The 60,948-nt window shown below is 41.5% G+C and overlaps 2 protein-coding genes across 2 annotated transcripts in view; both read left to right on the forward strand.

Annotated features, from left to right (window-relative positions):
- Positions 1 to 8,172, forward strand: part of dennd3a (DENN/MADD domain containing 3a) — a 19,057-nt gene extending 10,885 nt beyond the window's left edge. The window contains exons 22-30 of the mRNA XM_061092467.1: positions 297 to 426; positions 695 to 802; positions 3,073 to 3,170; positions 4,892 to 5,046; positions 5,160 to 5,226; positions 5,434 to 5,506; positions 5,602 to 5,720; positions 6,275 to 6,412; positions 6,519 to 8,172. Of these exons, the coding sequence (XP_060948450.1) occupies positions 297 to 426; positions 695 to 802; positions 3,073 to 3,170; positions 4,892 to 5,046; positions 5,160 to 5,226; positions 5,434 to 5,506; positions 5,602 to 5,720; positions 6,275 to 6,412; positions 6,519 to 6,713 (1,083 nt within the window). The 3' untranslated portion in view covers positions 6,714 to 8,172. The remainder of the gene's footprint in view (positions 1 to 296; positions 427 to 694; positions 803 to 3,072; positions 3,171 to 4,891; positions 5,047 to 5,159; positions 5,227 to 5,433; positions 5,507 to 5,601; positions 5,721 to 6,274; positions 6,413 to 6,518) is intronic.
- Positions 8,173 to 28,454: 20,282 nt separating this feature from the next.
- On the forward strand, positions 28,455 to 53,801 carry LOC133026469 (solute carrier family 45 member 4). Its single transcript, XM_061093364.1, has 14 exons — positions 28,455 to 28,734; positions 47,153 to 47,341; positions 49,777 to 49,956; positions 50,096 to 50,286; positions 50,382 to 50,568; positions 50,774 to 51,229; positions 51,310 to 51,584; positions 51,723 to 51,884; positions 52,253 to 52,352; positions 52,459 to 52,539; positions 52,630 to 52,760; positions 53,142 to 53,210; positions 53,311 to 53,465; positions 53,608 to 53,801. The coding sequence occupies exons 1-14, from the start codon at positions 28,455 to 28,457 to the stop codon at positions 53,780 to 53,782; spliced, it is 2,631 nt and encodes an 876-aa protein (XP_060949347.1). The 3' UTR covers positions 53,783 to 53,801.
- The last annotated feature ends 7,147 nt before the right edge of the window (positions 53,802 to 60,948 follow it).

Genomic DNA, 60,948 nt, shown 5'->3' on the forward strand with positions numbered 1-60,948 from the left:
AAAGTAATTAGATGTGTGTTTATTACTCACACAGTGCCTCTATGTAGAAATCAGTTAGTGTGTGTGTGAACTTCAGTGACCTGTGGGTGTGGTTGAAATTCAACGAGGCGTACATCACCATAAACGCCATGAAACCAGATGTTGTCATAATCTGTGTCTCTCACTTCTGTCTCTTTTTTACTCTCATTTACATCTTCTCTCTCAATTCCCCTTATTTCCGGTATAGGAACAGTTTATGTTGTTATATTATATATATGAATTTGTTCAGTTTGTAGTAACTGTGAATGTTCCTCCAGGATCCTCAGTACATGCAGCAGGCTCTGACCAACGCCTTGTTAATGGATGCAGTGGTGGGCAGCCTTCAGAGCAGTAAAGCTATCTATGCTGCTTCTAAGCTGGCTCACTTCGACCGCATCAAGACGGAAGGTAGAGGAAAGATGCTGCTCATTACAGTTGGCTTTGATTTTTACAATCTGAAGTGTTGTTTCATTCAGTTTGTTATTAAATTGCTTTGGTTACTGACTCTATTTAATGCTATTTGCTTAGTAAAACACTTTGGAACACTTTGGAAACTTAATGTGACTCTTAATAACTCAGCAGAAGTTTGTAGATTTTTTTTTCTCTTCTGGGCTTTTAGAGTTTGTGCCGTCACCACCAGGTAAAGGTCAGTGACTTCTCCTTTGTGTATTTTCAGTCCCCATGATGGTTCCCAAGACGACTGCAGAGACGCTAAAGCACAAAATAAACCCCTCGCTGGAGCTCGCTGCGCCTCAGCCTGTGGACGTACTTTTATACACACTAGGTACACTACACACACACACACACACACACACTCACACACTCACACGTGCATTCTGAGCACCATGCAGCCTGTTTTGTTTGAATGTAAAGAGGCAGATGATCATAAAACTGCTACGTAAAGTTTCTCCGACACTTCCTCCTCTGCTCTCCTTCACAGGAAAACAACAAAAAGGAAGTTGGGTAGTATTTTAGAATTACATAGAGGGAGGCTTTTTCTCAAGGTTGCTGTGGGAAGAGCCATTAATAGAAAGTTTAGCCTTTCCAGTGGGAGCTGGGAAGTCATTTGACACACAGGACGAGTGAGGGTCCGAATGTTAACGTGTCAGTAACGGGTGATGCTTTCACTTTCTCTCTGAGGGGAAACAGTAATAAATCCACTAAAGCTTTGGACATGTAATCAGCAAAGATATCCTGAGTTACACATTGAGCCGCATTAGCTACTGTCTATTAGATCTTTACCGTACAATATGATAAAACTGTTTCAACTAGGAAACTTAGTTTCTTAAAGATTGTGTTGTGACTTTGCTCCTCTTCTGTGCCGACGAATCTTCCTACCCTTCCGTCCACAATTATGAATTTATGAAGCTGTTAATATATAACCTACAAAATCTATTTTGTTGTAGGACGGTAAAGCAAATATACAAACTCCTGACACTAAGAAAATAACAATTTAACAATAGCTAACTGCAGTTTTTCTTGTTTTTTAATAATTTGGTAGTAAAATGACTACATCCTCTTTCATCAGTAAAATATTTAACATTGTCAGGCAAACAATAATCCATGTTACCGTGAGGGTCATAGAGCAGCATGTGCGTGAACAGTCAAAGTCACCTTGAGAATTAAAGGATTTTGTAGTTACTTATAAACCATAAAGTTCCACTTGTTGCTCAATTTAACGACATAGATTGGTGACAAATTAGGAAATAACCCAAATAAGCAGGTTGAGAAAATATACTCCCACACTTGGCATGGGGGGGCAACTGAATGAATACAAATATTTATATATCTGATGAAAAGATTTGTGTTTTATTAGCCCTGATGAGCCTCAGAGATTTGTAGGATCAACTATATATAAAGATGGACGACATGACAGCGCTCCCTAAAAGTGAAGCCGAAGACTCTCAATTGCCCCCTGGTGGCTAGTTTCAGTATTTGTCATAAACCAGGTGAAACGTCATGATTGACAGCTGAGACTCACTCGCAATTGGTCGAGCATGTGTATTTCTGGCACCTGGATGCAACTGCGACTCCACCCCACAATCGCTGCTGCAAATTCTCTGGCAGCGAATAACCTCATGTCGCAATATGGCGTCGATCGAATCTTGGATATCTTTATATACAGTCAAAGGAACTTTTCAACACAGTTAATGATGCCTTTAAATTACCTTGCTCCTGAAAATAACACTTTTTTACTACCGTTCCCCTTCCCTTTAATTTGACAATGGCTGGCAGACTGGAGCATTATTTGGCAGGAAGCATCTTACCACAAAGCCCTTCAGCGGACCGACCATCTGGGGCCACTTAAATGCCCGGCTGGTGGCAGACTGACCCCCGGCACTAACACACTCATTCTCTGTGATCCACATATGTACAGACTCTGCTCAGTTCTTCTATAGTCCTCAGCTCTTTGGGATTTCTCTCGGTGAAAAGAACAAATCTGTCTATTCAGATCCTCCCTCCCTGCCTCTCGCTGCCTCCCTCTGACTCTCCCCTCTTTCCCTCGAGTGTGGATATAGGTCACTGACTTGAATTAGTGGCACAAGGCCACCTCACTCCTCCCCCCCCCCTCGCTCCTCTCCATTCCCTTCTCTCTTTAACTTTTTGCGTCCAGAGCCCCACTCCTGAGGTCAGTCTTTTACTTTCCTTGTCCCACTATCACCCTGTGACTCTTCTCTAAATTACAGGATGTTACTCTCTTTGTTTTCGCCAGCCTTGCTTTTAAAATAGCGATGGGTCCGTTAGAGGAAATCTGACCGTTAGGTGAAGCCTGGGTGGAGTCACGCTGCAACATGAAGTGTTTCCATTCAAACCGTTGACTCCTCTCTCCTGGGAGGTTCCTGACATTTCAAAAGCTCCAGTCACAGAGGTTGTTTCTTTTCGCTGTCAGGGTTTTACAAAATGGGTTTAACATAATTTGATCAATCTTTTTGTAAACTGATTCAATAGTAAGTCACTGGTAAAGTTAAGTTAAACACTCTTAGCTGTTGTTTGCGATAATGTTTTGAGAAATATATATAATGTGTTTGTGTGTGTGTGTGTGTGTGTTTTCAGGTCAGTTGTGGGTGTCTGTGAGCGGAGGGAAGGTGATGGTATTCGATGCCTCCAGCTGGTCCCTCACACACACCTGCCAAGTTGGCAATGCAAAACTGGTAAGAAAAGCATCCATAGTGTAGTTCTTAAATTAAAAAAACCTTGGTTCTTAAATAAAAAACAATTTAAGAAGAACTGGTAAAAGAGCGTTAAATGTGCAATAATCTTTTTTTTAATTTTATTATCAGTGGATGAAACAACTACTTATATGTTCAAGGTCATCTTCGGTAACAAACTCACTCTCATCAGTTCATTTCTAGAGTCCACTGGCTCTTGTTTTGATTTTAAAAAAGCCCTGTGCCTCCTGGCCAGCACCAAACGACACAGCAGGGGAGATTTCAGCAGATAAAGAGACAGACATTTCCCTTGGTGGAGTTAGTGGTGTGCAAACTGTGAATGCTATACAATAACAACACCACTACACCCCTATTTTACTACACAGTGAACACGTGTGTAGGTTGAACTCCACGTCTGCATGTAACAAATTATTTATTTGCCTGCTTGCTCGCACATATATATGCATATAGTTTTCTTTTTAAAAGGATAAATAATAGTTTTTCACAAATCTTTACCTTTATCTGTAAAATACAGAGAGAAACAAAAAGCCTTTTTATCAGCAGTAGTGCAGAATCAAAATAGTTTACCTTTTCCCCCCGTTGCTTCATTTCAAACAGCGCCGGTGTTATCTAAAGGCTTTTCAAACACAGGGAGTATACCACAGTTTATTATTTTACATTACACTTCTACATTCCTCCTACAGCATTCCTGAGAAAACGTAAACAAGTGGAAGTTCTCAGCAGCGTCTTAAAGCTCCTGTAGGTGAACGTTCTGCCTAAACGAGGTTAAGGACGAGTGTAAAGTTTTTGAGGCCCTTCTCAGGACTGTGCTAATCACTGAGCTGCACCACAAGCATGCAGGTCACAGTCACATGAAGAACGTTAAGTTATCTGTGTGTGAGAAAGATACAGGGAGAGTGGGTGCTTTCCCTGGAGTCCACCATCATATTTGCACAGGCTCTGCCACAGTTGGGCATTTACAACAGTAGCTACTTGAAGCACGAAGGCTGAAAGTAACAACTGATGGAGAGTAAATGAAGACGTTGATATTAGTTGAATTGTTGAAAAGGACAGTAGGTTTTGTAGTTTCTAGGAACAATGCGCCACCTAGTGGAGAGGTTGGATATAACTTTACATCTACGCTAAAATATTTTCCCTAGTGGTTGTGGATACAAAAATGTTTGACACCATTAACTGAATTTCAAAGTAATCCATTCACTATCATCTTAGTTATTTATTGATGTATTCAATCATTCATTCCTGGTTTATCTGATAGGGACAGAGACATGGACAAATTGAAAACAGCCGTCTGATGCAAGTACCACAGCATTTATAGAAGAGGCTTATTTGGCTTTTATGAAAATAGTTGATAGAACAGAGAGATAAAAGATATATAGAAATATAAAGCAAGGGAATATTAAAGTGACCAAGACAATATACATGAAACACTTTAAGAATTGTTCACAAATAAGATAAAGAAAAGCAGAAACCAGCTTCAGTTTAGAGGCCGGAACCAGCAAATAGTTTTAGTCTGAATAAAAACTTGATCAGCTAATTAGGTTTGAACAACTCAACTCAATCTAAAGGAAACTAGTGTTACTACTGTAAACTTTCTATTACTCATCCAGACGTGTTGTGTTACTGTTGAACCTGGAGAATCTTCGGTTTTCTCTTCTCTGCGTCCGTGTGACTCCAGAACGGTAAAGTGTGTGTTTTCCTTTCAGAACTGCATGCTGGGAGTTGACAAGGATCAGGTGTGGATGGGCTCCGAGGACTCTGTTATCTACATCATCAGCATGGTGGCCATGGTGTGTAACAGACAGCTGACTGAACACAGGGGGGAGGTCACGGGACTGGCGCTGGACACGGACAAATACAGGTAACACACACACACACACGTGTGTAACCTTAGGATTTATCAATGTACAAATCCATTCAAGGTCAAAGGGACATGTAAAGTGTTAAAAAGTACCACTGTACTTTGTTCTTCAGCCAGAAGGTGGCGTACTCCTGCAGTGCAGAGGGAACAGTGATGGTGTGGGACGTATCAACACTACAAGTCAGTTTGAAACCAACATGTCATTTGTAATTTTCTATGTATTGTTCTGAAAGGTCAAAAGGTCATACTATGTGATTCAGTTTGCTAATTTAATCATCAACTTTTAAATTTATCTTAACTTTCACTCACTGCTGTTTGACGCTTTCCTCACTGAAGTTGCAGATTTGTTTCTGGTTCATTGAGTTTTTCCATTTTGAAACCACTCAGGTGAAGAGACACTTCCGCCTCTCCTGTGATCGACTGGTGTCTGTCACCGGCTGGAACGGGAAGCTGTGGTGCTGTAAGTTTCACACCTGCACGTTAATGTGTTAAAGTCGAAATCTGAAAGCTGAGTAACCCAATCATGTCCGTCTGTCTCTCTCTCTCTCTCTCCAGGCTCCAGAGACAGTATAATGGAGGTGTGGAGGAACGGCTCATTGAAGCATCGTCTGAATCTGCCGGAGCAACAAAAAGGAGCTACACTTACATTCAGCTCTTTACTGCTGTTAACTGAGGTGACACACACACAAAAAACACAAACACACACACACACACACACACACACACACACATGATTACCTTAATCATAGACCGTATAAAAAGATGGGCGCCGTGTCCCCACTTCCTCCCACGATCCATGATCTTGTGCCGATGACATGATTTGGAGCCAGAATCTGCGCAGTAGCAATCAGAGGAAGTCGCAAAGTAGTGAGGTCCCACCGAGAGACATGCTCGACCAATCATGAGGCAGCCTCAGCTGTCAATCATGACTAATTGAACCCAAACTTAATGGAAAAAATGAACCTCTGAACATCCATCAGTATTTAGTTTAGGCACTCTGACTTTTTAATGTGGCAAATGTCCTATCCACTTACATGGAGGAGGCAGGGATTATGAGCTGTTTTGCAGCCAGCCACCAGGGGGTGATCAAGACGCCTTGGCTTCACTTTTTGGAGCATGTCGTCCATCTTTACAGTCTCTGATCTTTCCCTTTCTGTTGCTCTGTATTTTTTTTAAGCACTTGTGACTCATGTTTGAGTGTGATGTGTGTTTCTGTTGTATGTGTCAGAGGGAGGAGCTCTGGAGTGTGTGCGTTGACTCTGGAGAAGTGTGTATCTGGTGTATGAAGGAACCTACCAAACCGTTCCACCGTGTGGTGCTACAGGACTGCACTGGATGTTACTGCATGATTAAAGTGAAAAATCAGGTTATTATACAGAACTCATACACAAACACAAATTCCTTTTCATGCATTATAACAAGAGCAGTGACGTGGAATAAAACCACTCTATGTGACTTATTATCCCCTCCAGGTGTGGGTGGGTGGTGTCGGCCGCAGCTCCACCAAAGGAAAGATCTACATCCTGGACACGGAGCGCCGAGTGGTCCTGAAGGAGCTTCACGGTCACAGCGACAAGGTGACGGCGCTCTGCTCCGCCGAGGACCGCTACGTCCTCAGCGGTGCCGGCAAACATGACGGGAAGATCGCAATCTGGAAGGTGGAGTAGGCGAGGTCTACGGACTGGAAAATGGACAAAGTAACTCTGTTCTGAGACTCGTTCGAAGGATCCCGGGTTGAGAGTCTGTGGGAACAAATACAAAGGGCCAAGTAACAGGAGGGGAATCAAATTCACAACCTCGACCTGCAACTGCGTCACAGAGATGTGAAGGAGTCACATGGTCGTCATGTGAAGTTTACATTAAGCGTCACCAGCTGAGCGGCTGAGCTCCTGCCTGCTATGAAGTGGTGAAATGCTGACATTACCGATTTTACCGGAATATGAAGGACGAATGAAGACTGAAAAAAGTAAAGTGGATGCAGACAAGTTCTGCCGGGTTTGTACTTTTACTCCAAATTGCTTCACTTCACCGAAGGTTTATACATTTTTTTGTATTTATATTCTGCTCCTCCCATGCATTATGTAATGCTGATCCCTGTTTATTGTGAGTTTAATCACACTAGTGTTACGTGGGAACATCGTGTGACTGAGCCGAGCCTCCAGCTGTGTCTTTGAGCCGATTCCCGCAGCTCAAACTACCCTGCGAATAAAACTGGAGAGTGAGCCGTCGCTGTGGGGAAGCTTATTATGATGGAAGTTATCCTTTGATGGAAAACACACAGTGGAGAGTGATGGAGAAACAGGGTGAAAGCAGATACAGAGCTGGGACTCGTGACACACCACCGACATGTGATATCCAGTGAGGTGTGTCTCAGAGGAACTTGAATACGTCCTGCAACAACTGGAGTCTGTCAGCGATTTAAAAACACAAAGCAAGGACCAATCCCAAACGGTATACGCCTAATATAATTTACCTTGCTTTTAAAGTTGCTACATTTTCTTTACAAATATAGTTTGATCTGTTTTAACCAGGAAGGTTTTTGTCTCACAACGAGGATATGAAGGTCCTTGTCAGAAACAATTGCAAACAAACCCAAGTTTCCGGTTTTAAAACAGTTAATGCAGATATTTATAATTCTAAGGAAAGAAACAAGCCATAAAACACATGTTAAATATCTATTTATGTGCTGTAGAAGTTAGTGTTATTTACAGTGTTAGTGTTACTTGTATTAACAAAGTGAAACCAGACAGACTGATGTTATTGATTCTTCACATACGGAGAAAATTATTTTTCTTACTTTTACTTTAACTTTCTGTAACTTTACTTTATACAGAAGGTGCACTTTCTTTTTTTGTAACTTTTTTTATCAAAACATTACCAGTGGGATTTGAGCAATGAAACACTTGGGAGACACCTGAGGTTCGATCAAAGGTTCAACTAATAAATCTCTACAGTGTGTATAACTGTTGAACATAAATGTGACACATACTCTTTTGTAAACGAAACTCTGCAACAAAACCAATGTATTTATATATATATTTTTTCCAACTGGATTTTTGTATGACTGTATGAAACTGCACAATATATATATTCTCCAAGATTGTCAGCAAGGTGTTTTTTAAAGCAACAGTGAAAAAGTTCAATACACTATTTAAAGGATGTGTGGAGTTTGTCTTTATTTTCCACCAGAGGTGACTTGCAGCCATCACAGGATGAGAAAGCAGTACTTTTTCTATTGTACATATTTTTCTTTATGTGCTTATCACACATTGATCGTTGCTTCTTTCTTGGGAAACTCACGAAAACAGGTTATTCAACAGGTTGGGAACCACTGTCTGCGCCAGGTAGTAAATTCAGGCTGAGCATTTTTGAAATATGACAAATTAATAGGTCTTGAAATTGTATTGCGTCTAAGCAAATTATCATATTATCACTACTGTTGTGCATTTCTTTCAGTTGACCGAAAGAGGGCGCCACATATTTAGACAGGTTAAAGTGGCAGGCAAGTGTTTATGAAGTTGAGATAAACAGATCACAACTCCTAATGTCAACCCTAACCCTACCTGCAGTAGAATTGATAGTGAAAAAAGCTTAACTAAATATTACATTAATTATATACTCAGCAGAATAACAGTTTTTTTCAATTAGATCTTAAAAAGTATGGTTTCAGCCTCAGTGTTTCTATTTTTTCTAACATCTGGTCAGAACTTCAGAGAAGAGGAAACCAGTAAGTATATGTATAAACTCCAAGGTGAAACCTACCTTCATGCTCATCAAATAATATTTCTACTTGTGCAATTAGGTTTGTGCGACTGTTTGTGTGCCAGGCGTCGTTTTGTTTACCAAAAGCCGAAAGCGGCTGTCAATCTCTCACCATGAGAGTTCACTCGAGCCTCAGCTGCTGCGGAAGATAAGAGGTTTTATGCCACTTATCAGTTTCCTCAAATTCACTAACTCACAGGAAGTGAGTGATGGATTTAAGTGAATAAACGCAATTGCTGTTTTTGCTCTAAACTGAAGCTTATTGAATTCACTCTAGAGAAAAAAGATCTGCTCCGTTTTTCTGATGAGTTACCCTACCTCAAAATCAAGGGGAAAAACTGACATGAGAGTTGCCCGAAAGTGAAACCAAAGCATCTTGATCACCAACTGGTGGCTGGCTGCAGTAAAGGTCATAAATCTGACCTCCTTAATTAGTTTAGAGAGTTCAATTGAATCAGATATGCCTCAAAATGTAATTAGACGAAGGTCCCCTTGAAAATAAAATTCAGCCTCTCTGACTCTTGTATATCCTTTTATGCAAATTAGCTTTGACGTTAGCTGAAACAAATGCTAGGTCACCTCTCATTAAACTGTACTGTACTGCAGCCAGCCACCAGATGGCGATAAAGACACTTTGGCTTCACTTTTGGGGAGCTGTCCCGCGTCCATCTTTATATCTTTATTTTAACCAGTCAATGGATAAAACTAGTTCCCCTTGAATGTAGTTGAATATACACATAAAGAAGCCTAAAATGGAAATAGTAAAGGTATTTTTATAATAACAAAAGAGGAATTTTAAACTTTATTTATAAAGCACCTTTCTAAACAGTTACAAGGCGCCTCACAAGTTAAAACTAAAATATTGAAGGCAACAATTACAACAGGCAACACTTTTAAAGGAATTCAAAATATGATTATATGCTATTATTTTATATACATTTTTGATAGATAGATAGATAGATAGATAGATAGATAGATAGATAGATAGATAGATAGATAGATAGATAGATAGATAGATAGATGGGTAGATTACTTTATTGATCCTCGGAGAGAAATTAAGTTATCATAGCAGCCAGCCAGGCATATCAAAATACAATAGAATAGATGGTAAAATATACACCATGAAAGTAAAGAAGATACTCAAGGTGCAGTGGAAGTCCAATACACTATTAAAATATGACAGAATTTCTATAAATGATAAGGTGTCTTGTGACTTTAAAAAACAAAAATCTGTCTCTCTGCTTGTTTTTTGTTCCACCAACATCACGGCGGAGGAAGCTATATATAATTATAATTATGTGCTGTTATATTTAAAATCGCTTCATTCATTGTTTACGTTTAAAACTGCTTATTTCACTGTTTGCTTTTTAACTGTTTCCTATTGTTTGCCTTGAGTTTCTCGTTTTACAACCTGTAAAGACTCTTGTAACCTTGTGTTTTGAAAGGTGCTCTACAAACAAAGTTTAACGCAAGTATTTGATCATCACAACATTTTATCTATACAAAATAATTACATTATCCACCTCCTAATAACAACGAGCCCCATACGTCTCCTTTAACACAAATCAGCTGCCGCTTGTTTTGTGTACCACCGCCGCGGTCCCGCCCCTTTATGCAGATGAGCCCCTGACGTCGGCGGAAGCCATCTCTTCCGACGCTTCTTCCCTTTAAAGGCGGATTTAAAGCTCCGACCTCCGCTGCAGCTGCAGAACCACCGAGGAGCAGCGACCGTCCCAGCACAGAACCAGTGGAACCAGCGGAACCAGCGGCTGACAGCACCCGGCGAGGGGAGCTCCGGGGCCGGCTCGAGCACCGGGACCGACAACACGGGTACGGAGGGGTTGTTTTTGCAGCCGTTTGCAGCCGTTTGCAGGTTCTCCGGGTCTCCGGCTGTCCGGCTAATAACACAGCATCTCAGGTTGCTGCTGCAGAGAGGAGGAGGAGGAGGAAGAGGAGGAGGAGGAGGAAGAAGCAGCAGCAGTACTGTAGTTGCAGGAGGCCTGTGTCCAAAAACAAAACGAGCCAGAGAGGAGTAGACAGGCTCTCAGGTTTCTAAGTGGGCTGCTCTAATTATACAGTGTTGTGTTATGTCAGATCAGGTGAAGAGGGTTTAAAAACAGACCCGCAGGCTGCAGGGCACGAATTATAGCTTCAAGCGCTTTCATCGCTGCAGTGTCGTGACCAATCAGGAGCGAGAGGTTTGCATCAGAGAGCTGCAGGTGTTGATGAGCTGACATCATGAAAACACTGAGAGGGAGAACAGGACGAGATGCCTGCGGTGCGTTGGAAAGGTCACAGGATCTGTCAGGACTGGGCGATGTGTGGTTTCAAACCAGTCGGTCGAGGTCCATAATGATCGCTAGAAATGTGATATTTCAAGTTTTATTGCTGATTTTGGCTCCTGGGTGCCTGTTGTGGTCATAGACGCTTCTTTCTGTGCAGAGAATGAAAGGTTTTTGTTTTTGTTTTTGTTATAACACGATTACTAACTTGTGAGCACAAGATAAACAAACTCATTCACACACAATAAATAGAGCTGTCATGCGCAAACAAGATAATTAACCAGTGCACACACGAGAAATAACTTGGTAGCACGACAAATAAAAAACTTGTTTGCACAACACATAATCGACTTCTCTGCACAACAAATAAATAACTTAATCGCACACGAAGAAATAACTTTTTAGCACGTCATATAAAAATATTGATAATTACTTTGACCTTAATGTAATGTATGTGCATCTGTGTTTCCTGCTTATGTTTTTTTCTTGCGTCTCTGGACACAAGCAGAAGAAAAAAAGGAAGTATGACATTCCAAGGTTAAAATAAAGATTTTGTTTTGGTTTACTGTCATTTACAACAATTGATCATTTTAGCCAGAAGTAGATAAAGAAATCTCACCTACCTCTGATAAACAGCAAAACTTTATATGAATCTGAGGTAGATGTATTATGTGTTATACCTCCCTGCTGTTCTTACTCGATGTATAAGTATTGAATCGATTTGTATTGGACTTTCGTTAGATTGTTAATCGATTAAAGAAGATAATTAAAAGTTAGTTTCCCGCCCAGTGAACTAACTTGCCACTAGGAGTCCCCATTAGATAGATTTGTACTATTCTCATTTACATTTCAGCTTTTAAGTGAACCAATGTGTGTTTGGTGGCTGCAGCTCTGTCATTTCACTGGCGTTGAAGGCTTGTGCGTTAAGTATTTAGTTGATTTGTATGTGTTGACAACTGCTGATTTATTTCTATGCTTGGGTGCATGAGAGTGTTGGAGCGCTCGTGCCATATTGACTTAATGTACACGTACACATTGACTTAATGCATGTGTATGTGTGCACTGTCATAATTTCCTGGCTTTAACTCTTTGTTGTGTGTGTTTGTGTGTGTGTTCAGGTACGACTTCTGGGCTTAAGATTGCAGCTTGGACCAAACAACAACGTCTCAACGACATTTATGAAGCTTTTAGGGCCTTTTGGTGAGTGGAAAATACACACACACACGCACACACATACACACACACGCACACACACACACACAAGCACAAGCACACACCTAGGAGGCCCCGTTTGTTTTGTTCTACTCTCTCTCTGCATTTTTAAAGTGTCTACTTGTGAGGGAGTTACTTTGCTTCTTGGCTCAGTCAATCTTAATAAAAACAAAGGGAGATGTAATTCACCAACAGGTGTTCGCCCTCTATTGTCTTCCACAGTCTGATGTGTTAGTCTTGGTTCGACCGGCTCGACGGGATCATCAATAACACACAAACACTTCATCATCAAAAATCTTTGCCGCACACACTCTTGGTTTCGATGTGCTTTGATGCCGTGTCACGTTGCTCAGCTGAAGTGACAGGAATTGACTTCCTTTTGATGAAATGGTAGCTGACTATCAACTGGTGCTGAGTCAGCATTTGGTTATGGTTCACGTACACAAACACACAGGGATGACCACATAGATGTAGTAAGACACAAAGGATCACATGCACTCAGTCACATGAAAACCCTACTCAGGCCCATAAATGCACTTTTTGTACGTGTTGTATCTACTAAAAAACACCCCTATGTATGTATATATATGCACAGTATGGAAGATTTGGGTTTCAAAATGATATATTAGACATTCATGGGGGACTTCACTTTAACAACGTGTGTTTTAGGGTTGAATTGTGGCTCAAATACACTAAAACAAACACATTTCTTCATGCACCAAAGCCAGAAGTATTAGTCTTGTTCCAAATGGACCGTAGCTTGTTCCCAGACGGCCTCTGAATACTGCAACGTGAGCAGAGCACCGGGACCCTCGCTGCAACTCCAGATCTGTTGGGTTAGCGGTTTCCACATCAGGCGGAGAAGCTTGAGAGTCTCAGTTGGAGCAGACGAAACCTGTAGCTTCCTCAAAACAACCCAGGTGTCCTGCTGCACGATGGTTTCAGGGGCTTATTGTGTCTCACCGTCACCAGCGGTGTCAAGTCCTTGCTTTCTTTTCTCACTGCAAACAAAAAGCTCCAATCCAGCTTCATTCTCCAAACTGGGATGAAGTAAACATGGAGCTGCACTGGAACTAGTATATGGAAGTAAAGTGAAAAGCTGCAGGACAGAATCAAGAAAAATTAACCATCCATTTAGACCAGAAAACTCTTCTATGTTTAAGGAGGAGTTTCATATTTTAGGGACAGAGCTTATTTTCTTTCTTGCTGAGAGTTAGATGGGTGCTGAAGGAGAGGTTTAATCAAATATTAATGAGTTTTGAATTCGTATCCAATGCAGGACTTTGGAAAGTCACAGCAACAATCATCATTAAGGTGTTTGTCTGGCTAAACTCTCGTCGAAGCGATCAAACCACAGTAGTGCTCCCGTCTTTTATAAGTAATACTCTGCTTCATTCTGTCCCTTTGCCCCGCCCTCAACAGCGTAGCCTTTCTTCATACAACACACCCACCCTCACTTACAGCAGATCTGTCTTTTGTATCCTGAGCCTTGATCCTGTGTGTAGATAACCCATTTCCTATTAGTGTGAAGTTTTTGTACACAAACCTGACAGAAAGCGGGAGAGAGATGAAAGAAAAGGGCGAGTGAGTACTAGTTCCCACCTCTGATCGCAGCACAACACTGTGTGTTTATGCTTGTGTGTGTGTTTGTCGTCTCACTTACATCAGTGCCATCAATAGCAGCCCTTATCTCCACCAGATCTTACACACACAGACACACTTGTTGCAGCTATAAATGCTGTTGTGTTGGTAGAAGCTTGTTGGAGACACACTATTCGGCAGCTGAGGGAAAACGGGACCAGCTGTGGCCTGTTCGCATTTTTTACCAGTTTTTTTGGGATGCAACAAACATTTTGAAATGTGATTTGTGTAATGATCGTGCACGGCTGTTCTAAAGACTGGTAGGTGCTCACTTTCCCAACAGTTGTTTAAATGTAGGCTCCTAATTGTTTTATTCTGTCTGAACTTTTGCTTCAGATCACAGAGATCAGGAGAAAGTGAGAGTATTTCTAGGAAACACAGATAGTAGTGATAATGGAGGACTGATATTGATTGCTCTGCAGTGTAATAGATCAATGTTGAGGGGAATCTGCAGGCCAGCGAGAACGAGCATATGTGTGTGTGTTTGTGTGTGTGTGTGGATCAGCAACGCAGCTGCATGCATGGCTGGTTGTTTTCTAGTGGTGGAGGACGGTTATCAAAGTCAATATCATATGGCAGTACTCTATTTAGCCCTGGCTTTGAGTTAGAGGACACACACACTAACACACTCACACACAGCAGTGAGAGAGATTGTCAATAATACAAAATACTTTCCACTCTGTTTGCTTGCTCTCCTGTCGTCCCTCCTCTTTATTTCCCCTCCAAAATTGTTTTTACTCTTGTCCTCTTCCCTGTTTTGGTTTCCATTTTCACTCGTATCTTGAGCTTTTATTTGGTTCCTGGTGGTTAAACCCATCACTCACAATCAATGGAAATCAGTGTGTGTGTGCAAAGATGCATGACATTTTTATCAAGTAGTGGCTCAAACTGAAAAATCTGTTATTGACTCTGGAATCAGTCGCTCATAAAATAACCATTTAGTATCTGTTAAGGTGCCTTAAGTCAATCTTCCTCAGGAGACATGTTGGTTTTGTTCTTTCATCAAATACTGACTTTTCTAAGGAGGAAAATTTAAATTGAATCTTAAATTCAAAGAAAAGTTTATGCCGCTTAGAAAATATTACATTTGTACATGTGTGACTCTATTTAAGTGATTTAACATCTAAAGTGAATGGTGCAAATGCATTCAGGGTGTGTTCAAGTCCACTTTTGATTGCTTCTGGACAAAAGCACAAAGGGTCCTCGTGTTGGGTGCATAGAGCGAAAGGGTAGCCGTCTCTTTATTACCTCCGCCAAGGAGACTAGGTTTCATCAGCATTTGTTTGTTGGATTGTAAGCAGGGTAACACAGAGGTATGCACTGTCTGAGTTTGTTTCGCTTGCAATAAACCAATCAGAGCGCCCTTCTGCAGTCTGATGGGCTTGTACCTCGGTGGATTGCTATTACAGGGGGGGATTTGGCAGATAGTAAGAGAGGATGGAAGGTGTACAGAATGTGCGTCTTGCATCTGTTTGTTAGACGTAAATAAATATCTTGACTCCACGCCCTTGACTCAGCAGTGCCATGTTATGCCTCTTGCATGACACCAGGTTTTTGTTGGTCGGTTGTGCAACTGCCTTCTGCTGCCTCAGGATAATGCACGGGCAGCACACGTGACCACACCTTATTTTAAAAACAGTGGGCTAATATGCACTGTGATGCTGGTGCAAGAGCATTTGCAATTGAAATGATGTGGGCGTTGGTTGGGAAAATAACCAGGCCTAGCAAAGACACTTTAAGAAAGAGCTTCTGCAGCCTGATCACTTGGCAAAGTGTGTCTCCTTAGGACGGTTGTATGAAGCAAAATAAAAGCTGCGTGATAGCCAGTGAATGGACCTTGTGGTAAGATTGTTTTAATTAATTTTTAAAAGTCATGGGAACATAAAAAATCATCTATTGGAGTTTAGAGACGGAGCTGTTAGTGTGAAAGAGGGAATGGGGAAAACTACTTTGATAATACCTCTTTTGTCAAATAAAAAAAACTAAACTGAATCCACTTCCTTGTTTCCACTGGCATCTTTTCATTCCTCCCAGTCCTCCACGGCTAAATTGACTGTTAAAGGTCCCCTGTGGTCACTGTTCTTTATATAGAAAAACAACTGTCCTAAATCAGACGTTCCTTCCCTCTTGTACCTGCTGCAGTCAGCGCAGAACACTGAGCTGGTGTTTCTCAGAAGCTTGTGGTGGTGTGAAATCCTGCTTATAAATCAGTTCAAGTCTGAAGAATGTTCTCGTCCTCCAAAGTGCAAACACAGCCAGACGGACGCAGGCAGCACCAGCAGGAGCCAAATCTTGTCGTCTGAAAAACACAATGCAGATACTTAACAAATGAGTCCTCAGGCCTTTTAACTTATTTCTTTCTCCATTCTTGTAGGGATTTGGACCGGCAGGCTGTTTCTCCTTTATCGCGGCCGGATACTAATTCAGATTATCTCTTAAAGCCTTTTGAGCATGTACAGATATTTTTCACATCTTTCCGATCACAGTTAACGACAAAATGCACCGAATGTTATGGTGAAGGTTAGATTTCCCTTCAGGGCAGAATGAGTCTCAAATAAGATGGCATGAAAAGCTTGAACAAATTTAGCTTAACCACACTCCGGAGCTGTTTGGCCGCCCCTGCCTGTGGTTAATTTTAATACTCCCATCAGCGAGTTGTGTTCTGGTGAAACAAATCCACTTTGAGCCAAAATGTTCATATAGGACCACCTGTAACCTGTCATAGAAGTTTCTATCCTCAAAGTTTTTCCCAAAGTCATTTCATCCTGCACTTTGAAATCAGGTAATGACATTTCACTCTTCAAGCATCTTTTTGGGTTTCGTCCAATCAGTGTTCCCATCTTCACTGAGTCATCCTGAACAAAAAAAGAAGGCCCCAGACAAACTGCTGTCCTGCTCTGCACTGAGCTCACCATAGAGCTGATGCCAGAGAGCAGCGAGTCAGATCCACTTTGCTTTGTGGAACTTGGCTGCCTTTAACGTCTTTGTTGGCAGAAGCACGCACCACATCCAGTTCTAACCTGTAGTCTCTACAAAGTGCATTTAGTTGTATCGTGCATTAAAGTATACAAATGTGACAAGTGAAAGCATTTTGATGACTGATTGAGTCACAGCAGTGCAACTGAAGAGGCTCCTTCAAATGCAGATGACAAATTTGTCCTTCCATTCCTGAGCAACTAAGGATCAAACTGATGGAACCTTCCCGGGCCAAACTATCCCAGGATTGATTGTGCATCGTTGACAAAGCTAATAAGCTAGCTATCTGGGTGGCTGCTCTGCAGCAAGCGCAGCTGCTTAAGGTAGCTAACGATGCAACTGTGGAAGCAGGACAAGCTGGTGATGTAAATAGCAAATCCTCAGTAGACCAGACCGTCCCAGCCTTTGCTCTCCTCATTGCTCACGGAGATGGCGGCCCCTTAGCTGGAACATAATGAGTCTTCATTGTGAAGAGAGCGCTTGTGAAGAGAGAGCTCCACATTTTAGACTATTGAACTGATGGATCTTTGGCATTAACTTAAGTATGACCTTCTGTTGACTAATAATAACTGTTCTTGATGTGAACATGTGAGTGTCACAGAGGCTGAGGCTCAGAGGCTGTACACACAGACAAGTAGTCAGGTATCGAGGTTGAAAGAGGAGAGAAGATATCTGACTGTGAGCCAGTAAAGTCGTTAACACTTTTAGTAGTGCTGCACTCAGGGTAATGGACACACACACACACACACACACACAGAGAGAGACACTTTAGAGCAGATTTCTCAACAGCCATAGAATAAAGACTGTTCAACAGAATTCAAAATATAAGCAAAGTTATCACAGACAGAGTTTGAAACAACAAAGACACAAAAGTAAGACTGGCTGCAGGACTCAAAACTCTAATTCTACACCAAAAACTGTTTCGTGTGTCCAAATCGCACCAAATCGACACAACACCTCCTTGGGCCCTACACATCACAGAGGCCAAGTGTGAAGTGGATAAGATGAACAGTTGTAGAGATGTGCGTTGCACATACAGATACAGACGGATGACATGGAGTCATCAGACACATCTACTGTCATGTCTCTCATTTTCAAATAGACTGTTTGTTTTCATTCTGCAGAACTTGTTTACAGATTTGGTTAGTCCGCAGCCCAAACCATTTTTTTCGTTCCCGCCCTGATCGGATAGAAAAACAACAGGAAGAAGAAGGAACAGAAAAATGAGGAAATCTTGACTTTGATCTCGGTTTTAACTTCTCATATAATAGCTATTTTTGATTACTAATGGGGGTTGTTTTCAGCAGCTAGACAACAGGAGATTATAAAGAACAAGAAGTTTGTCTGTGATTAAAGCAGCAGCGAGCCAGAGCAATGCTGCGGCAAAAAGTTCATCAAAAATGTTGCTCTGGCAACAGTATCAAGAGTTATTTCTGTAACGTATCATCACTGCTGCACAGCAAGTTTGTTTGTGTGATAATTATAACATGTATTTGTAGACAGCTTGGGGCTATTTGACTTAAATGTTGACAGCTGAAGCGTGTTTTTGAGGCGCTGCAGTTTGTTGATGCTGATTTCAGTTGGTCTTTATCAGCAACAAACGCGTGCATGTAGGAGGTGTGTGCGTGCATGTGTGTGTTGTGTAATATTCCATTAGACGTATGATCAGGGTTGCCATCTTTAAGGTCCTTAGCATTCCTGAACTGGTTGGTGCAGGCAGTGTTAATTATCTTGGCTCAGTGTCAACGTGCCACTGTGATGAGGAGGTTTCCATTGGCACATCAGGGTTTTGTTGTTAACGTGCGAAGATGGTATGAAAGGACGGGAGTGGTTGGTTATTAGACCATTATCCTACCAAATCTATTGACAAATGAAAGTCTCAATCCGTCTGTGTTTGATGAGATTTGTGAATGTGTACAGGGATCTGCAGATATGTGTTTAGCATGTATGCAATTACGGATTTGTCTACACATTTACAGATATAAATACCCTTTCAAATCTGAATATTTATTTGAGAATGTTTTCTTTCACATTTTCAAATCCTACAACACACACATATTCTAAATACAGTTTTGAAGACATCTGTACACATTCACAAATCTCATTAAACACAGACTGATTGCAAGACTCACTTATAGTAATAGTTTTGTTACAATAATGGCCCCGAAGTTAGTATGTCCTCAGTGAGGTTAGAACTGATTCAGAGGCCTGTTCAGGTTTGTCATTTTGTGTTGATCAGAGAGGTGAAGCTCTAGTGTCTGTCTTGGCTGGAAAGAAGTGTGTGTACACACACACACACACACACACATGCACAAATACTGGGATACATGAAGCAGATCTATACCATTGCCTCCTATGCTCTTTTTTTGTGGTCATGTTTTTCTTTCTGTCTCCTGGTCTGTGTGCATCTGCCCTTTGGGTAAAGGCCTCAGGGGACTGTAAAGGATAGGGTACACACCCACAAACACACAGAAACACTCGCACACATGCATACAAATACATACACACCCAGTCCCTCCAAAAGAGGGCAGGCCCCCCCCCTCCGAGGTCAGAAAGAAGGGATGCAACTGGGGGGAGCTGTAATGTGATGTTGGGTGGGGGGGTAACTGTAGTCAGAGGGGGCACAGATAGGGTTCGGGTCAATTTCCGCCGTGTGTGTGTGTGTGTGTGTGTGTGTGTGTGTGTGTGTGTGTGTGTGTGTGTGTGTGTGTGTGTGTGTGTGTGTGTGTGTGTGTGTGTGTGTGTGTGTGTGTGTGTGTGTGTGTGTGTGTGTGTGTGTGTGTGTGTGTGTGTGTGTGTGTGTGTGTGTGTGTGTGTGTGTGTGTGTGTGTGTGTGTGTGTGTGGTTATGTGGTCAGTGCCACACACAGCTAGCAACGTGACTCCGGTGTAGAACTAGGCCAAGGCTGCTGTCAGCAGCTTGTCAAAACATCACAGTATCCTGCTTCAAACTTTCAGACTTGCAGGAGTTAAAACAGATTTTTAGGGTTAGGGGTCTGTGATAATCATTTTGCCTTCAGGCTGCTTATGAAAAAAATACCCTCAGGATGAGTATATTACATAAACATAACACTATATTTATGAGATACGAGACACAACGTTGACATCAGCTGTCTAGACATGCACAGATCGGCAGGCCTGGAGGATTATAACACTGTCTGTGGTTTAAAAACCAATAACTGTGTTAGAAACTGGAGATATCAGTGTTTTTATAAAGCTCTGGTCGTCTTTGACGTTGTGCTACTTGCAAGCCAGTTTCCTAGTTTCTGAGTTTGCATAACTCCCTTTAAAATGCAGAGGACTTGCACGCGAACCTTGCTTTTGAAAACTGGATTGAGCAAAAGAGAACAGGTTATTTAATTTTTGAATGAGTTAATTTAAATGATCCTGTCATGTATTAATTCTATCACGACCTTTGGGCAAGTTCTGCCATAAGAGTGTCAGGTTTTGATGGGTCATATTTCGAAAACCATTATAATTAGATGAACTTTAATAGCATACAATTTATGTTGTTATTATAATTCAAGACTAGTTAACTGATATTTTTCTTTAAGATGTAAAAAGTAGCTCATGTTACTTTGTTTTGTCCTATTCCTTGAACCTGCGTTTCTGAAACCCCTCAAAATAGACCCGTGCCCCAGTTTGTGACTCTTGACCTTCAGGACCTTTTACCACCAGCAACTTTAGGAAAGTTTGATGATGTTTAGACTTCTGAGGTCAGGCAAACTCTTCTGCAGTCACATGGCCAAAGCCGAATGACTGAAGAGAAGTTTCTATCCTCAGGTCCTCAACACACACGTCTTAATGTAACAAACGTCCACACATACATTAACACTTCGGCAATACTGAGCACATATTGCATGTTTGTTTCTGCAACTGTCACTTTTACCAGCACACCAGGTCATTGTAGCTGGTAGATTTGATAAGATAACTTATATTTGTACTTGTAAATATCGTTTAAATGCCTACATCAATCTAATATTGCACCAGTACTTTTTTATTTATTTCTATTTGACTCGAGTATATCTTCCCCCTGTGATACTCTTGCACAGTAACTGAGTATCTCTTTAATTCCACTGCATGTTTTGCTTTGTGCATGTGACAAAGACTTGGAACCTTGAATATCTTGCCTTATCATTTCCTCACGTTGCAGGCCATCTTGGTCGCACACATCATCGGAGCACGTGTGGCGTACAAGCTAGTATTGCTGTCTGCGTCATTGAACCCGATTTTGGCCTTCACAAAACATTGAAAGAGTTTGGAAGACATGTTTGTTATTTAATGTGAGGCGTTCATGTGTTATCCCAGAGAGGTTACCAGCGCTGGTCAGCTTGTAGACATGTTGTCTATTGCAAATAAGATAACGTAGCTATTTGTATTATAACATATTTGTAGCAGTTACATGAAACCAGATTAGCTGAATAGAGAAAACTTGCTAATATAGGTTTATTGCCATTTTATTTGCTAACTTGTAGATATCATAGCTGACAAATACTGGACATTAACTACTGGAGAGAGTGCACGTATGTGAACAGCAGGTGTGTTACGTCACATCTCATTCCAACCTATATACTGATATAAGCCCTGTGTTATGAGTAAGGGATTTGTCTATGATGCTGGTGCACGTTGATTCACATGTGCACCCCCCACCCTGCACTCTCTGCACTGCAGCAGCACTGCACCATAATGCACATATCCAGTCCCTGTTTACGCCTCTCTCTCTCTCCCCCTCTCTCTGCTTATCTCTGCCATCTGCTTGCCAGCAGCTGGGAATATGCTTAGTTTTCATGGAAGTACTATCAACTGTGTGAAAGTGTTTGTGTGAAAGTGCGGCTTTGCAAAGCAGCCCGTGTGTTTACATGTTTCTGCTCTGTGGGTGCAGACGTCCTAATACTGTCTCCTGCTCGTCCAAAACGTGAAAAAAGGGGAGAGAGAGTGTGACTAAAGACACAAGAGTCTCTGTGGTTCCAGTCAGACAGATGAAGAACCAGGAAGACACATCTGTCAGTGACACAAACGTACACAAACACACGCTGTCCGCCCGTCATTTGCTTCACTGTTGCCATCCGGCCAAAAATACTTCTACACACACACACACACAGACACACACACACACACAGTACCATGCGTTGCAATGATGCAGACTCATCATGAGCAAAGGAAAAGCAGCTTCTTGTTACACTAGGAGATGACTGAACTGAAATGAACTGGCCTTGATCATTAATAGAGGGCTTCACACACACTGAGGAACATCTTATCGCTCCCAGCAGCACTTTATAAAATCAGATTATGTGATTTCCCCCATCTTATCTGCCTCTGAAGTGAATCCATGTCCTCTACCTCAAGGGTTTTCTTGGATTTCATAGGTGATCAATGTGACAAATATCACATTTTAACCCAATAAAGCACCAAATCAGGTCATTGGGTCTCAGTAACAAAATCCTCCCCTCTTTATTTTAAGTTACTGTCTCGCTCTTTTCTTCCTTTACTTACACACACACACACACACACACACACACACACACACACACACACACACACACACACACACACACACACACACACACACACGCACACAGAGACCCACACAGAGACACAGACCCACACAAATGCAAATAAAGTCCAGAGGTCCCATCAGTATGTGAACTAGATCCTATTAGGTCCCCAGCCTTGTAATTTATATCCACCTCTATGTGGGTCATGGCTGTGTTGTTTGTCATGTCCGTGGTGTGTTCACGTGCCTCGCTGGTGTGTGACACCCTATCTCTTGTCCAGATTCAGACTGATCAGATAGTGCCGGGACTCCAGAGAAACAGTAGCACACAGAAAAAGGGTTGGAAAAGTTCCAGCAGTGGTAACGTCATGAGCAGTCATGAATATATTGCAGTCTAAGATCACATACAGTCAGAGATATGTGTGTTGACCCTACACAAAGTATCAGTTGTTGTAATGATGTAGACTCTTGTTCTTCTTGTTACACCGGGAGCAGATTGAACTGAATTGAACTGGCTGTGATGGTTATTAAAGGGTTTTACAGAGTAGAGATCATAGCTCCCAGCAGCAGCTCATAAAATCACATTAATTTACTCTCCCCCTCATTTGTGCTTCTGGTGTGAAAATATCTGCTCTATCTTCATGGTTAATTTGGGGTTTATATTTGGCAGTGATTCCTGTGATTGACAAATACACCATTGGACAAACTCAGATTTATTTGCCTTAAAAAAGTCATATGCAGCTTTTTTTGTAGTTGACTTTCGTGTGTTTTATAGGAATTGTGTAAATTATCAAGAAAGGTAAAAGCCCAAAGTCCATAAAAGCACCGAAGGGAGAACCTACTTCTACTGAAGCTCTTTTAATGCCTCGCCAGTTGTCAATACTTCCAGGACATCGTGATGTAACAGGCAAAATGCCTCACATTTGCATAATGTGAGCCAAGCACCTAGTCTGGCTAGCCCCTTTTAAAAAAAGGTAGGTGAAGCGTATGACAACAACAGAGTGGTCCAGCAGTTTTTTTTAGGATGGGGGTCTTTTAAACAGAGATGAGCTAGTGTCTAAGACGAAGGCTAAAAAGAGAAGCTTGATGCATTTTCTGAACATAAGGGCATGCAACCTTTTCAGTTAATAACCCACTGAACCTGAATATGAGTGTAATCTTTAAATGGCTGATAAGACGAGCTGAGCCCAAACTTTTCTACGATCAGTAGCCTCGAGAAATGGCTGATGTCGACAGGGTGGTCACGAGAGCATCCAGAGCAAGTAAAGCATTTTTCACTGCTCATTTGCACATTGACAGTACGTTTCACACATGAGACCTTTAGAAGAAACAAGGCAGTCTGTTCTCTGACCTGCATGGACACACCGAAGGAGAAGAAGAAGAAGCGGCAAAGAAATAGATGAAATGAGAGCGACTGAGCTGAGCCCTGATTTCCTGCCTGTGTAACAGGTAATCTGGTCTGTGGCACAAGAATAAACGCGCACTGAAATAGACCAGGATGACGTGTTTTTAGTCTGTGTGTTGTCCTGCGAGTCACAGGAGACGGACAACTCTTAATATGTTTCTGACCTTGAACTTTACAAGCATCTTGTATGCCTCGCTCTCATTCTTGTTTTCCTCTCGTCTTCTTTATCTTCACCTTGTTTTCTCTGTCCTGTTTGTGACAGTATAGTTTTCCAAAGTTGTTTTTCGCTCCTTCCATTCCAGTCATTCATGCTTCTCCTCACCTTCCTCCACCCTACATCCTCCTTTTTTGTTATCTTCCCAGTCTTTCCCCTCCATTTACTCTACTCCAGCTCCATGTAATCCATCTTTTCTTTACCTTACCTCTCCGCTTTCTCTCTCCCCTCTCTCACGTGAGACTGTTTTATGTTTTGTTTATGTTGTCTCCCAGAAAGGCTGAGACGTAATCTTATACCAGCTGAGCTCATGTTACAGACACACACACTTTGCATTAACACACAGGGACAATGATACAGCTGACTGGTGCTGCAAATGTACGGAACGTATAATCAGATAGCATACAACGCTTTGTGTGTGTGTCTGGGTGTGTTATATAGGACTGAGGATTACAGATGCAGGTCAGATAGAGAGAGAGAACAAGGTGTGTGAATAGATTGCAGCCCAGATACTTGTTTTTTTGTATTGTCTGTTTAATTTGACCTGTTTTTCCTGTCTTAAAATAACTCTAATGTTCATTATATGCATCCATTTAGATCTGAATCCAAGCACTCAAAGCTGGAGGGTTATACTTTAGCTCTACTAACTTTCAAAACAGCCTCAAACTCAATTCACTGCCGGAGTAGTTAAAACAGATCGCTCCTCAGGTTTACAGAAGGATTTAGCTTATTTTTTAATTTCAGTCTAAACCTTGATGCGTGTTTTTTTTCTTCATGTCTTTGTTTTTGACGACTCTTCTGGCTCATTGGTCTCTCATGGCTTTTCCACTCTTTCAAATATGAGCCTTGTTCAAAGCGCAACACACTTGATCTATGAGGCCAACAATGCTATATGTAAAATTGTCCAGTACTCAAAGACTACGCCGAAAAGTTTCTTGGCAAAATCTTGGTGGTTACAGACACCAGAAAATCGAATTGGGTCAGAGAGGAAACCGAGTAGGAGACTCTGAAGTTGTTGGAGTAAGGTGCAGCCAACAGAAGGTTTACGTTTGGCTGTCAAACTCAAACAAACATGCCCCTGGAGGTTCTTTAAACATGTATGTTTGCTGGATGCAATTAGCTGTTATTTGAACAAAAGTTTTTGTAATGTGATATTCCATGTAATGTAATGCAAAAATACACTACCAGAAGGTGAAAACAATCCTTATTAGATGTTTACACAACTTCCACGTTTGTTTATATATTGTCTGTGAAGTTACCCACAGTATTTTATGGTTGGAAGCTCCCTGGCTGTCTGTTTGTTTGTTGGTTGTTTATTTTGTTGGTCATCAGGATGACTCAAAAACTCCTGAACCGATTTTCTTCAAACTCAAGATGGCAACCATTCAATCTTGTGGGAATATCATGTGTATCCTAAATGTTAATGGAGCCTTGTAAGAGCATTGCGAGAGGAGTGAAAGAGAATGAGAATCAGAAAAATAAACAAATGTGTTTGACCTTTGTATTTCCATCTGTCCGTCTGTCCATCTGTCATTTGTCATCTTTCCTTCTCTTCCTCTTCAAACTCTCCCCTCCCTTCATGTCTGACATCCTCACACTCTCCACCTGTTCCAACCTCACCTCCATCCTTCCTTTTCTCCCTCCTTTCCCAACTCCTCTCCTTCCTCCCCTTTTCTCTCATGTAGTTTTCTTCCCTTCGACTCTCCTTAAGAGGCTTGATGAGGGTCTTAGCGCTGTTTTTAGTGTGTGTGTGTGTGTGTGTTTGTGTGTCGTTCACGTGGCAAGCATTAGTGCACGCTGGGTGTGACGAAATGTGGCTTCGCCATGGGTTATAATCCAGCTGCCCCGCTGCACGCAAAAACAAACGCACTTTGGAATTCAACTCTGTGGGAAATCGTATCGAACATCCATGCAGTGTGTTTTACTCTCTCACTCGAGGAGGCGTGTTAGTCGCCAAAGGGCTTCACTACTTGTACTCCTCTGTCTCTTTCTCTCCTTTTTTTTTTCAGTCTACATTTCTCTCATTTCTTCCCACCACACACAAGCCCTCTGTTTGAAACAGAAGCTCAGTTTGAAAACGTTTCACTTCATAAAACACAATTGCTTTCTTTCATCCTTCACATTTTCTCTCTTAGTCTGATGGTGCCAGGACCTGGGTTTTGGTGTTGAATGTCCTTTTCCCTGTTAGTTACTAACCTCCAAAGGTTTTTGAACTTAAAGTGACTGGTATCGGGGTTAGGCTTCAGATGTGCACATCTGAAAATCAAGGCAAATTTGCTCTTTTTACGCGTGTAAGTACAGTTGTTGTGTATTGGCTCTGAGCGAAATATGTCTGTGAACTACAATTCAATACTGTGCCTCGGACCCTCTGGTGTACCATGGAATAAAGCATGGGAAATTAGTCTTTATAGCTCCAACTGCTTCCAGCAATCATAGGTCTGCGAAAGACTATGAAAAAGAGCTGCTAAATTGGGTTATTGATGTGCTAGAAGAAGGCATTGAATGTAGAAAACTAAGAAAGGTTAATACAGTAAGCTCAATACATTTTAAATACATTTACTCTCATGAAAACACAGAGAAGTCACAGACTGGCAGCTGCTCTGGACTGCAGATCTTCCTACAGCAGCATTGATGGAGCAATTAAGGGAAGAACACTGACCCTATACCCTCCGACTCCCAGTTGGCAATTCCAAATTTTTTTCCAGCGTTAATGTGCTTCACCTTCCCAGGAGCAGAACATCTTGTTCCTGAGCTACTTTTTTCTGCCTCTTCTTGTGCCCACTGATACACACTCAAGCTGTTTTTAGATATGAACCCAGGAAAATGCCCTGAGACTTTGGTCTGGACATTTTTTCCGAACTTTTCCTTTCAAGTTTGAGGAACACAGCAGGAGTTTATCAGGGTCGGACACACTCACAACATTAGGAAGTGGAACATTCAGACGAGCGCTTTGCCTCCGCTCCATATGAGAAACGACATTGACATGCCCACTCCTTTGCTGTGTACTTTCTGGACATTTTCCTGCTCGATCCTCACGTGGGCTCAACTTGGCATTTAGCGGACATTTTGCAACGGGGCTGGCAGGAAAAGTCCTTGGGGAACTGAGTCTGACATTTGAGTTCACAAATAAATCCCCCTTCGGAAAAAACTTCAGGAAAAGTCCAGAGTTCAGTGCATGTCTGAAAGCAGCTTAATTAACTCGGCATCTAGTATGTTTCTATTAACACCTGAGAAACTTGAATTGCTGGAAAATTGCAGCATCGCTTTGTATATGTGCAACAACACATCTTTTAAAGTGACATTTTTTTGACTCATTCATGTTCTTTTTCTTTCTCCTTTTCTTCTCAACCAACTCCAATCTCCTCCTGACCAATGGGACACTCCTAACCTCCTCGTTGCCTTCCGGTGCTGCTGTCTTCCTCCAGATTGATCAGCCAATCGATGGGGATTTTCACAGGAGCTCCGCCCACCATCGCTGCCTGCCCTCCTCCTGCCCCCTCCCCCCACGCCCCCACCCACTTCGTCATCCAGCCCTCAATACAAAAAATGACTCTGGAACTCACTGAATGGTCTTCTATATGGATTTTTACTGCTTGCAATAGACAGTAAGACAAAAAAGAAAAGAGGGAGACAACCTCAATGACAAAAAAGCCATAAACACACACACCACACACACACACACACACACACACCACACAGACAGGCATACACCACAGACGCATACACAAACGCACCCCTGGCATATGAAAACACTGACATACCAACATACTGATTGAAGCTCACAGAGTTTGCCAGGCATGCTATCACCTGACAACGCACTCACAAAGAAGCAAACGCACAAACTCCCGCTTGGAATGTACCGCACACTCTACCTGTGAAAATTCTGCTGCTTCCATTTATTTTTGGGGATTTTTGGAAAGCTGATTTTTGTGATTTTTCTTTTTCCCCACTCAGTGGAGAAAACAAGGCGGCAATAGGAGGATTTTTTTTAAAAGCCTTGAATTTGAAGTGTTTTTGGACAACTTAGGACAAATGATTGCTGATTTTTTGTTTTGTTTTCTGTATTTTAGCAGATCAGGAAATTGAGATTTGTGTTGGGTGTGTTGATATTAGTTTCTTTTTTAATTTTAGATGACCTAGATTGCTGGGACATGATCTGTTATTCTTGTGGTATTAGCACTTGATCACTTCACCAACACCTTTTTAAGAGGTAATAACTAGCATGTTACAACGACAGGCGAGTTGTAGCATGTAAAGATTGTAATTACGTTACTTCCAGGAAGTCATTACTAGTTTTTAGAGTAACTTCAACCTTGATCCACTAAGTAGTTTGTGGAAGTAGGGAAGTGGTTTCGTTTTTTCCTAGTTCACCGATTTTTCAAGGGGTGCGCTTGTTTGTCTTGTTGCGTGCATGCTTACCGCCATGCCTCCTCAGAACAGAGAGGCTGACGCTATGCAGGTCGCATCTCTGGTTGGCGGTGTCAACGCCAAAACCTCCTCTGCATCGGGAATTGAAGAGGATAAAGGAGGAGCAGGAGGCAAGGCGGATGGATCGGGAGGAGGCGGGGAGGAGGTGGCGAGCGAAGAATCGATAGAAGGCATCCCCATGAAAAGATGGTTGATGCACGGGGCTGTGATGTTCGGCCGGGAGTTCTGCTACGCCATGGAGACGGCGCTGGTGACGCCCGTGCTGCTGCAGATTGGTGAGTAAAGAATCCACAAACCTTCAATCAATCAAATGTTATCTGTAAAAGCCATATTCACAAATCACAATTCGTCTCATAGGGATTAACAAGGTGCAACATCCTCTGTCCTTAACACTATTAACCATAACGGGGGTAAGGGATGCAATAGGTGCCGCGTGTCACTGAATGCATCAACAAATCAACGGTATTTACAACATTGATTAGAAGAAATAGCACATGTTCTGTATTAACATAAAAATCCAGTTGCATCACATGTAAGCAAAGATTAGCACAGAAGAAATCTAATTTAAAAAAAACGCATTAGTCGAGTGTTAAGTGCCAAAAGAAAGAAAACCAAACTAATGACTCTCAGTCAGTAGAATCATTGCATCCTAACCAATAGAAACAAGGAGTAATATTTAGAATGAACAGAAGCTGTGGGTGCAGGAACAAGGAGTCTTTTTTTTAGTCCTGACGTTGTTCCGGAATAGAGGAAGACACCTTGGCACTTAAAATGTCCCACCTCCTTCAACCTCCTGAGATGGACTTCCACTGGATCTGTCATGCAGGAGATTAATGAGTTTGAACTGTGATTCACCACACACACACACACACACACACACACACACACACACACACACACACACACACACACACACACAGACACGCACACTGACCTCGAGATGCACAGCGCGTACTGTCATTTACACCGAGCATCATCATTGACAGTCTTTGAGAATATGCCAAGTCCAATTTTAACTGGAGTACATTGGAGCCCATACAAAATGCCCTGAGGGTTTGAGGAGTGAAAAGGAGGAGAGGAAGGAAGAAGAGAGCGAGCGGAAGACGAGGAGAGTGAGAAATGGCGGGAGTAAGAGGGAGATTAAAGGCTGAAGCAGCAGTAACCTTATTTATAATTTAGTCTCTTCTCTTGGAATTACCCCACCCCCTCAACCCCATCCGTGTTCTTTTCTATTCAGATCTCACCTTCCCCCTCAGCGATGTCGAGGGATCTCTTAGCTTACATAACCAAGTCCACATGAGTGGCAGGTCACTCTGTGGCCGCAGAGACTTCTGTTCGGCTCCCCAAGGATGAGCTACCCCAGGGAACAAGGTTTTGAGAGACTAGATTCCAAAGGACCATGCTAAGATTGGTCATATTTTGGAAGTAAAAAAGATTCATGTTTAATTCAGAATCTAAATATCTAAGTGTCAGATTTTAGTCCCAGATTTGAGGTTTTTCTCCTGTGGCAGTATCAGAGAAGGGGAGTTTCTGTTTCCCCTTTTTTTTAAATTCTAATTTTAGCCCTGATTTAGCTGTTCTAACCTATTTTGTTACATCAGGACATGTCTGAGCTCCTCTGAGTGCGATTCTAGAACTGATGAGAGGTACGACTGCTACAGATTAGTCAACTGCAATAGATGAAACCAAAGCAGACGGGGTGGTGAATTTGGTGTCTTGATGAGATTCATCACTGATGTGGAGAGTTGATCGTGTCATGTCTGCCCTTTTTTGGGTTCAGGCTAATTCAATGCTTTTCCTTTTACCCTTTAAACTGATCGTCGGGACAGAGGATTGTTTTCCATCCAATTTAATTATGTAGTGTGTTGCACAGAGTTGTGCCTCGATCTCAAACATGATAATGCTGTCAAGCTGCATCACTGTGCCTGATATACGATAAGTCAGTAGATTTGTTCAGATTAAAGCCAATGTTAAGCAATTTAGTTGACTTTGACAGTGCATTCAGCACCGAGTGTGTTGTGAGGAAACAATACTGACATCATTTCATCAACGTTAGCCTTTTTTCATGTTGCCCTTCTTGTAAGATTTTAGTCCAATCATATCTCTCCTTTTAGCTCCTCTCCAACCACTTAGGGACAAGTAGCATTTAGTTAAGACGCTCTGGGTGACGAACAGTTGTTATCCACTTCAAACCCATTTCGATTTGCCTTTACCATCTTTTTCAATCATAACCATTATTGCCACTGAGGTAGGTTTTGCATCGACCCCCCGATCTGGTTAAAGCTCCATTAGCTGGGGACTGACTTCAGCTACTGGAATTAGCTGGGTAGCTGATAAGCCGGCGGGCTGGCTGGCCATAAGTGAAACCATTGTGTGTGCAAACCCCCAACACTGGGGTCAGAGAGGGAGTGTGCGTGCATGTGTTTGCACAGCAGATAGTCTGGTCAAGGAGCCCATATTTGCCCAACCTAGAGAAAGGAAAGAAACTTCTACCTTACAAGGTCTTCCTTCTGTAGCTCTTTTCTGTTCCGTCTCTAAAATCCTGGCGACAGCCACTCACACTAGGACACAGGACTTTTCTATAGGGACACAGGTTGTAGTTGTCTGGCTGATTTGTATTTTATCTACATTTTCATCAGGCAAGTTGGACCCAACAGTCTGTTTAAGTCTGGCCCAGGTGGTGTTGACTATTATATTGATCCTATATTGTTGTTTACCTCAGAGTTAACTGTCGTTGGTGTTGTCTTTCCATCTATCATCTCAAATGTAGCATAATCCCTATATTTCTTTACTTTTCAGTATATCTATTTCTTTTGTAGGCTGGGTCTTGACCTCTGGATCGCTGCCCACAAGTATGGTGTGTTCAGCAAATCAAATAGGTGTGGTGTAGTTCTCACTGATTATTAAGGCTGAGGGATATAACCATGTCAGCAGTATTATGTGACTGTAAGAAACGTAGATCATTTTATGTTAAGCTCTGTTGTTTAATGCATTTAATGCAATGGGAAAGTGCTTTGCATTCTTCCACAGAAGTTAGAAGCCGGATTGATGTTTGCATGAATGCAAAACCAACAAACATGGAGGAAAGAACATGAAACAGAACAGAAGGACTCTGACCAGCCAAGAGAAAACAATGAGCTTAAACCTAAAGGACAGACTCAAATATCTTTAAACTCTTTCATCACCTCTGCAAGAATCCTCCACAGTGTGAAGAGAGTCTACAGATCATGACATAAGTTCTCCGAGCATTTAAGATCTGGTCCCACCTTGAGTTGTCTTCAAGTCACCCTCAATAGGAGGGTCACCTAATACTCATTGTAGCTAAGTGAGATAAAAGTGAATGAATGATTCCGTGATAGAAAAGGGGATTAGAAGAGATGAAAGGACTTTGAAAGGAGAAAATGAAACAAGGAGGAGGTGATCAGTGCAGATGGCGTTTTAAGTAGTTCTTTGTTTGGAACGTGGTACATTACATAACAAGCTTTCTCAGAACTGAGCTCTAAGTGACAGAAAACAAAATGTTCAAGTATCATAATGTTCACTGAAGATAAATCTAAAGGGAAAAAGCTGTAAACAAATGGAGAATTTGTTGTTTCTTCATTGACTAATGAAGGTTCAACTGCTCCTTATACACAGCAAGGACAATAGGGTTGTTGGGCGATTTATTTGGCAAAAGGTTTCTCTCTCTTCACTTCTAACCACATTAGTCGGGTTGGGTATCAGGAGTGGCACAATCTGAAGTCGAACCAAAGGCTTCTTTTTCACGATTGGTCTTGTTTATTACTAGTCTGTTTATATCTGTACCTGCAGAAGCAGCAACTTGGTACCTAACAATGTCCTGGGTTGGCAAGAGGCTTGGAAGGCCTTCTTGGCTTTACTAAAGGAGATTACTCCAATCCAAGAGGAAGTGCCCCTCTGTTCATTCATATTCTGTGTCTGGAAGCCTTGGCCGACTGTATTAGCATCCATATTTCATTCGAGTTTCTTGGCTTAGCGTCCCTTTCCTTTTCACACGCCACGTGATATTATAATTTGCACACCACTACAGAGCGTGTTAATGTAAGAACCAATCACAGGTCCAAACAAAAACCTTTCTCGTGACTCGTGCATGATGAGAGCCCTGCTCAAAACTCTATCGGTCATTGTTTTCCAAATCATTTGTGAAACGTGACACCAGTTGTAAGCAGCCACAGATCATCTTTGTAAAAATGAACAAACTGAATTGCTCTTCACATGTAGCACTGAATAGTAGCTTTCATGTTCACACTTTATTCCAAGAGTTTGGCAGGATCAGTTCATTAAAAAGTGCAATCTTTTTTTTCCATTTTAGCTTTAGCGTAATACCAATATTCTTTGTGTTTCTACTGCTTTCTTTAGCATGCCAAGCTAACATCATATCTAACTTAAACATTGTTTTACTGTATCATTCAACTAAATGAAGACTCACTGCTAGGGTTGCAAAATTCCGGGAATATTCAAAGTTGGAAACTTTCCATGGGAATTAACGGGAATATACAGGAATTAACGGGAATATACGGGAATAAACTGGAAATGTTGTGGGTAATTTATACTAACTGTATTTACCTTGTCATATACAGACATAAATATAAACATTTTGTTTTGTCATAGGCTGATTGAGCCCTGAGGAAACTTTGGGCACTTGACTATATGCTTCTGGATCGTTGTCATTCTTAACATAGGTCTTTGCACAGTATTTGAAAATGTACACAGCCTTTCCTTCTACATTGGATGGGGTGAAATGCCTCCACACATGAGATAGTGCACGTGGCAATGTTCTGTAGAATAAGATGAGAAAAAAGTTTGTAAAAAAACGCTAATGCAATGCCAGAGATATAAATAGTTAGCCAAACAATTGGAATCATCTGTAAACATATTTTACAATTGATGGATAAATGAATGGAAATAGGCTAGATGAACAGATGAACAATCCTCAATCAGCATGCTAATATATTTTCCCCAGTAATATCATCGAAACTTACCTGACTAGTCCTGCACAATACAGCAGGCCTCAGTAGCCCTGCTGTAGTGTGCAGGATGCTGGGAATTATCTGTGCATGTGATGGAAGAATGCACAGCGGAGGGTTGAAAATTAACGTGCAGTGTGTGCTGCATTCCATACATCTTTCAAATAGAGTTTTGAATGATGTTTTTATTGCTCAGCATTCAATTCGCGTTTTTTTTTTTTTTTTTTTCAAAATTCCCCAAATTCCCGAGCTAAACTTCCCATGGAAACTTTCCGCCCCTTTGCAACCCTATTAACTGCTATTTGTTGCGCAACCAAACAGGTTGATCTTGCGTTGTTATTGCTAGCATGCCAGGTGACCTAATCCACTGAGTGATCCCATCATGTTAGCTGGTCTAATCTAGCAGATGACCTTGCAGACAGTGGAGTTATATAAATGACTTACTTGATGTCACACAGTGACTCATCACCATAATCGGACCGAGTCATTCATGGGACAGACAAGACGGAGGAGGTGGACGAATCAAGTGTGATTTTGGAATCGGTGCATAGTTGAGACAGGTTGAAGATATGGTCATTTATAAAGGGGCAGATAAAACTAGTGGGGCGGGGGGGTGAAAACACAATGTCGATAAAAGGTGACAAGTGGAAATAAGGAGCCACTGACGGTCTTGCGATTGCGAAACCCTAAAACCAGTCTCCAGGCTTCGGTTGTCTTTGTACACTTCAGTCTGTGTCTCTGCAGGGAGCGAGACAGTGACGCCAGACTAGTCACTTATTCAAAGCTTTCCTATTTATAACCCTTTATATAATCGCTGCAGTAACTTCTTTCATTTATTAATGTTATCACTGTGCACACACACAGAGACTAAAGAGTTTAAGACGGGGTTGTTTGTGATCATTACGAGCATTACAGGGCGAGGTTATGGGTGTACTGCTGTGGCAGTGACAGACAACGCAAACAGCAACACAAAGATGCAATGTCTGATGGCAGTGGTTCCCAACATGTGGCCCGTGGACCATGAGGCGGCTGTACAATAATCCGAGCTGTGGTGCACGTTACATTCATGTGTGTTTTGTTTGTGGTTGGCATTTTCCAGAGTCAGCGAACACTTAAGTCCTTAAGACAAAGCCATGTTATGTGCACCGATATGACTGTGCATATTTCCCCATGCAACAGGGCGATAAGCAAAGTATTCCGAGGCTAATAGTGTAAGATATGTGAAGAATGTGGAACAGAATGTGACTGTGTGTGCAGTGTATTTGTTTGTCAGCACATTGCTCCCCTCCCCCACCCTCCAGGGAGGAGAAGTCATCAAAAACAAACCACCACCACCAGCGGTCTCAGGTGATGACGAGGGACAAAGAAACATCAGGGGAAGCAAAAATGTTTTAAACAAAGGCGACAACAAACTGTTATTTTCACTATCCTATCTAGATTTTGTTTTTACGATAACTCAAAAGTTTAGTTAATCATTTGCTGTAGTGAAACAGAAGCTTAGGGCCAAATACAAAGCATGTAAGCACATGAATATAAAGTGAAATGAGTCAAAGGTTAATTTAAAATTGAGTTAAATCATAAAATGATTCAAAAAACATAAACATAAAATAATTAAGATCACTGACTTTATGCTTTAGTGAATCTGCAGTTATGTCACATTTTAGCATTTGCCATTATCTTGTAGTTGTGACTTATTGCCACAGTGGACTCTGTTCTTCAAAAGAATATTGACTCATCCTGATCCAGAGCGATGAGAGCGAAAACATTATCATCAAAGATGAATTATATACAATTATTTTTGTATATAAACATGTATTCAAATCGATACTTTCCAATTATTATCTTAAACAAAGTAAGTGGACATGAGCAATTGCATCGTCTAGCCCCAACACAGGACGCAAATAGAATGAGCTTTCAATAAGTAAAGGCAATTATGTTTTATTAATGGATTCTGTATGAGCTGGACAACACTATAGCCAGTTAGTTCAGCCAGTTATAAAACCTAATAACACCACACATGCACATAAATACACAACAACAGGCTGAGCCAGGACGCCAGCAAAGGCTAATGGCTGGCCTCAGGGTTTGTGTGTGTGTGTGTGTGTGTGTGTGTGTGTGTGTGTGTTTCTAAAGTGCAATTTAAAAACATCTGTCCGTCATCTACATTGATTTTGACAGTGCATGAATGACAAGACGGATGGATGAACACTGACCGATTAAACGTGTATAGACAAATATTCGGTTAAAAAGATGATTACACAATATAGTTCTATCATTAAGCAGGCAAAACTGCAACTGGCTTTAAGATTAATTTTAGGGTAGAAAACAAAAAGTCAAATATATCTGTCTAGTAGTAGTTATGAGGCAACTATAGTAAGTCAGCTCTAGGCTAACTAAGTCAAAATACTGTTTTAAGTAGAGTCTGTCGTTACCCTAATTTAGGTTTCAGCCATGTTTATTCATGTCGCTGCGCCTCTGCCCAGTCATCAGTTGTAGCCTGAGAAGTTGGGTCTGTACGCCCTGCTCTCATAAACACAGTAATCTATGAATACCATGAGGGAATTTCTTCAAAATCGGTGCAACGGTTAACTAGGTCTTTGTCAAAGGTCAAAGGTTAAGTTCACTATGACTACACCCGACTCCTTTTTTGCCTCTAATCAAAAAAAGTGCCTATTTGGACTAAATTTCAGGCAAATGTCGTTTAGGTTAGAATGACGATGACGAAGTGATGACATTTAATATTCAAAAGGTCAAAGGTTGACTTTGCTGTTGACAGCTGCAGAAATTCTTTATTTAACACGATAACTCAGGAACAGAAGGAGAGATCGTGATCGTATTTCCTGCAGCTCGACTTAGTGGGAAGGCAAACGACCCTGAGGCGATAACTCTAGTTAATTTACTTTAGTTACTATTAACATATAAGCACAATAACACAGTCAGTGTATGTACTTTTAGTTTACCTTGGAAATGTGGGTAGGAAAACCAATGGTTCTTCCCTTTTCTCCTTAAACTGAATCCACAAGTGATTTGTATCAGTGTCGATATCTTGAGTTTCTGTTTACAAATGTGGAAATTAAAGTAATCCCCCAATTATTTTTTTAAAGAATGTGTTGTAACCAACTAGATTTAATGGAAAATCTTCATGCAGGTGCTGAGAAATTGTGTTTAAGAGACACAACACGAAGAAAGCAAAATCATACACGGACATTAGAATAGAGAAATGGTAGCTTTATTTCTAATTTGATTAATATCCGCCGGGGAAGCGTCCTAATTTGTAATCTCATGTATTACCAACCATATTTTTAATTTGTCCTGACATTTTAAATTGTCAGCTGCATCCTCCTAATTGAATCTAACCTGCTGTACTTGTGGTCCCACAGGAACCGAGTGATCACTGGCGATTGGCTTTATCGATCACTTCTGTGATAACGAAAGGGCATCTGGTTATGCAGGGAGCCGACTGTGTGGGATAGGTCAGTCACAGACACAGGCCCGCCTCCCTGCTGCCAGTCACATCTGGTTTCTATATTAATGGGACTGGCAGACGGTAAAGGCATTAAAACGGTGCCCGACGTACACACTTAAATAAGCCAGATTTTATACTTTCAAATACTTTCTCAGTATCTGTCTCTTCTTCTGTCTGACTCTCTCTCTCTCCCCCAGTAGGAGGTCAGTTTACTGCAGTGGTGTTACATAACTCTGCTGACTAGTGGCAGCTGTGTGTGCATGTGTGTGTGTGTGTGTGTGTGTGTGTTTGTGTGAGCGTGTGTGTGTGTGTGAATACACGCAGGCTTCATGCAATTTTAATGTCACTTTTTACGTAGAGAGGAATCCTTGGTGGGCCAGTGTGGATGTTGCACGTTTCTTCTTGTATTGATGACTCTAAAACCAATTTTTAAACCTGTATTTGTTTTCCTGTTGTGCATATAAGCATTGCCTAGCCCTGCAGCATGTGTGTTAAAAATGAATATTGGGGTTTGGCTAGGTTCAGTACAATTATTTTAAAATTATATCTAAAGCAGCATGAAGCTCATTTCATTCCCTGGTGGCGTTTTATCATGATTGTTCTGCCTTGATTGGATTTCTGCTGCACACAGCCATACGTCACTCAGTGTTTCACTCAAGCAGGCACTTTGTTAATGATGACCTTGGCTGTTCAGCCTGCGTATACCTTGTGTCTGCATTTGCTGGAACGTCTGTGGGTGCAGGAGACTGTGTGTGCCTGTTGGGTGATTGATGTGTTCACACCATCACTGGCTGCTGGGAAAGCTCTATGACTCACTCCTTTCTTCCCTACTGTCGGTCTCAGTCCTTTTCTTCCCTCACTTTATTATCCGTGTGAGCATAGACGTTGGCTGAAGCTGCAGTTAACATATAGCACTAGCTGCTGCCTTTTTATTTTCTATTATCGTAGCATTTTGGTCACAAGAGTTAGCAAAAATCTGCCAGATGATCTGTGTCGGCGAGAAAGATATTTGCTCCACATTTACTAATAAAAAGTAAAATTCTGGAACTCTTATTATTTATTTACAAATTTGAGTCACAGCGGATTAAGATTTCACTGAGCTCACAGCAAAGTAACAGTTGTATGTGTTTGGATAACCGTAGCTTCTGAGCAAATGAGTTGTACAGGTCTACTTTGTATTAAACTGAAGCAGAAGGTGATCTGATCGGTGTGTTCTCTTACTGATGCCCAATGATGAAGGGCTCAAAAGGAAACTAAGTAAACAATAAATTGAAATTGAATTTCTCTACAAATATACACACACATTTTGCTGATGACAAACAAACCTTTAACAGAATCAGAATTCAATGACCTGGATATAATTCAAGACACCTGCCTGAGGTATTGATCCCTTTGTCCATGTTTGCATATGTTTAAGGTGATGGACAGTCCCTTTATGTAAAGAACAATACAAAAGCAATCTAGCTGCAGGCACAGATGGGCCTCTAGTCCTCATTGTTGGCACCAAACCTTCATCCAGATTCTTATCAATTACAAAATATTCATGTTAATATTTTAGACTGGTCCCAAAGACCATCTGTCATGAACTACTTTTCTTTTTTCCCCATTCTCTCAGTTTTATACACCTGACTCAGTTCATATGTTTTGTTCAGAAACACCTGCTTCCTCTTTTCCTTTCCTCCTGCTCTGTCTCTCACCCTGTCGCTCTCACCCTCCTTCCTTCCTGCCCACTTTCTCCCTTCTCGACCTCTGCCCCACTCTCATTTTCACACCGTTTCTTTGGCTCTTTTCGGAGACACTCGTCATTTTTCTTGTGGTTTTCTCACGCCAGCGCAGGATATGAAAGGATTGTTTTGTGTTTATGGGGGAATGGGCATGGGAGGAATGGGAAAAAGGGAGAGAAGGAGAAGAGAGGTGTCGGGAAAGAAAGCAAGAATAAAGCTGAAGTTTGTTGTGTTTTTGAAAGAGGTCAGATTGGTTGCTTTTTACAATCATGGGATTATGAGAGTTTGCGGAGGAGGAGACGTTCACTTTCAGTTCATTGTGTGAGGAGGAAGAGGGGAAGATGGTGCGAGGGATGGAAAGATGTAGACGTGAGGGTAGGACTATGGGGAGATTTGTTTATTGGGCAGAAATGCAACGTTATAATAGTCATTAGAGCTAAAGTAGTAACTATTAATACATGTAGCGCTTCATTCTTTCAAAAACTTTGTGGCCTGAGAAATATCAAGAAAATAATAAGAATAATAACTGCTGCATGTAAGAAATAATTTGCTTTCTTACATGCAGCAGTTCTGGAAACTTTCAGGAATATGTCTGGAGTTCAGTGAATGTCCGAAAAAAGCTTTTGGCTCCTACTGAAAATTCAAGTCTTTAAAATAACTTAAAACAAACACAGTGGTTTAATAACAAACGTGTTGAATGATTAAGTAACCCTGCAGGGCTCTGTAGCGTTTAGCAAGCGTTACTTGAATGTTTCATTTATAGGAATCTACTTTAAACGGATAAATACAAATCCAGGCCTAAGTGATTATGCAGCAAAGCAGCAGCGTTGCCCATGTTCACGGTGGAAAAGGAACACGCACCCACTGCAATGGTAGGACCCAGTAATGTTGTTTTAATAGCTTTTAGATGACAATGGAAGTTCCTTGGCACTGGCACTTGGCAACCTGCTTTGGATACGAACATAATACTTGTCAGTATGAGCGATTCATTATTGAGTTTTTATGAGATTTTTCTGAAAAAAAGAAACATTTAACAGCTTTTGTTTTTTTAAATCGATAAACTTTTAATTGCTTCCAGAGAGTTTTGTTTTGTTCTATTTTAGTCATTGTTTCTCAATCCTGTAACACAGCACAGCATGACTCCTGCACATTTGAGCATTTATAACCAAACCTAGTCCATACCAGTCTGCATCTCATCGAACAAGCTGAACATGAAACGGAAGAAAAAGCCCTGATGATTATTTATCAAACAGAGATAAATTTATCTCCCAAAAGACATTCATTAGCAACTTCACATTTTTATTTAAACTTAATTTCATTCTTCTGCTGTAAAACTGACAGTGTTTTCCTGACAGTTTCCAGTGTTCTCCTATTAAATCAGCTGATGGGCCATATGCCTCCACATATGAGGCAGATCTATCACATTTGCAGTAAAGCAGTGAAAGTACCATACATTTCTTGTTTTGATGTCATTTCGAGGGCTAAATCTTTTCCCGAGCAGCAGAGGACAGAGGCCACTTTCTACTAGTTTTTTTTTCTTCCTTAAATTTCATGTAGCTGTGGGAAACAATTCCAAAACTAATTGTACAAGGGCCCGAAAACAGAGATACAGTTATCCTTGTTCAGGTTCCCTCTGCAAACAAGGAGAGGACTGTTGTAAAACTATGCAGCTAAGATGGGAGGATTCATAGTATTCATATCAACTGATCTCAAACGTCTCTTTGAAGAAGCAAACAGTGGGTGTCATTTGTTTTTAAACATGAAAATAAGAATTGGACTCTTCAGGTATATGTTAGATCGAGTAATGTTGGAGTAAAACTGGAAAAGGCTGATGCACGTCTCCCAGAAACACAAAAGCCAAGTGTTTTCTTGTTTTGTTTTGTTGATTTAGATTTGGTTTTCATTCAGTCATATTTGGGTGAAACCTCCCCACACTTCAATGAGCTGCGTCTAGTCTCAAGATTTCAAACAATCGCACAGACAATGGGATATTGAAGGTTTGACCGTTGGTGCGTCGACGATTTGGAGGAGCACACAAAGTCTGCAGAAGTTGTAATGAATGGGCAGTCTGTGCTCGCAGTGGTCACACATTGATCTCCATTTTTAGTATGAGCATGTGTGTGTGTGTGTGTACACTTTTTATAGATATGGTAGTTATTGCTTGGGTGGTGGTCAGGATTAGGTTTATGTTGGGGTTAGATATTTAGTTGTGACGGTTAATGTTAAAGTTGTCAGATGCTTGTCAGGACAAGGGGACCTCATGGGGACCAAAGCCGGGTCCTAATGAGGCAAAACATAATTTCTTAGAAGTTAAGATTATGGTTAGGCATGAGTTGGCAATTGATAAGGTTTTGCTTACAAGGAAAGCTGCGCTAACCTGTGTGTGTGTGTGTGTGTGGGAAACGTGCACAGTAAAAAATGAACGCTTTGATGATAAATGGAACAGACTGTAAATATTTCTTTCCCACGATTAATCATCTCAACTTCTAGAAGCCTGAATATAAAACTTTTTTTTTCTTCTGTCCGTCTCTCCATCCTGCCTGACTCTCTCTCTCTCTCTCTCTCTCTCTCTCTCTCTCTCTCTCTCTCTCTCTCTCTCTCTCTCTCTCTCTCTCTCTCTCTCTCTCTCTCTCTCTCTCTCTCTCTCTCTCTCTCTCTCTCTCTCTCTCTCTCTCTCTTTTTCTCTCTCTCTTTCTGTCTCTCTCGTTAACTCTCTCTCTCTCTCTCCCTCTTGGTCCTCCATGCTTCCTCCCGCTTCTATCACTTCTTTCTCTGCACTCCTTTTTTCAATTTCTTTGATGATAATCCGTTCTCACACTTTTTTGCTCTTTATTCACCCTCCCATGTCTCTTGCTCTGTTCATTTCTCTTTCTAAAATACTTCCTGCGTCTAAATTCTCTCAGTATTGTTCCGTCCATGTGTGTGTGTGTTTGCATACAGTACCAGGAGAGTGTGGGAACTCAGCTGTGTGTTTTATTTTGGTAGGTGAGTCGGTGTGTGGGAACATAGACACGTCTTTATTCTCTAGGTGCTGACTGTTTTTCCTCCATCATTTGAGTGTGTGTGTCTGGGAACCGTTTACTAGAAATTCTCTTCCTGTTTTGATGTTGACAAACCTACAGACAGACAGATTCCTATCTGCCGTCCTGTCTCCTCTTTTATGACTGTGACAGGTTTCATGCGTTTGTGCGTGTGTGTGTGTGTTTGTGGGCGTTCTGTATGTACGTGTGTGTGCGTCTCTTTATTCTGTGTCGAGTCTTTCAGGTACAAATTAATACTTAGATGTGTTTATGAACAGCTGTGTGTGTGTGTGTGGCATAAAGAAAAGACTGAAAGGGGAGGGGGGAAGAAAAAAACAATAAATGTGAGACAAACTGAGAAAAAAATCTTTCCTCAGTCTGAACAAACCCCACAACAGGAAGTCCTCTGTGAATGACACCGCCATATTAGGAGCCAGGAAGCGAAGGTGATGGAGTCTCTGTGGTGACAGGGTTCCCAAGACCTGGTCACCATGGCGACAGAGGGTCAAGCCCTGTTTATGGCCGTCTCACGAAGGAACACATGGGTCAACAGGAACATGGCCTGTAAAGAGTGACGTTTGGAGGGTGTGCTGCTGGTGTGAGACTCCTGTGTGATTCTGCATTGCCACTTTAATGTCCTGGTGAAGTTGAAAGTCAGTGGGCTTCAATTAATAGCGTCTCCACTTCCTTCCAGAAATGAACCCAATGTTTCCTGATTCAAACGCTGTCATGTTGCGCCAATTTTTTCATTGTGAGTCTGTGGAGCAGTAGTTGGGGGACGGAGCAGTAGTATCGAGGTCCCACTGATACACTCTCTCTACCAATAATTACTTTTTTCCCTGTTTTTACAGCATCAAATAACTAAAGTAAACCAAACTTACCAGAAAGATTAGCACTAGGACATACTTCAGTTTGATAAGAACCACATATTTTTGTATGATGTGCAGTTTGACTTTACAGGTTTACGTAAAAGAAAATTCGCACGCGTCTTAAATTACGGCTCAATAAAACTGTTGCCTGTACTGTCTGCTGAGTCAGCATGTTGCAATATGTTGTTATTATGCAATTACAAACTTTATAACAACAAAGTTCTCCAAGAAAACTGGACCCAAAGGACGAAGCTGCACCTCTGACTCCTCGTTGAAAGATTTGCTGAATCTTGTTATTTCTTCTCTTACTATAAAACAGGTTTTACAGATGCAGTGTGTTTACATAGCACGCTTGGTATAGACACGCCCACTCTGAGAATCCCCCAGACAGTGACAGACTCTATTAACACCTGGTCTCAGTTGGACGGTTCACACACTTTGCACCGTGGGAGCTGTTAACTTATTGGTGTGGGATTGCGAGAGACGGCGTATTCGGGAGGTTCATCATTTTCAAAACCACCTTATGTTTTACTCAGTCTGCTGAGAAAAATTAGGTTAACTCCCAAAATGTAGGACAATAGGAACAAGCCAAACCAGCCTGCAGCTACGTCACAGTGAAAAGCATCTCAATCCAATTGTTTTGCTTGAAGGTTTTTACTTTGGACTCCAAAAGACAGTTATAAGCCCAAAACACTCCACTTCGTCTCAGCGTCATGCTTCTGCAGAAATCTGTCCCTGCTGAGCAGTTTTTTGTTTTTTTTTGTTCAGTTGAGGGTCAATCAGACAAAGACGTGTTGTAAAATATCCCACAAAGTGCTGGATATCCTTATTACTTCCAAGGAGGTTACGTTTTCACCCCCGTACATTGGTTTGTTTGTGAGAAAGATTATGCAAAAAGTTTTGAGCAGATTTCTGCAAAACATGCTGAAGGAATGGGACACAGGCCAAGAAAGAACCCATTACATTTAGCCATGGACAAAAAGATTTAGTATTTTAGAACTTTCTTTACATTTGGGAACAGGTCTTTTTTTGTTGTTGTGACATTTTCAGCAATTTCCCAGGGAACAATGTATGGATCTTGATGCAAACTACATTGCATTAAGGCCAAAACACAAACTATTATGTTCAGTATGGTTTGCATAGAGGTGTGCGACACAGACACGTTATCAGCGTCTCACATTGTCCTCAATTCCTCTCAGGATCTGATATAGGGAAAATAAATTGCTTAAACTGTGACTTACTATGTTTTTTCTTCGCACAGTTCAATAATAATAATCCTTGGAAGTCATGTTGTTGACTTACTGTCAGAGAACCATGTGATACATCAACAGCAGTGGAAAAAAACAATTGCAGCAGCTTGAGTCATTCAAGGTCCTCCTGTATTTACCTACCAAATGAACCTTATGTCTCCTGAGTTCATCTGATTGGATCAATAGAGGTTATCACGCCACATCTCATCAGATCAAATACTTCAGGCACTCAGCAGGTGAACCATCCTGACAAACTGGTTCACACCCTAATCCGTGTGTGTCAATGCATCTGTGCAGAAGTTGGAAAAACAGACTCTCATAACGATGTTTGCGTCACTATAGCCTGTTTTGAGAAATTAGAAAAGTACTGATGTGCTCTCAGTTAAATTAGCTGCCATCCCTCTCTCTGTGGTCACTGAGTAGAGGAACCTCAGTGTCATCTTCCTCGAATCAATCTACATTTCCACATTTCTGCTGTCTCTCGTCCTTTGAGACACAGATTTAATAAACAGTATCATCGAGTGAAGCAAGCCCACAAAAACCCTCCTGTGTGTTGGTATACAGTCTTTGAGCAGTAAGGTAAGCCTGTGTTTTGAATAAGTTTCTCATACAATCATATGCAAACACACACATGGAAATACACCCCGGCCATGCTTAAGGTTTAATAAACAAAAGTTAAATGCATAATAAGCTCTTGTAGGGTTTTTATTTTCAAGATAATTCCAGGAAGTGTTAATGGACACTTAAGACATTTTTCTTTTATACTTGTGTTGGGTTTCAGATGACTCCATTAACCTCATGGAGTGGGAGCGACTCCGTAAGTGGACATGAAAGTGTCTGTGTCTCTTCCGATCTTTGTCTCTTTAGAGGAAGGCTGGTGTGGCAGCCAAAAGGCAATCGATGTATTTTCAATGTGCGGCACTAAGTGACAGTTTGACAGCAAATAGACGATGAAGTTCTGATTTAATTATGCGACTTTCAGCTGACTTCACTTAGCAGAAGGAAAGTCTGACCTCTTCCTCCTCCTCCTCCTCCTCCTCCTCCTCCTCCTCCTCCTCCTCCTCCTCCTCCTCCTCCTCCTCCTCTCAGCAGCTCACTTAAGTCACGGCTCTGCGTGCACGTCTGTGTCTGTAGGGGCGTACTCTGTTGTTGTTTTGTTGACGTTGGCGTTGAAAATGAATGGGTGTGTCTTGACTGTGTTGACTGATTTGGTTATGATTGATGTTATTATCGCGTCAACAAAGTGTGAGATCGGACAGACCAATGTGCATGTGTGACCATGTTTATAATGTTAATTTTAAAATATACTGTAAAACAGGTTCATTATAGTTTTGGTGATTGGGAATACGATTTAACATTTAAAAAATGCAAATGAAAGATGAGATTGGCAGATTAGTTTGCAGATTTTGTGAAGGCCACCAATTCTATACAGAATGTCCTGAGAACACTGTGCTTTGCTGCAGGCTGACTCACAGCTTAAGTAACCACAGGATGATTCAACCCGACCAATGGCTTTGTGTTAGAAACACATGTTAGTCCTTGAAGGTACAAAGACAAAACCGGACTCTGATTGGCTGACACCACTTACTTCAAACCAGACCAACCTGAAGATTTCTGTTTATATGTGCGTCACTCAAAGATGTTAGGGATTTATATAATTCATTTATTATAATAATCAAATATACCTTATAATTATAGCAGCTCAATTTTTTTTTAGGATATTTGGACATGGTAAAATCAAATTGTCAAAATAAGTAACTTTTCTCAGTATTTCCTCGGTGCTTCTCTCATTTATCGTCTTGCATCATGTGAATCTTCTTTTTTTCCTCAAGGCCAAATAGCAAAAACAATCTTATTAGTTGGTAAGTTAGTTATGAGATAAGATTAATAAGATCACACAATATTTTCACGATGCGCTTCCGAAAATTTGTCTGTTTTACATAAATACAACAACAAAAAACATAGAAAGTATTTTAGACGTTGTGAAACAGATCTTGAGATGAGAAATTCTTGTGAACTGCTCACATCGCAGGGTGATAAAGGAAAAGACAAATTGTTATTATTAACAAATACTGTTTGCTCTCAGATCATCATGTTTGTGCATGTAGCAAATTAACGTCTAATGTTCCTGTGCGTATAAAAATAGTTTGTTCCTTGTCCTGACTGACACTTTTATGAGGAGTTGTTGATTGTGTGTGTGTGGGTGTGGGTGTGTGTGTGATGGGTTTACAAGATGTTATCTAACATGATTTGAAGGTATTGAAAGCATGTGTTGTGTACAGTGTGTGTTTCCATTATGTGGCTGCATACTGTGTGTGTGTCTGTTTACTTATCAGTTATTCCCCCTGACCTTGAAGTCTAATCTGAGACCCTGTCATGCAGCGTGTGTTTGCAGTCCTCAGCTGCGGCAGTGGAAAGGTCAGGAACCAAAATAATTAGACATGGGTTCAGCGGCGAGGACACATGAAGTACAGTATAGTTCCTCCTCCTCCTCCATCAGCCAGCATCACTTGAAGTTGTGTTGCTGCTGCTTTCTGGAGCCTGATGAAGTGTATTCATGAGCTAGTTGAGCTTTTCGACACAAGCAACACAAAGATGTGCATTTCATCCATTTGCGGCCTTACTCTCTGTGAACTCGAACACTCTTCCGCTCATTTTCTCTGCATTAACGTGCACACAGGAGTCGGTGCAGTCGCCCTTTGTGTGATAATCCAAGGTGAACACTCACACACACACGCTCTCGATAGACCCCGGCTAAATCCTTGTGTTGTGTACTGTTGCCGTGGCTTTCTTCCGTTTACTTCACCTGTGACGGCAGCAACACTGGGACCACATGTAGCTCTCAAATAGACGTGTTGTCCTTTTACCATGTTGTGTTGTACAGTGTGTACTTGTTATTAGCTGAACTTAAATGATTGAGAAAATGCAAACATGCCAGTTTTCATAATGAAGTGTAAAGCTCCTGTATGTTTGTAGATTAATGCTCTTATAAGAAGTGATACTGAGCCCAAGGGGATATAAAAGTATCTTATCATATAAATAAAAATCACCATCACTACATTTATTTTTTTTATCTGCTTTGCAAAATAAAGTAAAGCTACTTTAATAAAGTTAGCACGGTGTATAAATCCAATTGATATATGTCTTGAATATTAGATTTTGAATCCAAAACAATCAGGAAAACATTGTGTACTCTTACTCCTTCAATTAGGAAGTTACTTGCTCCCCCTGGTGGATTATAGAAAAACCTCATGCGAGAACCTCAGTTGTTTAGAGGTCGTCTTTTAAAATCTCTCTCTGAAAATCATAAAAACAATTCAACTTGAATATGTCTTCACAGTCTAATCCTCTTGTCCCTCCTCCGTCTGTGTGTCTCCAGGTCTTCCAGAGCAGTACTACAGCCTGACGTGGTTCCTCAGTCCCGTCCTCGGCCTCATGTTCACCCCCCTGATCGGCTCGGCCAGCGACCGCTGCACTCTGCGATGGGGCCGGAGGAGACCCTTCATCCTGGCTCTCTGTATCGGCACGCTGATCGGAGTGGCTCTGTTTCTGAATGGATCGCTGATAGGTGAGTGGGTGTCAGTGTGGACACATAACAGTGTCGGTGTGTTTTTTAATTTCTATCGTACATTTTTTTATGAATGATTACTCTAATACTTATTTTCCTAATAAACCTTTACTTAGTTCACCAATATTGTAAATACAAGATCTGATAAACAAAACCATAACTTCACGCACCCTCACATTTGAGAAGCTGGAACTCCTAAGCATTTATAATATTTGCTTTAAAAAGGCAAACATTTATCATTTAGATTTTCTAATCCCCTAAAGATCACAGCTACAGTTCACACCAAAAACCCACAATGTTGATTCTACTTATGATGTTGTTGAATATTGGCCTGAAACTACATGAGTTTGCTTTGTGCCATCTGCCGAGCGATGTTATCTAAACCACCGGAGAGTTTGATGAACCCGGAGGGAAACGCTGTCGCTTCACTCAGCATGCGCTCAGCCCACAGAGGAAATAAAGCATCAGTTGTGAAAAGCTTGCATGTCGTGTCCTCGCTGTGATGTCATCCTCGGTTATTACATCACTCAAAATGTCATGACAAGGTCGTATCCATCCGATCCGATCAAACCAATTGATTTAGCTGTCAACCAAACCACAAAGATATTGATTTCGGGCTGAAGTTATCAATGTACTGTAGCTCCGGATGTCATTCGCCATATGTTGTTGTTGTACACGTGTGAACATACACACACACGTATGAAAGGAGACAGTGGTGTGAATGTTGTGAAGTCGTTTTTCTTTTTTATTACTGAACCTTCTGCTGCAAATCTTATTTATCACTCTTGTTACTAGAACTTAGGAAGTAGAGCGGGCCGACTATTAATCATTATTAAAGTTATCCGTGTCATCAGGTGCATTTTGGGATCTCGGTGTACAGAGCCTTTAGCTCCCTTGCAGAAGGTTGGGTTGAGATATGGCCCTTTACTGCACATCATTCTTCCCCAGTCTCTTCTCCTTTCCCACCAAAATGCTGTCCTATCAATAAGTTCATAGTGCCCAAATATATTTCTTACAGAGAGTATTGTCCTCGATCTCGGAATCCATTCATCTCTGCTGATTTTAGCTGTTGCCCACATGTACAGGCTCCATATTCAAATATGAACCACGTGCACAACAACAGCAGACCGAGTAGAATGGAACAAAGTGAAGTCAAATATCAGAGAAGTTATAAATAACAAGAACAAAAGTGTGAACTGTTTTCTTTCAGCAGATTCCATTCAGCTCCATTCCGTTCTGTTCTGATCTACCTCCTTTCTTCTGCCCAGAGGTTGGCACTCGTGCTAGGGCACCAGGGAGTCTGTGTGAGTGTGTGTTTGTGTGTGAGTGTGTTTGTGAGAGAGAGGGTGACCTATGACCTGCACCTGTTTGAGAGGGTTGATATTGGAGAATAAACGAGGGAAAGTGTACACTTCCACGATTGTTTGTTTATTTATATATGTATGAATGTGTGTGAACGACACGGAAAACTGTAGTAACCTGTGTGTGTGTGTTTGTGTGTTGATATGGGAACACAGGACCAGGCAGTTCACAGGGAAATGCTTCCTGTTGGCTTCCCCCTCTCCCACCAATCACAATTCACTTCCTGTCTGTCTGCCTGGCTAGTGTGTAGTATGACTCCTCCATTGTCCCATAAACACACACGCACGCACACACACACACACAGTACACACTTTGTCTTCTATGAATGTTTTTGTCCCTAAAGTTAATGGATTTGAGTTTGTGAAGTCATGCTGCGTCACACTAAGGCAAATATTTCTCTCTCTCAGAAACACACACACACACACACACACACACACACACACACACACACACACACACACACACACACACACACACACACACACACACTGTCCCGTGTCTCTTTTTTCTATACTCATACATTCACACAGTATCTCACTCAGATGCACAGACACAGAGCAGCTTGAGGCTCAGACCGGGTCACTGATGTAAAGACACACACAAGGTCACACACATCACGCAGAGCAGTATGGAAAATGTGCGCCGACCCATGAGTGAGTGTGTGTTTGTGTGTGTTGCACAGCAGTTGTAACAAATTAGCTATGGATCATGTGCTGACCAGCGTTGCATCAGCATTACAACACAAGAAAACAATCCACTTATTAAATACTGTTGTATTGGTGTTGTAGTTACAATTCATTTAATTTCACTTCTTCTTGATATTTAAATTTAAACACTCTTAAGCACTGTCTCTATTTGAAATTGTTATTCTAAGACTCTTACTGTTGTTTTATTTTATAACTTGTATGTCTTTATTGTCATTGTTCTTGTGTGATCTAGTATCTAAACAAGTGAAATTGCCCCGTCTGTAAATAATAAAACCAGTCAATTTCATTGAACTGACGTTGTTTAATCCACTTCCTCCACTGTTGGTTTCCTCATTAAAAACACATTTGAATATTTTTCTCTATCAGGTCTGTCACTAGGTGACGAGCAGGGAAAACAACCGATCGGCATCGTTCTCACCGTGCTGGGAGTGGTGGTGCTGGACTTCTGTGCAGACGCCACGGAGGGACCAATCAGGGCGTATTTGCTAGATGTGGCAGACACAGACGAGCAGGACATGGCGCTCAACATCCACGCTGCCTCAGCAGGTACGGCGGACGTCCGACACACAAACTCACTCAGCGAGACGGAAACGAGAAACACACTAAAGAATATGAGAACAGCCTCTTTTTCTGCTCATGTTGCCTCCATCTGCTTCTGAACCTCTTCCTCCGACCATGTGCCCAGGTCTTGGCGGAGCAGTCGGCTACGCTCTCGGAGGCTTGGACTGGACGCACACCTTCCTCGGATCAATCTTCAAGTCTCAAGAGCAGATCCTGTTCGTCTTCGCCGCCATCCTCTTCTCCATCTCTGTGGTGTTGCATCTCTTCAGCATCGAGGAGCAGCAGTACTCCCCCCATCACGACAGGCTGGATCAGGTACTGTCAAATTTCAATTTTAAATGACAAAATAAGCAAGACCTCTGTTTTCAATTCTGTCTCAGAACACGCCCCTCTCGCTGTTTTCCCACCAGGAGAGCCCAGATCCCAACAACAAGCGACTCTCAGCCAATGGCAAGGCAGGAATTATTGGTTCCAAGTTGGAAATGATAGGAGAGGATGAAACGATGGACAGCTACGACCTTTACGACCCCTATGAAGATGACATGTCGGATCGGGGAGATATGGACATGGACTTTTTAGAGGTGGAGCTTGTTAGAAGTAAGTGAAGATGTGGATATCTGCTCCTTTTCTTTTCAAGGTTTCCTTCCTGATGTCAAGCAGCTTTTAACACAGTTGATATTTACAGTGGCTATTTTCAGGGAAATTCCTTTTCAGGCCACTTTGATACGTCAAACAGATAAGGGACAAAAAAAAAAGACAAAATCCTCTCTTTTAATAGAGTCCTCTCCTCCTCTGTCTTCAGGTAAAAGTGACAGTGTTCTCGCCATGGGCGACGGCGACCACCTGGACCATGATGCAATGTGGTTGTGCCACCTAGAGCCGTCCATCTTCACCGACCGCCTCTCGCCCTATCAAGGCTCGCCACCTACCAACTCCACCTTATTCAACGCCAATCACAGCACTCCCCCTCCGCAGTGTACCAACATCAGACGCAGCAGCAGCGCAGGAAGCCAGGACCTGCTCCGGCCCCAAAACAACAACCACCAAACAAACGCTCTCACACCCAGGATTTCCCGCCTCTCGGCTTTCTTGCAAGAAATGGAGAACGACGACGGACAGGAGGCGCTGCTCAACAACCAGCTCAATGAGCAGCGGACGCTGAACGGCCGGCTGTTAGCCAGTGTAAACAATGATGAAAGATATCACACCAACAGAATGAGCTCTAAAGGGCAGGCCCACCGTGCTGGAATGGTCAAAGGTTTGTATCTTAATGAAATATTATTTTCTAGAATATATATAATTATGACAATATCATTCACAATGTGTCTCTTATTCCAGCCGCCAGTACTGGAGCTCCCATGAGGCAATTGCATAACCGCCATATCTTCTACCGCCAGCCGTCCTGCACCTTCTCCTACTACGGCCGAGTAGGGAGCCACCGTTACCGCTACCGTCGGGCCAACGCCGCTTTTCTCATCAAGCCGTCGTCACGCAGCATGAACGACCTCTGCGAGGTGGAGACCAGACACAGGAGGAGGAGCAGACAGAGGAACAGACACAGAAGCGGAAACACCAACTCCTCCAGCGGCGACACAGAGAGCGAAGAGGGCGAGGTGAGGAGCGGACGGAGGGATTGACAAGTGGAATGATGGACCGTGACACTATTTATATTACAGCTGCTACTGCCGGTAGGGAAGCAGTGCAGTTTTGGTAGTATTTTGTATTGTAATTCCCCCCCTATCCCTTTTCAGGTTGAGACCACCGTGCGACTGCTGTGGCTCTCCATGCTGAAGATGCCTCCGGAGCTGCTGCGACTCTGCGCCTGTCACCTGCTCACCTGGTTCTCCATCATCGCCGAGGCCGTCTTCTTCACCGACTTCATGGGACAAGTCATCTACCACGGAGATCCCACCGTACGAGCACGAGCAGCTAAACACACAGGCAGAAATAGATAATATGCATATGGGATTTCAGAATAATTACATTATCTCATAATATTAATTTGATTATGTGGTACTTAGATTAAGGGAAAGTGTTTAAGAGACTTGGACATAAGCAAACTATTTAAAAGCTGGTAAGAAATCATATCATGTCATCATAATAAACATCTTGGTGTCTAAAAGAAGAAGCAGTTTACTTTAGTTTCGTTTTTCAAAATCGAAAAATCTGAAATGATCTGAGGACCTTTTGGTTTATAATTATTTTGGTAAAACTAAAAGCTGGATGAAGTTCACTCCTGCCTTGATCTCACGTAGAAACCGTCCCTGTTGTTCTCTCTCAGGCTCCTGCCAACTCTACTCTGCTGGTAAACTATCACAGAGGAGTTCAGATGGGATGTTGGGGACTCGTTATATACGCCATGACTGCTGCCACCTGCTCAGGTAACAACACAACTGTCCCATCACATCGTCTTAAATTGCCCTGGAAGAATAAAACATCTTAGCTTCAAACTCTGGACTAAACTATGAACTCATCCTTCTCTTCCAGCTCTCCTTCAGAAATACCTTGACAACTTTGACCTGAGCATTAAGGTCATCTACATCCTGGGGACACTTGCATTTTCCTTAGGTAAGAACCACAGTACTTTGATAGATACTTAATACATGTGAGCAGCTAATAAGTAACTTTGGAATTGATCCGTTTTGTTTTTCTTCACAGGAACTGCAGTGATGGCAATCTTCCCTAATGTGTATGTCTCCATGGTGATGATCAGTACCATGGGCATCATCTCCATGAGTATCTCCTACTGTCCGTATGCTCTGTTAGGGCAGTATCACGAAATGAAAGAGGTACGGGTGAAAATTGTGGATGGATGGATGATAAATAGATGGAGGATTATTAATTAGTCTATTACTTCTAAATTTGTTCTGAATCTAGAGTTATTGCTGTGGTTCAAAGGATGATTCGGGAGGTATTTTAGATTGTTCTTATTGTCAAAACATAATAATAGATACAAAAAATACTGCAGAACACCCGACTTATAATTTAAACTTTATTTCAAACAATATGGCAATCGTTCAAGTTGGAGATTTTCAGTTAAAACATTTCATAATACGAAGAAGAGAAATTAACTGCTGCTGGATCCTTCTGTGGTTCTGTACTTTAACTATATTCAACTCTAAAGGATTTGAGTGACATTCATGAAGTACATCTTCCTCTTCCTCCTGCAGTACATCGAGCACAGTCCTGGAAACTCCCGGAGAGGCTTTGGCATTGACTGTGCTATCTTATCGTGCCAGGTGTGTCTTCAAGAATTCTATCTACATGCATGTTTTTCCACAGTATGTTCTATGTGTTTGCTAAAAAGTTTGTTGTATGATCCTTATGTGAATTCCGCAGGTTTACATCAGTCAGATCATGGTGGCCTCTGGCCTCGGTGCTGTGGTGGAAGCTACTGGCAGCGTCCGTGTTATTCCCCTGATGGCCTCTGGGGGCTCCCTCCTCGGCTTCTTCACTGCGTGCTTTTTGGTCATTTACCCGTCGCCAAACAGCGGGTGAGAAAAAAAACACTTCTTATTTGTTCCGTCTTATATGTCATTACATGAGCAGTTAAACACATTTAGAAATGAGCTGCTTCATGTTTCCTAAGATGTTGAACTATTCCTTTAACTCTTTGATTTTAATTGTGATCCTCAGGGAGGGGGACTCGGCCAAAGCTACAGAAAAAAGGGCCTTGACTAAGCTGGAAAATCCCAAAAGCACTGTCGTAGCCGTGGTGAAAGAGAAACCCAGCTTCCTGAAACTCAATAAGGAGGGGAAGGCCACGACCACCACCTCTTCCTGTCATACGGAAAACGAGTCTGCCCTGTGATTGGCTGGCTAAATTCAACAGAGACAGAAACAACTACATTTATTTTAATCATCTATGCTGTTGGAAAAGAAGAAAGGATTTACCCTCCATTCTCGCTGTGCTGGAGTTTACAGACATCTGGAAGAGAGCGGGGAGGTGGTCGGTAAATCCGAAAACAACCCAACCTGGTGTGGGACCAGCGTCATACCAGACCAACTTACCCAACAAAACAAAAATCATTCTGGTCCCAGTGCTGTTTTAGCTGTCTCCGAAAAACTTTTCATTTAAACCTCACATTGCCCATAAGTGAGTCATTCATTGGTCATGGTTTTAAAGCAACACTATGTAACTTTTACTGAGCAGCAGCGCCCTCTGCAGCCACAAGTGGTGAATACATCTGTAAAGCAAACAAAAATTGCTCAGTCCCACTTGCTGAGCTAAAACATGGCAGAAAGGTGTTTACTCCTCACTATTCTTGCTTCCCGAACAAGATGCGCTGTCACTGTTACAAGCTCCAAAGTCATTTTGGAAAGTTGTCTCGTTGAATATCGAAGATTGATCGGAGATTTAATTGAACTTGCTGGGCCTGATTCCTGTTTAAATTAAGTTCAAGCTGCAACGATCATCTAGAAGAGATTGTATTCACTCACCAAAGTTACATACAGTGACGAGCCCTTCCGGATGCGCAGTGAGAAAGAGTGAAGTAGTTGCATAGTGTTGCTCTAAGTTGAGGTCTTCTCTGTCTCTCAGGGCCTCTAGGAGGTGCTACTGAGCAGCCGCCTGGACAGGAAACTTCAGGGGATCTCATTCATACAAACTCTCACATGCACATAAACACCTCTTCATCTGAATCAGATGAACACCTGAATAATGAACGCTGTTGATGACCATCAGTCTTCGAAAGCTGCATTCATTCAAAAAATATTGTTCTTCCTCGCTGTGGAATCGGATGGATGGAATCTTTGCTTCGTTATGTAGACGCTCATCGACGAGAGAGAGAGTATGTGCGGACTTGGCGTCACCAAAGTGAACACACTCGGTTTTGCGGGACCTCAACAGCAGTCAGCGACAGTAGCTTTAAGACTCTAGAGACTTTTGGAAGCCTGTTTCAACAGGGGAAAGAATTGATCTGGAGCCCCCACGTTGATTGCAGGTGATCTGTTTTGCCCTCCGTCACACGGCAGAAGTGCTCGCATCTTAAATTCAGCTTTCACTCCGGGGCAAAGGTGACGATATTTACGAGGCTCTGCTGACAAGTGTGAGGTTGCCTTTCAATGCTGAGAGTTAGGAACAAGAATAAAAAGAGTGCTGATGTGTATTGAGTGCAATTCCAGGAAAGAAAGAGCAAAGATGCAATATGTGCAGCAAACAGGGGCATTACAATCCCAAATACTATTTTCATGATTTTTGTGGACTCAGAGAATAAAACGATGATGCTTCTGTTCATTTTGGAAAATCAGACTAACCTACATGCTGCATGCCGGAGAAGCGGAGGAGAGACGAACCAAACACCACAGGAGAAGAGAAGAGATGTGTGGAGCTTCTCTCTTCTTTTTATTTTGCTTAATTTATTTTAGAAAATGCTCTTAACACAATGTTTGTCACCAACTGCACATTAGCTGAGCCATTGTCGATAAAAGTGTTGCAACGTTTAGTTGTTTGCGATCCTCTCTGTTGGGCTGTTGGATTTGTTTGTTTCCTGACGCTCCTCTGTTCCAGTGACTCAACCAGTAACAACCAGTGTCTGCAATGGGACACAAGCATAATAGAACGGATCGTGGTTCCCTAAAAGACAAATCAGGTCTCTGGGGCCCGTGTCATGTAAGACAGAGAGAGAGAGAGAGAGAGAGAGAGAGTTACTTAAGCCTCTATGGATTGTGGTTCTGCTACAGGAGCCTTGGTTCCATTTTAACAGGCCAAATATGATCAGTACAGAGAAGCAGTAATTGGTAGATAAGTTGCTAATGACTTTTATGTTGCATGTTAAATTAAAATCCAACAGCGGGATTAGAAACCAGATTAGAGGAGGATTGAAGACATTTATTCACTTCAAAAAATTTAAAAGTTTTATGAAACAGGCTTTTTGCTTTGTGGGCTTTATGGTAAATATGAAGCTACAGTGAGCGGCTGGTTCATTTAGCTGGCTCTGTCAAAATAAACCATTGAGTCAGATTTATCTTTTTTTGAGTGACCCTACAAACTAACAGCTATATTTACCACAAAAATTGTATTTACCTAAAAAGAGAAACATTTATTTCCTGAGACAAACAGCAAATCAGTAAAATTCACTGAAGATGGTTCTGATCCATTTTGTATAATGGAGTATTGGGGCCAATTAAAGGGGAAACAAATCTTGAGTGTTACAGCCGGAAAAATGAAAGTTGTTATTCGACAAGAATTCAAGGATAGTAGAACGTCTGCATGTGCTGTTTGAGGGGGCGAAATCAGAGATGTGATGATGGATGAGGAAGTAAAACTGCAGAGTTTAGTTTAACTTCCACCTTGTTAACATCAGTGCAGAGGGGTGAGACTGATTTGACAGAATACATGCAATAATCTCTTAATTGTACTGTGTAAACCCTTGAGGTTAATTTACCTTAATCTTTGGAATGTTTCATTCGCTCACGATGCTGGACGTGTAATAGTAAACTTGACGTTAGGAGGCGAAAGGAAAGATTTTATTTGTTTTCTGACAAATCAGGTGGTTTGTTGCAATATAGGCCTTAGTTAATCAGCCGGGTGTTGGCCAGCGTGAGGTGGTGTTTTGCGGACGGAGCGGGGTTGTTTGTTCCAGGTGTTTTTCCTGCATCTGTCAGGGGGAAAGGGCCGTGGATCTGGGTCAGTTTTCCTTTCAGCTCAATCAGCTGAAACATGCAAATGGGAAGGAATCGAGATGTAAATTGCTGTGGGTTCATTAAACGATGAAAGGATGTTTTATTTGAGTGTGTATTCCAGATTTTAGTGCAGACATTTTTGGGTTTTAGGAGCGAGTTTACTGATTGTTGTTATTTTTTTCGCACTCGGGTGGATGCTGTTACAGAGTTTTTTCGCACAAACTAGATTCCTTCCATAATTTCAGGTACATTCACTCAGTCCCAGAGCAGAGTGGAGAGGAGGAGGAAGATTTCTGCTTCCCAGGTCGACACTGCTCTCGCTGTAGTTCTGGGACGATGTCAAAGAGACGAGGGGGTGCAGGTGCTGGAACCACTAGGGCAATAAAACATTCTATATAAAAATAAATATCAAAACACGCAACTTCAGTTTATGGAAAAACATGAAGATAAAAAAAAAAAACTTTGTGTGTGGGAGATTTGCATGTGACAACAGCGCTAATGCATGTGTGGAACACCAAAGTATGACTCTGTACAACTCACTCGATCTCTTTACTTATTGTCCTCATAGGTCAGGGATGTATTTTTCTAATGCATGGCTGGATGTTTGTGTCTTTTTTTTTTTTAAACTTAAATGTGTTTAAAGAAAAACAAAAAGCCCAACATGTACTCTTTTAGCTGAAGCATTGTGCTTGGTGTTGGTCAGTACACTTTTAACAAGCATGTGACTTTTTACAGTTTTGCACATTTATGAGTGAAGTTTCCGGCGAGACGTGTGTGTGTGTGACGCTCCTTGTTAAAAGTGTCGGCGAGAAACTCCAAGCCGTGAATACTTGAAGTGCAACTTGAGCGTTTCAGTTCCAATGTAGTGGAAAGTTTTTAGATTTTTCCTTTTCTTTCTCGGAGGGGGTGTTGCTCGTGATATCCCAAGCCTTCATACTGTTGACTCTGGAATGTTCAGGCAGCGCGGCCGCCCGCTCGGCCTGCTGGGAGGTTGAGCTCTTACCTTTTGATTCCATCTGGTGACTTAAGTTTTTTCTCTTTTTTTCTGAAAAAAGTCAATGAATGTGAGTTGATTTCAATGGAAATCACCTTTTAGTTTTGATGTTTGATGAGCCGGGGGAGGGGGGGGGGGTCTGACATTGCACAGAACTTGCACATAATAAGTTAAAAACAAAACATAAACAGTAGAATTGTGTTGTATAAGAAAGAAAGAAAATAACTGTGGATATTTATTTTTTTGTTTTTGAGTTTTCCTATCTATATAAGGACACTTTTCACTATAGTTTCCAAAAGGGTAAAGTCAAACTTATTCTATTTACTGTTACAGGAGATGGTTTAAAAGTGGACGGAGAAATGTATGTTTGTTTGCACCTGTGAGAGGTTGTGTCACAGTTGCTCATGTGAAGCAAAAAGCAAGGATGTTTTTAAAATGTCATCTCTGTGTTTGTACTTTGGTTCTCTGTTCGTTGCAATCACCTGGTTTACACTTAACTCTGGATCAACGGCTGCAATACCAGAGGTTACTTATGAGTCTGTCGAATCTGTTCTGGTGTTTTAACTCAACTAGAAAACATGTTTTTTGTTCTTGTATCTGTTCTTATACTTCAGGAGGGGTCACACAGGCACACACGCACGCATGCACGCACACACACACACGCAAGAGTTTGGCCTTTGCACTTTTTTCAGTGGCAGCCGTGTTGGCTCCACCATCCTGATCACTGAACGAATGTGACGCTGTTTTCTTATTTCCAGCCAGCAGCTGTCAGTGGCAGCCGGATGGCGGCCACGCAGATAGTCCAACCTGGTCGAACTGTGTATGTCAGTGTGTGTGTTAGTGTGGGTGTGTGTGTGTGTGTGGCTCTGCCTCCAGTAAACTGTGTTAACGATGGAGGAGAAAAATGCCTAAATACTTCTGATCTTCACTGAGATTAAATCAAGAAAAATACTTAAAGAATGGGAAAGCAAGTATGCGCAGTGTACTATATATAATATGCCTTGTTATTTGAGAAAAAAAGATGTAAATATACATATTTCTCTTTTAGTTTCTTCTTTTTTGCTGCTATGAAAAAGATGATTATTTTTGTTAGTAGTTTTGTTTTCTATATAAAGACTGTATATATATATATACATATATATCTCTGTGTTCTGTAAATATGCTTGAGCCTTCATATGTAGGACTCTGGATGAACACTGTATGAAACTCACCTCTTAAAGCTGTTCAGAAGTTAAACAACAACGACTCATTTCATTATTTAACCTTTTTCAATCTCACCATCAGGAAAATAAGAAATGAAGAGCACAACGGCACCACACGACATAAGAGAACAAGTCTTAAGTGGAAATAGAAACTTATTTTTTTGTAGTTGGTGAATAATTTCCTGTGGGTAGAAAAGTGAGTTTTGTGTCTGCTTCATCAGACTGTTGTCGTCTGAAGATCAAATCACCAGTGTGTGTAGGAAACTCAAATCATGATTACGACCTTCACATATATTCATATTTTATGGAGTTATGTGTTTTACCATTTAATGCAGGAAATAGATCAAATATACATGTCATTTAGAAGACAAACTAATTCTGTCTAATTAATCCTAAAAATATGTATTTTAAAATGTAACTGTATCGAGAAACAACATGTATATAACGTAAAATCAAAAGATTCATGAATTCAAAAGGGTAGCAATTGTTAAAGTTTTTTTTTCAAATCACTACAAGTGAAGGTTAATAATAATAACTTCCCCTAATGGTATACATTTGAATTGCATTACAAATATCGTTTTCCGGTTTCACTTTTTAGATTATTGTTCTGTAAAATATGACCAGGAATGACTCATTTAAACACATTTGGTAACAGAGAATAGAAAGCATCTTCAGCTACTTCAGACAGAGCAAGAAGAAAAATAACACTAAAAGTTTTATTTTTTTCAAATGTCATGGTCACAAAATCCTCTGGTCTGAAGAACATTTTCTTTTGTGTCTGAGTTTTGCAAGTAAAACATAAATTCTTATTACGAGAACAATTAAACAACACTGTTGACCAAAATGAGAATCCTTAACTTTATAAGGGCCTTTTGTGTGTTTCCTGACACTCAAACTACTGATTCAAGAGCCATGAATTTTGTATGCACTTTTCTTGTGGTAATTTCACTTTAATTCACAAATCTGAGTCAAGATGTGTTTTTTTTCTCAAGAAAACTTAGCTTTTAGAAACAAATCACCAAAAAGAAATGAACAGTCAGCTGTGAGTGGATCAGCTCTTAACAACACGTCCCTATGTCTGTGGGGCAACACTCTGCTGCTCTGCACTTTCAGGACCCGTTTTCTCCTTTTTTCCCCATGTCGAAACATCTGAAGTCAGCATCCTGAGAGCAGACGACTGACTTCCCATGATTCCTTGTGGCCAGACCGCGTGGAGAAGAGTTGGAGTTCAAAAAACTTCCTGCAGAATCAGATTTCTGTCTCGCACACAGGGTCACAGCCACGCTCTCTTTCCTTACATAGAAACCAGAGGAGGAACCTGAAACTGTGTGTGTGTGTGATGCACTTATGCAGCGGTATAAACTTACAGACCCACAGCATTACGCTAAATGAACTGTAATGACCTGTTAGCACTTTGGGGGGATTAAAGGGAGACACCACTTGATTTAATGACTCAAGACGCCTGCTGCCAGTGTCACTTCACTTAAAAACGATTAGCCTGAACAGCTCCTATCTGGTTTATCACCAGTAAAAATACACCATGTCCACAATGAGACCTTTCTAATAGATTCACCACATATTATTTTAAATAATTAGCTCCGAGATTGTGTTCTCACCTCTGTCCGTTCGTTTGTTTGTGAGCAGCATAACACAAAAACTACAGAACCAATTTCTAGGAAACTTGGTGGAATGATGTTGTGATGGGGGGGCATTTTTTTATATTTTAACCCATTTTCAAGGGGATAATTCATTCTGAATGAAAAAAAATCTGGCATATTCAAGGGGACGGATTTCTACAAGTATGTGCAATTTGGTGCACATTCAAATAAAAACTCTAGATCCAGCGAATTCAGCTTTTTTTCCGCCTTTGTATAGTAACAAATAGGGTTAAAAAAGTTGATTTAAGAGGGAATCAGCTGTTTATATATATCTTCTTTAAGATAAGACTTTAAGGAGACCGGAGATATGAGCTCCAGCTAAAGCTTTATTATAAATTTTATTTCAGATTAAATTCTAAGAAGCCAGCTGAAACTGTGAAGTGATAAAATGTTATGAATCCTCGTTAAATGGTCTGATTGTCGTGTGGTTAGTTCATTACAGCTGCTCCTGCTGCTGTGGTGCAACACTGACCTCTGCTGGAGGGAATCCAACTCACTC

This window comes from Limanda limanda, chromosome 19 (genome assembly GCF_963576545.1).
Source record: "Limanda limanda chromosome 19, fLimLim1.1, whole genome shotgun sequence".
Classification (NCBI taxonomy): Eukaryota; Metazoa; Chordata; class Actinopteri; order Pleuronectiformes; family Pleuronectidae; genus Limanda; species Limanda limanda.

Coding starts and splice junctions, on each gene's coding strand:
- LOC133026469 (XM_061093364.1), top strand. CDS start 28,455: ATGCCTCCTCAGAACAGAGAGGCTGACGCTATGCAGGTCGCATCTCTG. Junction 51,230..51,309: donor CCGTGCTGGAATGGTCAAAG/GTTTGTATCTTA, acceptor CTCTTATTCCAG/CCGCCAGTACTGGAGCTCCC. Junction 52,353..52,458: donor GACTGCTGCCACCTGCTCAG/GTAACAACACAA, acceptor CTTCTCTTCCAG/CTCTCCTTCAGAAATACCTT.